The following is a 67,457-nucleotide window of genomic DNA, read 5'->3' on the forward strand; positions in this document are numbered from 1 at the left end:
GTTAGGGTTAGGGTTCGGGCTAGGGATAGGGTTAGGGGACGGGGACGGTTTAGGGTCCAGGTGAGGGTACGGCAACGCTTTAGGGGGAGCGTGCGTGTGAGGGCGCGGGTTAGTGTTAGCGTACGGGTTAGGATTAGGGGACGGATGAGGGTCAGGCTACGGGGAAGGGTTAGGGTTAGGGTTCGAGCTAGGGTTAGGGGACGGGGACGGGGACGGTTTAGGGTCCAGGTGAGGGTACGGCAACGCTTTAGGTGGAGCGTGCGTGTGAGGGCGCGGGTTAGTGTTAGCGTACGGGTTAGGATTAGGGGACGGGTGAGGGTCAGGCTTCGGGGAAGGGTTAGGGTTAGGGTTCGGGCTAGGGTTAGGGTTAGGGGACGGGGACGGTTTAGGGTCCAGGTGAGGGTACGGCAACGCTTTAGGGGGAGCGTGCGTGTGAGGGTGCGGGTTAGTGTTAGCGTATGGGTTAGGATTAGGGGACGGGTGAGGGTCAGGCTTCGGGGAAGGGTCAGGGTTAGGGTTCGGGCTACGGTTAGGGTAAGGGGTCGGGGACGGTTTAGGGTCCAGGTGAGGGTACGGCAACGCTTTAGGGGGAGCGTGCGTGTGAGGGCGCGGGTTAGTGTTAGCGTACGGGTTAGGATTAGGGGACGGGTGAGGGTCAGGCTTCGGGGAAGGGTCAGGGTTAGGGTTCGGGCTAGGGTTAGGGTTAGGTGACGGGGACGGTTTAGGGTCCAGGTGAGGGTACGGCAACGCTTTAGGGGGAGCGTGCGTGTGAGGGCGCGGGTTAGTGTTAGCGTACGGGTTAGGATTAGGGGACGGGTGAGGGTCAGGCTTCGGGGAAAGGTTAGGGTTAGGGTTCGGGCTAGGGTTAGGGTTAGGGGACGGGGACAGTTTAGGGTCCAGGTGAGGGTACGGCAACGCTTTAGGGGGAGCGTGCGTGTGAGGGCGCGGGTTAGTGTTAGCGTACGGGTTAGGATTAGGGGACGGGTGAGGGTCAGGCTTCGGGGAAGGGTTAGGGTTAGGGTTTGGGCTAGGGTTAGGGTTAGGGGACGGGGACGGTTTAGGGTCCAGGTGAGGGTACGGCAACGCTTTAGGGGGAGCGTGCGTGTGAGGGCGCGGGTTAGTGTTAGCGTCCGGGTTAGGATTAGGGGACGCGTGAGGGTCAGGCTTCGGGGAAAGATTAGGGTTAGGGTTCAGGCTAGTGTTAGGGTTAGGGGACGGGGACGGTTTAGGGTCCAGGTGAGGGTACGGCAACGCTTTAGGGGGAGCGTGCGTGTGAGGACGTGGGTTAGTGTTAGCGTACGGGTTAGGATTAGGGGACGGGTGAGGGTCAGGCTTCGGGGAAGGGTCAGGGTTAGGGTTCGGGCTAGGGTTAGGGTTAGGGGACAGGGACGGTTTAGGGTCCAGGTGAGGGTACGGCAACGCTTTAGGGGGAACGTGCGTGTGAGGGCGCGGGTTAGTGTTAGCATACGTGTTAGGATTAGGGGACGGGTGAGGGTCAGGCTTCGGGGAAGGGTCAGGGTTAGGGTTCGGGCTAGGGTTAGGGTTAGGGGACGGGGACGGTTTAGGGTCCAGGTGAGGGTACGGCAACGATTGAGGGGGAGCGTGCGTGTGAGGGCGCGGGTTAGTGTTAGCGTACGGGTTAGGATTAGGCGACGGTTGAGGGTCAGGCTTCGGGGAAGGGTCAGGGTTAGGGTTCGGGCTAGGGTTAGGGTTAGGGGACGGGGACGGTTTAGGGTCCAGGTGAGGGTACGGCAACGCTTTAGGGGGAGCGTGCGTGTGAGGGCGCGGGTTAGTGTTAGCGTCCGGGTTAGGATTAGGGGACGCGTGAGGGTCAGGCTTCGGGGAAAGATTAGGGTTAGGGTTCGGGCTAGGGTTAGGCTTAGGGGACGGGGACGGTTTAGGGACAAGGTGAGGGTACGGCAACGCTTTAGGGGGAGCGTGCGTGTGAGGGCGCGGGTTAGTGTTAGCGTACGGGTTAGGATTAGGGGACGGGTGAGGGTCAGGCTTCGGGGAAAGGTTAGGGTTAGGGTTCGGGCTAGGGTTAGGGTTAGGGGACGGGAACGGTTTAGGGTTCAGGTGAGGGTACGGCAACGCTTTAGGGGGAGCGTGCGTGTGAGGGCGTGGGTTAGTGTTAGCGTACGGGTTAGGATTAGGGGACGGGTGAGGGTCAGGCTTCGGGGAAGGGTCAGGGTTAGGGTTCGGGCTAGGGTTAGGGTTAGGGGACGGGGACGGTTTAGGGTCCAGGTGAGGGTACGGCAACGCTTTAGGGGGAGCGTGCGTGTGAGGGCGCGGGTTAGTGTTAGCGTACGGGTTAGGATTAGGGGACGGTTGAGGGTCAGGCTTCGGGGAAGTGTCAGGGTTAGGGTTCGGGCTAGGGTTAGGGTTAGGGGACGGGGACGGTTTAGGGTCCAGGTGAGGGTACGGCAACGCTTTAGGGGGAGCGTGCGTGTGAGGGCGCGGGTTAGTGTTAGCGTACGGGTTAGGATTAGGGGACGGGTGAGGGTCAGGTTTCGGGGAAGGGTCAGGGTTAGGGTTCGGGCTAGGGTTAGGGTTAGGGGACGGGGACGGTTTAGGGACCAGGTGAGGGTACGGCAACGCTTTAGGGGGAGCGTGCGTGTGAGGACGTGGGTTAGTGTTAGCGTACGGGTTAGGATTAGGGGACGGGTGAGGGTCAGGCTTCGGGGAAGGGTCAGGGTTAGGGTTCGGGCTAGGGTTAGGGTTAGGTGACGGGGACGGTTTAGGGTCCAGGTGAGGGTACGGCAACGCTTTAGGGGGAGCGTGCGTGTGAGGGTGCGGGTTAGTGTTAGCGTACGGGTTAGGATTAGGGCACGGGTGAGGGTCAGGCTTCGGGGAAGGGTCAGGGTTAGGGTTCGGGCTAGGGTTAGGGTTAGGTGACGGGGACGGTTTAGGGTCCAGGTGAGGGTACGGCAACGCTTTAGGGGGAGCGTGCGTGTGAGGGCATGGGTTAGTGTTAGAGTACGGGTTAGGATTAGGGGACGGGTGAGGGTCAGGCTTCGGGGAAGGGTCAGGGTTAGGGTTCGGGCTAGGGTTAGGGTTAGGGGATGGGGACGGTTTAGGGTCCAGGTGAGGGTACGGCAACGCTTTAGGGGGAGCGTGCGTGTGAGGGCGCGGGTTAGTGTTAGCGTACGGGTTAGGATTAGGCGACGGTTGAGGGTCAGGCTTCGGGGAAGGGTTAGGGTTAGGGTTCGGGGTAGGGTTAGGGTTAGGGGACGGGGACGGTTTAGGGTCTAGGTGAGGGTACGGCAACTCTTTAGGGGTGGCGTGCGTGTGAGGGCGCGGGTTAGTGTTAGCGTACGGGTTAGGATTAAGGGACGGGTGAGGGTCAGGCTTCGGGGAAGGGTCAGGGTTAGGGTTCGGGCTAGGGTTAGGGTTAGGGGACGGGGACGGTTTAGGGTCCAGGTGAGGGTACGGCAACGCTTTAGGGGGAGCGTGCATGTGAGGGCGCGGGTTAGTGTTAGCGTACGGGTTAGGATTAGGGGACGGGTGAGGGTCAGGCTTCGGGGAAGTGTCAGGGTTAGGGTTCGGGCTAGGGTTAAGGTTAGGTGACGGGGACGGTTTAGGGTCCAGGTGAGGGTACGGCAACGCTTTAGGGGGAGCGTGCGTGTGAGGGTGCGGGTTAGTGTTAGCGTACGGGTTAGGATTAGGGCACGGGTGAGGGTCAGGCTTCGGGGAAGGTTCAGGTTTAGGGTTCGGGCTAGGGTTAGGGTTAGGTGACGGGGACGGTTTAGGGTCCAGGTGAGGGTACGGCAACACTTTAGGGGGAGCGTGCGTGTGAGGGCACGGGTTAGTGTTAGCGTACGGGTTAGGATTAGGGGACGGGTGAGGGTCAGGCTTCGGGGAAGGGTCAGGGTTAGGGTTCGGGCTAGGGTTAGGGTTAGGGGAAGGGGACGGTTTAGGGTCCAGGTGAGGGTACGGCAACGCTTTAGGGGGAGCGTGCGTGTGAGGGCGCGGGTTAGTGTTAGCGTACGGGTTAGGATTAGGGGACGGGTGAGGGTCAGGCTTCGGGGAAGGGTCAGGGTTAGGGTTCGGGCTAGGGTTAGGGTTAGGGGACGGGGACGGTTTAGGGTCCAGGTGAGGGTACGGCAACGCTTTAGGGGGAGCGTGCGTGTGAGGGCGCGGGTTAGTGTTAGCGTACGGGTTAGGATTATCGGACAGGTGAGGGTCAGGCTTCGGGGAAGGGTCAGGTTTAGGGTTCGGGCTAGGGTTAGGGTTAGGGGACGGGGACGGTTTAGGGTCCAGGTGAGGGTACGGCAACGCTTTAGGGGGAGCGTGCGTGTGAGGGCGCATGTTAGTGTTAGCGTACGGGTTAGGATTAGGGGACGGGTGAGGGTCAGGCTTCGGGGAAGGGTTAGGGTTAGGGTTTGGGCTAGGGTTAGGGTTAGGGGACGGGGACGGTTTAAGGTCCAGGTGAGGGTACGGCAATGCTTTAGGGGGAGCGTGCGTGTGAGGGCGCGGGTTATTGTTAGCGTACGGGTTAGGATTAGGGGACGTGTGAGGGTCAGGCTTCGGGGAAGGGTTAGGGTTAGGGTTCGGGCTAGGGTTAGGGTTAGGGGACGGGGACGGTTTAGGGTCCAGGTGAGGGTACGGCAACGCTTTAGGGGGAGCGTGCGTGTGAGGGCGCGGGTAAGTGTTAGCGTACGGGTTAGGATTAGGCGACGGTTGAGGGTCAGGCTTCGGGGAAGGGTTAGGGTTAGGGTTCGGGCTAGGGTTAGGGTTAGGGGACGGGGACGGTTTAGGGTCTAGGTGAGGGTACGGCAACTCTTTAGGGGTGGCGTGCGTGTGAGGGCGCGGGTTAGTGTTAGCGTACGGGTTAGGATTAGGGGACGGGTGAGGGTCAGGCTTCGGGGAAGGTTCAGGGTTAGGGTTCGGGATAGGGTTAGGGTTAGGGGACGGGGACGGTTTAGGGTCCAGGTGAGGGTACGGCAACGCTTTAGGGGGAGCGTGCATGTGAGGGCGCGGGTTAGTGTTAGCGTACGGGTTAGGATTAGGGGACGGGTGAGGGTCAGGCTTCGGGGAAGGGTCAGGGTTAGGGTTCGGGCTAGGGTTAAGGTTAGGTGACGGGGACGGTTTAGGGTCCAGGTGAGGGTACGGCAACGCTTTAGGGGGAGCGTGCGTGTGAGGGTGCGGGTTAGTGTTAGCGTACGGGTTAGGATTAGGGCACGTGTGAGTGTCAGGCTTCGGGGAAGGGTCAGGGTTAGGGTTCGGGCTAGGGTTAGGGTTAGGTGACGGGGACAGTTTAGGGTCCAGGTGAGGGTACGGCAACGCTTTAGGGGGAGCGTGCGTGTGAGAGCACGGGTTAGTGTTAGCGTACGGGTTAGGATTAGGGGACGGGTGAGGGTCAGGCTTCGGGGAAGGGTCAGGGTTACGGTTCGGGCTAGGGTTAGGGTTAGGGGAAGGGGACGGTTTAGGGTCCAGGTGAGGGTACGGCAACGCTTTAGGGGGAGCGTGCGTGTGAGGGCGCGGGTTAGTGTTAGCGTACGGGTTAGGATTAAGGGACGGGTGAGGGTCAGGCTTCGGGGAAGGGTTAGGGTTAGGGTTCGGGCTAGGGTTAGGGTTAGGGGACGGGGACGGTTTAGGGTCCAGGTGAGGGTACGGCAACGCTTTAGGGGGAGCGTGCGTGTGAGGGCGCGGCTTAGTGTTAGCGTAGGGGTTAGGATTAGGGGACGGGTGAGGGTCAGGCTTCGGGGAAGTGTTAGGGTTAGGGTTCGGGCTAGGGTTAGGGTTAGGGGACGGGGACGGTTTAGGGTCCAGGTGAGGGTACGGCAACGCTTTAGGGGGAGCGTGCGTGTGAGGGCGCGGGTTAGTGTTAGCGTCCGGGTTAGGATTAGGGGACGCGTGAGGGTCAGGCTTCGGGGAAAGGTTAGGGCTAGGGTTCAGGCTAGGGTTAGGGTTAGGGGACGGGGACGGTTTAAGGTCCAGGTGAGGGTACGGCAACGCTTTAGGGGGAGCGTGCGTGTGAGGACGTGGGTTAGTGTTAGCGTACGGGTTAGGATTAGGGGACGGGTGAGGGTCAGGCTTCGGGGAAGGGTCAGGGTTAGGGTTCGGGCTAGGGTTAGGGTTAGGGGACAGGGACGGTTTAGGGTCCAGGTGAGGGTACGGCAACGCTTTAGGGGGAGCGTGCGTGTGAGGGCGCGTGTTAGTGTTAGCATACGTGTTAGGATTAGGGGACGGGAGAGGGTCAGGCTTCGGGGAAGGGTTAGGGTTAGGGTTCGGGCTAGGGTTAGGGTTAGGGGACGGGGACGCTTTAGGGTCCAGGTGAGGGTACGGCAACGATTTAGGGGGAGCGTGCGTGTGAGGGCACGGGTTAGTGTTAGCGTACGGGTTAGGATTAGGGGACGGGTGAGGGTCAGGCTTCGGGGAAGGGTTAGGGTTAGGGTTCGGGCTAGGGTTAGGGTTAGGGGACGGGGACGGTTTAGGGTCCAGGTGAGGGTACGGCAACGCTTTAGGGGGAGCGTGCGTGTGAGGGCGCGGGTTAGTGTTAGCGTACGTGTTAGGATTAGGGGACGGGTGAGGGTCAGGCTTCGGGGAAGGGTCAGGGTTAGGGTTCGGGCTTGGGTTAGGGTTAAGGGACGGGGACGGTTTAGGGTCCAGGTGAGGGTACGACAACGCTTTAGGGGGAGCGTACGTGTGAGGGCGTGGGTTAGTGTTAGCGTACGGGTAAGGATTAGGGGACGGGTGAGGGTCAGGCTTCGGGGAAGGGTTAGGGTTAGGGGACGTGGACTGTTTAGCGTCCAGGTGAGGGTACGACAACGCTTTAGGCGGAGCGTACGTGTGAGGGCGCGGTTAGTGTTATCGTACAGGTTAGGATTAGGGGACGGGTGAGGGTGAGGCTTCGGGGAAGCGTTAGGGTTAGGGTTCGGGCTAGGGTTTGGGTTAGGGGACGGGGACGGTTTAGGGTGCAGGTGAGGGTACGACAACGCTTTAGGGGGAGTGTACGTGTGAGGGCGCGGGTTAGTATTAGCGTACGGGTTAGGATTAGGGGACGGGTGAGGGTCACGCTTCGGGGAAGGGTTAGGGTTAGGGTTCGGGCTAGGGTTAGGGTTAGTGGACGGGGACGGTTTAGGGTCCAGTTGAGGGTATGACAACGCTTTAGGGGGAGCGTACGTGTGAAGGCGCGGGTTATGGTTAGCGTACGGCTTAGGATTAGGGGACGGTTGAGGGTCAGGCTTCGGCGAAGAGTTAGGGTTAGAGTTCGGGCTAGGGTTAGGGTTAGGGGACGGGGACGGTTTAGGGTCCAGGTGAGGGTACGACAACGCTTTAGAGGGAGCATACGTGTGAGGGCACGGGTAAGTGTTAGCGTACGGGTTAGGATTAGGGGACGGGTGAGGGTCAGGCTTCGGGGAAGGGTTAGGCTTAGGGTTCGGGCTAGGGTTAGGGGACGGGGACGGTTTAGGGTCCAGGTGAGGGTACGACAACGCTTTAGGGGGAGCGTACGTGTGAGGGCGTGGGTTTGTGTTAGCGTACGGGTTAGCATTAGGGGACGGGTGAGGGTCAGGCTTCGGGGAACGGTTAGGGTTAGGGTTCGGGCTCGGGTTAGGGTTAAGGGACGGGGACGGTTTAGGGTCCAGGTGAGGGTACGACAACGCTTTAGGTGGAGCGTACGTGTGAGGGCGTGCGTTAGTGTTAGCGTACGGGTAAGGATTAGGGGACGGGTGAGGGTCAGGCTTCGGGGAAGGGTTAGGGTTAGGGTTCGGGGTAGAGTTAGGGTTAGGGGACGGGGACGGTTTAGGGTCCAGGTTAGGGTACGACAACGCTTTAGGGGGAGCGTTGGTGTGAGGGCGCGGGTTAGTGTTAGCGTACGGGTTAGGATTAGGGGACGGGTGAGGGTCAGGCTTCGTGGAAGGGTTAGCGTTAGGGTTCGGGCTAGGGTTAGGGTTAGGGGACGGGGACGGTTCAGGGTCCAGGTGAGGGCACGACAACGCTTTAGGGGCAGCGTGCGTGTGAGGGCGCGGGTTAGTTTTAGCTTACTGGTTAGGGTTAGGGGACGGGTGAGGGTCAGGCTTCGGGGAAGGGTTAGGGTTAGGGTTCGGGCTAGGGTTAGGGTTAGGGGATGGGGACGGTTTATGGTCCAGGGGAGGGTACGAGAACGCTTTAGGGGGAGCGTAGGTGTGAGGGCGCGGGTTAGTGTTAGCGTATGTGTTAGGATTAGGGGACGGGTGCGGGTCAGGCTTCGGGGAAGGGTTAGGGTTAGGGTTCGGGCTAGGGTTAGGGTTAGGGGACGGGGACGGTTTAGGGTCCAGGGGAGGGTACGACAACGATTTAGGGGGAGCGTAGGAGTGAGGGCGTGGGTTAGTGTTAGCGTACGGGTTAGGATTAGGGGACGGGTGAGGGTCAGGCTTCGGGGAAGGGTTAGGGTTAGGGTTCGGGCTAGGGATAGGGTTAGGGGACGGGGACGGTTTAGGGTTCAGGGGAGGGTACGACAACGCTTTAGGGGGAGTGTAGGTGTGAGGGCACGGGTTAGTGTTAGCCTACGGGTTAGGATTAGGGGCGGGTGAGGGTCAGGCTTCGGGGAAGGTTTAGGGTTAGGGTTCGGGCTAGGGTTAGGGTTAGGGGATGGGGACGGTTTAGGGTTCAGGTGAGGGTACGACAACACTTTAGCGGGAGCGTAGGTGTCAGGGCGCGGGTTAGTGTTAGCATACGGGTTAGGATTAGGGGACGGTTGAGTGTCAGGATTCGGGGAAGGGTTAGGGTTAGGGTTCGGGCAAGGGTTAGGGTTAGGGGACGGGGACGGTTTAGCGTCCAGGGGAGGGTACGACAATGCTTTAGCGGGAGCGGAGGTGTGAGGGCGTGGGTTAGTGTTAGCATACGAGTTAGGATTAGGGGACGGGTGAGGGTCAGGCTTCGGGGAAGGGTTAGGGTTCGGGGTAGGGTTAGGGTTAGGGGACGGGGACGGTTTAGGGTCCAGGTGAGGGTACGACAACGCTTTAGGGGGAGCGAAGGTGTGAGGGCGCGGGTTAGTGTTAGCGTACGGGTTAGGATTAGGGACGGGTTAGGGTCAGGCTTCGGGGAAGGGTTAGGGTTAAGGTTCGGGCTAGGGTTAGGGTTAGGGGACGGGGACGGTTTAGGGTCCAGGGTAGGGTACGACAACGCTTTAGGGGGAGCATACGTGTGAGGGCGCGGGTTAGTGTTAGCGTACGGGTTAGGATTAGGGGACGGGTGAGTGTTAGGCTTCGGGGAAGTTTTAGGGTTAGGGTTCGGGCTAGGGTTAGGGTTAGGGGAAGGGGATAGTTTAGGGTACAGGTGAGGGTACGACAATGCTTTAGGGGGAGCGTAGGTGTGAGGGCACGTGCTAGTGTTAGCAAACGGGTTAGGATTAGGGGACGGGTGAGGGTCAGGCTTCGGGGAAGGGTTAGGTTTATTGTTCGGGCTAGGGTTAGTGTTAGGGGACGGGGACGGTTTAGGGTCCAGAGGAGGGTACGACAACGCTTTAGGGGGAGCGTACGTGTGAGGGCACGGGTTAGTGTTAGCGTACGGGTTAGGATTAGGGGACGGGTGAGGGTCAGGCTTCGGGGAGGTGTTAGGGGTAGGGTTCGGGCTAGGGTTAGTGTTAGGGGACGGGGACGGTTTAGGGTCCAGGTGAGGGTACGAAAACGCTTTAGGGGAGCGTAGGTGTGAGGGCACGGTTTAGTGTTAGCGTACGGGTTAGGATTAGGGGACGGGTGAGGGTCAGGCTTCGGGGAAGGGTTAGGGATAGGGTTCGGGCTAGGGTTATGGTTAGAGGACGGGGACGGTTTAGGGTCCAGGTGAGGGTACGACAACGCTTTAGGGGGAGCGTAGGTGTGAGGGCACGGGTTAGTGTTAGCGTACGGGTTAGGATTAGGGGACGGGTGAGGGTCAGGCTTCGGGGAAGGGTTAGGGTTAGGGTTCGGGCTAGGGTTAGGGTTAGGGGACGGGGACGGTTTAGGGTCCAGGGGAGGGTACGACAACGCTTTAGGGGGAGCGTAGGAGTGAGGGTGTGGGTTAGTGTTAGCATACGGGTTAGGATTAGGGGACGGGTGAGGGTCAGGCTTCAGGGAAGAGTTAGGGTTAGGGTTCGGGCTAGGGTTAGGGTTATGGGACGGGGACGGTTTAGGGTCCAGGGGAGGGTATGACAACACTTTTGGGGGAGCGTAGGTGTGAGGGCACTGGATAGTGTTAGCGTACGGGTTAGGATTAGGGGACGGGTGAGGGTCAGGCTTCGGGGAAGGGTTAGGGTTAGGGTTCGGGCTAGGGTTAGAGTTAGGGGACGGGGACGGTTTCTGGTCCAGGTGAGGGTACGACAACGCTTTAGGGGGAGCGTACATGTGAGGGCGCGGGTTAGTGTTAGCGTATGGGTTAGGATTAGGGGACGGGTGGGGTCAGGCTTCGGGGAAGGGTCAGGGTTAGGGTTCGGGCTAGGGTTAGGGTTAGGGGACGGGGACGGTTTAGGGTCCAGGTGAGGGTACGGCAACGCTTTAGGGGGAGCGTGCGTGTGAGGGCGCGGGTTAGTGTTAGCGTACGGGTTAGGATTAGGGGACGGGTTAGGGTCAGACTTCGGGGAAGGGTTAGGGTTCGGGCTAGGGTTAGGGTTAGCGGACGGGGACGGTTTAGGGTCCAGGTGAGGGTACGGCAACGCTTTAGAGGGAGCGTGCGTGTGAGGGCGCGGGTTAGTGTCAGCGTACGGGTTAGGATTAGGGGACGTGTGAGGGTCAGGCTTCTGGGAAGGGTCAGGGTTAGGGTTCGGGCTAGGGTTAGGGTTAGGGAACGGGGACGGTTTAGGGTCCAGGTGAGGGTACGGCAACGCTTTAGGGGGAGCGTGTGTGTGACCGCGCGGGTTAGTGTTAGCGTACGGGTTAGGATTAGGGGACGGGTGAGGGTCAGGCTTCGGGGAAGGGTTAGGGTTAGGGTTCGGGCTAGGGTTAGGGTTAGTGGACGGGGACGGTTTAGGGTCCAGGTGAGGGTACGGCAACGCTTTAGGGGGAGCGTGCGTGTGAGGGCGCGGGTTAGTGTTAGCGTACGGGTTAGGATTAGGAGAAGGGTGAGGGTCAGGCTTCGGGGAAGGGTTAGGGTTAGGGTTCGGGCTAGGGTTAGGGTTAGGGGACGGGGACGGTTTAGGGTCCATGTGAGGGTACGGCAACGCTTTAGGGGGAGCGTGCGTGTGAGGGCGCGGGTTAGTGTTAGCGTACGGGTTAGGATTAGGGGACGGTTGAGGGTCAGGCTTCGGGGAAGGGTTAGGGTTAGGGTTTGGGCTAGGGTTAGGGTTAGGGGACGGGGACGGTTTAGGGTCCAGGTGAGGGTACGGCAACGCTTTAGGGGGAGCGTGCGTGTGAGGGCGCGGGTTAGTGTTAGCGTACGGGTTAGGATTAGGGGACGGGTGAGGGTCAGGCTTCGGGGAAGGGTTAGGCTTAGGGTTCGGGCTAGGGTTAGGGGACGGGGACGGTTTAGGGTCCAGGTGAGGGTACGACAACGCATTAGGGGGAGCGTACGTGTGAGGGCGTGGGTTTGTGTTAGCGTACGGGTTAGGATTAGGGGACGGGTGAGGGTCAGGCTTCGGGGAACGGTTAGGGTTAGGGTTCGGGCTCGGGTTAGGGTTAAGGGACGGGGACGGTTTAGGGTCCAGCTGAGGGTACGACAATGATTTAGGGGGAGCGTACGTGTGAGGGCGTGGGTTAGTGTTAGCGTACGGGTAAGGATTAGGGGACGGGTGAGGCTCAGGCTTCGGGGAAGGGTTAGGGTTAGTGTTCGGGGTAGAGTTAGGGTTAGGGGACGGGGACGGTTTAGGGTCCAGGTTAGGGTACGACAACGCTTTAGGGGCAGCGTGCGTGTGAGGGCGCGGGTTAGTGTTAGCGTACGGGTTAGGATTAGGGGACGGGTGAGGGTCAGGCTTCGTGGAAGGGTTAGCGTTAGGGTTCGGGCTAGGGTTAGGGTTAGGGGACGGGGACGGTTCAGGGTCCAGGTGAGGGTACGACAACGCTTTACGGGCAGCGTGCGTGTGAGGGCGCGGGTTAGTGTTAGCTTACTGGTTAGGGTTAGGGGACGGGTGAGGGTCAGGCTTCGGGGAAGGGTTAGGGTTAGGGTTCGGGCTAGGGTTAGGGTTAGGGGATGGGGACGGTTTAGGGTCCAAGTGAGGGTACGACAATCCTTTAGGGGGAGCGTACGTGTGAGGGCGCGGGTTAGTGTTAGCGTACAGGTTAGGATTAGGGGACGGGTGAGGGTTAGGCTTCAGGGAAGGTTTAGGTTTAGGGTTCGGGCTAGGGTTAGGGTTAGGGGACGGGGACGGTTTATGGTCCAGGGGAGGGTACGAGAACGCTTTAGGGGGAGCGTAGGTGTGAGGGCGCGGGATAGTGTTAGCGTATGTGTTAGGATTATGGGACGGGTGCGGGTCAGGCTTCGGGGAAGGGTTAGGGTTAGGGTTCGGGCTAGGGTTAGGGTTAGGGGACGGGGACGGTTTAGGGTCCAGGGGAGGGAACGACAACGCTTTAGGGGGAACGTAGGTGTGAGGGCGCGGGTTAGTGTTAGCGTACGGGTTAGGATTAGGGACGGGTGAGGGTCAGGCTTTGGGGAAGGGTTAGCGTTAGGGTTCGGGCTAGGGTGAGGGTTAGGGGACGGGGACGGTTTAGGGTCCAGGTGAGGGTACGACAACGCTTTAGGGGGAGCGTACGTTTGAGGGTGCAGGTTAGTGTTAGCGTACGGGTTAGGATTAGGGGACGGGTGAGGGTCAGGCTTCGGGGAAGTGTAAGGGTTAGGGTTCGGGCTAGGGTTAGGGTTAGTGGACGGGGACGGTTTAGGGTCCAGGGGAGGGTACGACAACGATTTAGGGGGAGCGTAGGAGTGAGGGCGTGGGTTAGTGTTAGCGTACGGGTTAGGATTAGGGGACGGGTGAGGGTCAGGCTTCGGGGAAGGGTTAGGGTTCGGGCTAGGGTTAGGGTTAGGGGACGGGGACGGTTTAGGGTTCAGGGGAGGGTACGACAACGCTTTAGGGGGAGTGTAGGTGTGAGGGCACGTGTTAGTGTTAGCCTACGGGTTAGGATTAGGGGTGGGTGAGGGTCAGGCTTCGGGGAAGGTTTAAGGTTAGGGTTCGGGCTAGGGTTATGGTTAGGGGATGGGGACGGTTTAGGGTTCAGGTGAGGGTACGACAACACTTTAGGGGGAGCGTAGGTGTCAGGGCGCGGGTTAGTGTTAGCATACGGGTTAGGATTAGGGGACGGGTGAGTTTCAGGATTCGGGGAAGGGTTAGGGTTAGAGTTCGGGCAAGGGTTAGGGTTAGGGGACAGGGACAGTTTAGAGTCCAGGGGAGGGTACGACAATGCTTTAGCGGGAGCGTAGGTGTGAGGGCGTGGGTTAGTGTTAGCATACGGGTTAGGATTAGGGGACGGGTGAGGGTCAGGCTTCGGGGAAGGGTTAGGGTTCGGGGTAGGGTTAGGGTTAGGGGACGGGGACGGTTTAGGGTCCAGGTGAGGGTACGACAACGCTTTAGGGGGAGCGAAGGTGTGAGGGCGCGGGTTAGTGTTAGCGTACGGGTTAGGATTAGGGACGGGTTAGGGTCAGGCTTCGGGGAAGGTTTAGGGTTAGGGTTCGGGCTAGGGTTAGGGTTAGGGAACGGGGATAGTTTAGGGTACAGGTGAGGGTACGACAATGCTTTAGGGGGAGCGTAGGTGTGAGGGCACGTGCTAGTGTTAGCAAACGGGTTAGGATTAGGGGACGGGTGAGGGTCAGGCTTCGGGGAAGGGTTAGGGTTATTGTTCGGGCTAGGGTTAGTGTTAGGGGACGGGGACGGTTTAGGGTCCAGAGGAGGGTACGACAACGCTTTAGGGGGAGCGTACGTGTGAGGGCACGGGTTAGTGTTAGCGTACGGGTTAGGATTAGGGGACGGGTGAGGGTCAGGCTTCGGGGAAGTGTTAGGGATAGGGTTCGGGCTAGGGTTAGTGTTAGGGGACGGGGACGGTTTAGGGTCCAGGTGAGGGTACGAAAACGCTTTAGGGGAGCGTAGGTGTGAGGGCACGGTTTAGTGTTAGCGTACGGGTTAGGATTAGGGGACGGGTGAGGGTCAGGCTTCGGGGAAGGGTTAGGGATAGGGTTCGGGCTAGGGTTATGGTTAGAGGACGGGGACGGTTTAGGGTCCAGGTGAGGGTACGACAACGCTTTAGGGGTAGCGTAGGTGTGAGGGCACGGGTTAGTGTTAGCGTACGGGTTAGGATTAGGGGACGGGTGAGGGTCAGGCTTCGGGTAAGGGTTAGGGTTAGGGTTCGGGCTAGGGTTAGGGTTAGGGGACGGGGACGGTTTAGGGTCCAGGGGAGGGTACGACAACGCTTTAGGGGGAGCGTAGGAGTGAGGGTGTGGGTTAGTGTTAGCGTACGGGTTAGGATTAGGGGACGGGTGAGGGTCAGGCTTCAGGGAAGGGTTAGGGTTAGGGTTCGGGCTAGGGTTAGGGTTAGGGGACGGGGACGGTTTAGGGTCCAGGGGAGGGTACGACAACACTTTAGGGGGAGCGTAGGTGTGAGGGCACTGGATAGTGTTAGCGTACGGGTTAGGATTAGGGGACGGGTGAGGGTCAGGCTTCGGGGAAGGGTTAGGGTTAGGGTTCGGGCTAGGGTTAGAGTTAGGGGACGGGGACGGTTTCGGGTCCAGGTGAGGGTACGACAACGCTTTAGGGGGAGCGTACGTGTGAGGGCGCGGGTTAGTGTTAGCGTACGGCTTAGGATTAGGGGATGGGTGAGGGTCAGGCTTCGGGGAAGGGTTAGGGTTAGGGTTCGGGCTAGGGTTAGGGTTAGGGGATGGGGACGGATTAGGGTCCAGGTGAGGGTACGACAACGCTTTAGGTGGAGCGTACGTGTGAGGGCGCGGGTTAGTGTTAGCGTACGGCTTAGGATTAGGGGATGGGTAGGGTCAGGCTTCGGGGAAGGGTTAGGGTTAGGGTTCGGGCTAGGGTTAGGGTTAGGGCACGGGACGGTTTAGGGTCCAGGGGAGGGTACGACAACGCTTTAGGGGGAGCGTACGTGTGAGGGCGCGGGTTAATGTTAGCGTACGGGTTAGGATTAGGGGACGGGTGCGGGTCAGGCTTCGGGGAAGTGTTAGGGTTAGGGTTCGGGCTAGGGTTAGGGTTAGGGGACGGGGACGGTTTAGGATCCAGGTGAGGGTACGACAACGCTTTAGGGGGAGCGTACGTGTGAGGGCGCGGGTTAGTGTTAGCATACGGGTTAGGATTAGGGCACGGGTGAGGGTCAGGCTTCGGGGAAAGGTTAGGGTTAGGGTTCGGGCTAGGGTTAGGGTTAGGTGACTGGGACGGTTTAGGGTCCAGTTGAGGGTACGACAACGCTTTAGGGGGAGCGTACGTGTGAGGGCGCAGGTTAGTGTTATTGTACGGGTCAGGATTAGGAGACGGGTGAGGGTCAGGCTTCGGGGGAAGGGTTAGGGTTAGGGTTCGGGCTAGGGTTAGGGTTAGGGGACGGGGACGGTTTAGGGTCCAGGTGAGGGTATGGCAACGCTTTAGAGGGAGCGTGTGTGTGAGAGCGTGGGTTACTGTTAGCGTACGGGTTAGGATTAGAGGACGGGTGGGATCAGGCTTCGGGGAAGGGTCAGGGTTAGGGTTCGGGCTAGGGTTAGGGTTAGGGGACGGGGACGGTTTAGGGTCCAGGTGAGGGTACGGCAACGCTTTAGGGGGAGCGTGCGTGTTAGGGCGCGGGTTAGTGTTACCGTACGGGTTAGGATTAGGGGACGGGTTAGGGTCAGACTTCGGGGAAGGTTTAGCGTTCGGGCTAGGGTTAGGGTTAGCGGACGGGGACGGTTTAGGGTCCAGGTGAGGGTACGGCAACGCTTTAGGGGGAGCGTGCGTGTGAGGGCGCGGGTTAGTGTCAGCGTACGGGTTAGGATTAGGGGACGGGTGAGGGTCAGGCTTCGGGGAAGGGTCAGGGTTAGGGTTCGGGCTAGGGTTAGGGTTAGGGAACGGGGACGGTTTAGGGTCCAGGTGAGGGTACGGCAACGCTTTAGGGGGAGCGTGTGTGTGAGCGCGCGGGTTAGTGTTAGCGTACGGGTTAGGATTAGGGGACGGGTGAGGGTCAGGCTTCGGGGAAGGGTTAGGGTTAGGGTTCGGGCTAGGGTTAGGGTTAGTGGACGGGGACGGTTTAGGGTCCAGGTGAGGGTACGGCAACGCTTTAGGGGGAGCGTGCGTGTGAGGGCGCGGGTTAGTGTTAGCGTACGGGTTAGGATTAGGAGAAGGGTGAGGGTCAGGCTTCGGGGAAGGGTTAGGGTTAGGGTTCGGGCTAGGGTTAGGGTTAGGGGACGGGGACGGTTTAGGGTCCATGTGAGGGTACGGCAACGCATTAGGGGGAGCGTGCGTGTGAGGGCGCGGGTTAGTGTTAGCGTACGGGTTAGGATTAGGGGACGGGTGAGGGTCAGGCTTCGGGGAAGGGTCAGGGTTAGGGTTCGGGCTAGGGTTAGGGTTAGGGGACGGGGACGGTTTAGGGTCCAGGAGAGGGTACTGCAACGCTTTAGGGGGAGCGTGCGTGTGAGGACGCGGGTTAGTGTTAGCGTACGGGTTAGGATTAGGGGACGCGTCAGGGTCAGGCTTCGGGGAAAGGTTAGGGTTAGGGTTCAGGCTAGGGTTAGGGATAGGGGACGGGGACGGTTTAGGTTCCAGGTGAGGGTACGGCAACGCTTTAGGGGGAGCGTGCGTGTGAGGGCGCGTGTTAGTGTTAGCGTACGGGTTAGGATTAGGGGACGGGTGAGGGTCAGGCTTCGGGGAAGGGTTAGGGTTAGGGTTCGGGATAGGGTTAGGGTTAGGGGACGGGGATGGTTTAGGGTCCAGGTGAGGGTACGGCAACGCTTTAGGGGGAGCGTGCGTGTGAGGGTGCGGATTAGTGTTAGCGTACGGCTTAGGATTAGGCGACGGTTGAGGGTCAGGCTTCGGGGAAGGGTTAGGGTTAGGGTTCGGGCTAGGGTTAGGGTTAGGGGACGGGGACGGTTTAGGGTCCAGGTGAGGGTACGGCAATGCTTTAGGGGGAGCGTGCGTGTGAGGGTGCGGGTTAGTGTTAGCGTACGGGTTAGGATTAGGGGACGGGTGAGGGTCAGGCTTCGGGGAAGGGTCAGGGTTAGGGTTCGGGCTAGGGTTAGGGTTAGGGGATGGGGACGGTTTAGGGTCCAGGTGAGGGTACGGCAACGCTTTAGGGGGAGCGTGCGTGTGAGGGCGCGGGTTAGTGTTAGCGTACGGGTTAGGATTAGGGGACGGGTGAGGGTCAGGCTTCGGGGAAGGGTTAGGGTTAGGGTTCGGGCTAGGGTTAGGGTTAGGGGACGGGGACGGTTTAGGGTCCAGGTGAGGGTACGGCAACGCTTTAGGGGGAGCGTGCGTGTGAGGGCGCGGGTTAGTGTTAGCGTACGGGTTAGGATTAGGCGACGGTTGAGGGTCAGGCTTCGGGGAAGTGTTAGGGTTAGGGTTCGGGCTAGGGTTAGGGTTAGGGGACGGGGACGGTTTAGGGTCCAGGTGAGGGTACGGCAATGCTTTAGGGGGAGCGTGCGAGTGAGGGCGCGGGTTAGTGTTAGCGTACGGGTTAGGATTAGGGGACGGGTGAGGGTCAGGCTTCGGGGAAGTGTTAGGGTTATTGTTCGGGCTAGGGTTAGTGTTAGGGGACGGGGACGGTTTAGGGTCCAGAGGAGGGTACGACAACGCTTTAGGGGGAGCGTACGTGTGAGGGCACGGGTTAGTGTTAGCGTACGGGTTAGGATTAGGGGACGGGTGAGGGTCAGGCTTCGGGGAAGTGTTAGGGATAGGGTTCGGGCTAGGGTTAGTGTTAGGGGACGGGGACGGTTTAGGGTCCAGGTGAGGGTACGAAAACGCTTTAGGGGAGCGTAGGTGTGAGGGCACGGTTTAGTGTTAGCGTACGGGTTAGGATTAGGGGACGGGTGAGGGTCAGGCTTCGGGGAAGGGTTAGGGATAGGGTTCGGGCTAGGGTTATGGTTAGAGGACGGGGACGGTTTAGGGTCCAGGTGAGGGTACGACAACGCTTTAGGGGTAGCGTAGGTGTGAGGGCACGGGTTAGTGTTAGCGTACGGGTTAGGATTAGGGGACGGGTGAGGGTCAGGCTTCGGGTAAGGGTTAGGGTTAGGGTTCGGGCTAGGGTTAGGGTTAGGGGACGGGGACGGTTTAGGGTCCAGGGGAGGGTACGACAACGCTTTAGGGGGAGCGTAGGAGTGAGGGTGTGGGTTAGTGTTAGCGTACGGGTTAGGATTAGGGGACGGGTGAGGGTCAGGCTTCAGGGAAGGGTTAGGGTTAGGGTTCGGGCTAGGGTTAGGGTTAGGGGACGGGGACGGTTTAGGGTCCAGGGGAGGGTACGACAACACTTTAGGGGGAGCGTAGGTGTGAGGGCACTGGATAGTGTTAGCGTACGGGTTAGGATTAGGGGACGGGTGAGGGTCAGGCTTCGGGGAAGGGTTAGGGTTAGGGTTCGGGCTAGGGTTAGAGTTAGGGGACGGGGACGGTTTCGGGTCCAGGTGAGGGTACGACAACGCTTTAGGGGGAGCGTACGTGTGAGGGCGCGGGTTAGTGTTAGCGTACGGCTTAGGATTAGGGGATGGGTGAGGGTCAGGCTTCGGGGAAGGGTTAGGGTTAGGGTTCGGGCTAGGGTTAGGGTTAGGGGATGGGGACGGATTAGGGTCCAGGTGAGGGTACGACAACGCTTTAGGGGGAGCGTACGTGTGAGGGCGCGGGTTAGTTTTAGCGTACGGCTTAGGATTAGGGGATGGGTAGGGTCAGGCTTCGGGGAAGGGTTAGGGTTAGGGTTCGGGCTAGGGTTAGGGTTAGGGCACGGGACGGTTTAGGGTCCAGGGGAGGGTACGACAACGCTTTAGGGGGAGCGTACGTGTGAGGGCGCGGGTTAATGTTAGCGTACGGGTTAGGATTAGGGGACGGGTGCGGGTCAGGCTTCGGGGAAGTGTTAGGGTTAGGGTTCGGGCTAGGGTTAGGGTTAGGGGACGGGGACGGTTTAGGATCCAGGTGAGGGTACGACAACGCTTTAGGGGGAGCGTACGTGTGAGGGCGCGGGTTAGTGTTAGCATACGGGTTAGGATTAGGGCACGGGTGAGGGTCAGGCTTCGGGGAAAGGTTAGGGTTAGGGTTCGGGCTAGGGTTAGGGTTAGGTGACTGGGACGGTTTAGGGTCCAGTTGAGGGTACGACAACGCTTTAGGGGGAGCGTACGTGTGAGGGCGCAGGTTAGTGTTATTGTACGGGTCAGGATTAGGAGACGGGTGAGGGTCAGGCTTCGGGGGAAGGGTTAGGGTTAGGGTTCGGGCTAGGGTTAGGGTTAGGGGACGGGGACGGTTTAGGGTCCAGGTGAGGGTACGGCAACGCTTTAGAGGGAGCGTGTGTGTGAGAGCGTGGGTTACTGTTAGCGTACGGGTTAGGATTAGAGGACGGGTGGGATCAGGCTTCGGGGAAGGGTCAGGGTTAGGGTTCGGGCTAGGGTTAGGGTTAGGGGACGGGGACGGTTTAGGGTCCAGGTGAGGGTACGGCAACGCTTTAGGGGGAGCGTGCGTGTTAGGGCGCGGGTTAGTGTTACCGTACGGGTTAGGATTAGGGGACGGGTTAGGGTCAGACTTCGGGGAAGGTTTAGCGTTCGGGCTAGGGTTAGGTTTAGCGGACGGGGACGGTTTAGGGTCCAGGTGAGGGTACGGCAACGCTTTAGGGGGAGCGTGCGTGTGAGGGCGCGGGTTAGTGTCAGCGTACGGGTTAGGATTAGGGGACGGTGAGGGTCAGGCTTCGGGGAAGGGTCAGGGTTAGGGTTCGGGCTAGGGTTAGGGTTAGGGAACGGGGACGGTTTAGGGTCCAGGTGAGGGTACGGCAACGCTTTAGGGGGAGCGTGTGTGTGAGCGCGCGGGTTAGTGTTAGCGTACGGGTTAGGATTAGGGGACGGGTGAGGGTCAGGCTTCGGGGAAGGGTTAGGGTTAGGGTTCGGGCTAGGGTTAGGGTTAGTGGACGGGGACGGTTTAGGGTCCAGGTGAGGGTACGGCAACGCTTTAGGGGGAGCGTGCATGTGAGGGCGCGGGTTAGTGTTAGCGTACGGGTTAGGATTAGGAGAAGGGTGAGGGTCAGGCTTCGGGGAAGGGTTAGGGTTAGGGTTCGGGCTAGGGTTAGGGTTAGGGGACGGGGACGGTTTAGGGTCCATGTGAGGGTACGGCAACGCTTTAGGGGGAGCGTGCGTGTGAGGGCGCGGGTTAGTGTTAGCGTACTGGTTAGGATTAGGGGACGGGTGAGGGTCAGGGTTCGGGGAAGGGTTAGGGTTAGGGTTCGGGCTAGGGTTAGGGTTAGGGGACGGGGACGGTTTAGGGTCCAGGTGAGGGTACGGCAACGCTTTAGGGGAGCGTGCGTGTGAGGGCGCGGGTTAGTGTTAGCGTACGGGTTAGGATTAGGGGACGGGTGAGGGTCAGGCTTCGGGGAAGGGTTAGGGTTAGGGTTCGGGCTAGGGTTAGGGTTAGGGGACGGGGACGGTTTAGGGTCCAGGTGAGGGTACGGCAACGCTTTAGGGGGAGCGTGCGTGTGAGGGCGCGGGTTAGTGTTAGCGTACGGGTTAGGATAGGGGACGGGTGAGGGTGAGGCTTCGGGGAAGGGTCAGGGTTAGGGTTCGGGCTAGGGTTAGGGTTAGGGGACGGGGACGGTTTAGGGTCCAGGTGAGGGTACGGCAACGCATTAGGGGGAGCGTGCGTGTGAGGGCGCGGGTTAGTGTTAGCGTACGGGTTAGGATTAGGGGACGGGTGAGGGTCAGGCTTCGGGGAAGGGTCAGGGTTAGGGTTCGGGCTAGGGTTAGGGTTAGGGGACGGGGACGGTTTAGGGTCCAGGAGAGGGTACTGCAACGCTTTAGGGGGAGCGTGCGTGTGAGGACGCGGGTTAGTGTTAGCGTACGGGTTAGGATTAGGGGACGCGTCAGGGTCAGGCTTCGGGGAAAGGTTAGGGTTAGGGTTCAGGCTAGGGTTAGGGATAGGGGACGGGGACGGTTTAGGGTCCAGGTGAGGGTACGGCAACGCTTTAGGGGGAGCGTGCGTGTGAGGGCGCGTGTTAGTGTTAGCGTACGGGTTAGGATTAGGGGACGGGTGAGGGTCAGGCTTCGGGGAAGGGTTAGGGTTAGGGTTCGGGATAGGGTTAGGGTTAGGGGACGGGGACGGTTTAGGGTCCAGGTGAGGGTACGGCAACGCTTTAGGGGGAGCGTGCGTGTGAGGGTGCGGATTAGTGTTAGCGTACGGCTTAGGATTAGGCGACGGTTGAGGGTCAGGCTTCGGGGAAGGGTTAGGGTTAGGGTTCGGGCTAGGGTTAGGGTTAGGGGACGGGGACGGTTTAGGGTCCAGGTGAGGGTACGGCAATGCTTTAGGGGGAGCGTGCGTGTGAGGGTGCGGGTTAGTGTTAGCGTACGGGTTAGGATTAGGGGACGGGTGAGTGTCAGGCTTCGGGGAAGGGTCAGGGTTAGGGTTCGGGCTAGGGTTAGGGTTAGGGGATGGGGACGGTTTAGGGTCCAGGTGAGGGTACGGCAACGCTTTAGGGGGAGCGTGCGTGTGAGGGCGCGGGTTAGTGTTAGCGTACGGGTTAGGATTAGGGGACGGGTGAGGGTCAGGCTTCGGGGAAGGGTTAGGGTTAGGGTTCGGGCTAGGGTTAGGGTTAGGGGACGGGGACGGTTTAGGGTCCAGGTGAGGGTACGGCAACGCTTTAGGGGGAGCGTGCGTGTGAGGGCGCGGGTTAGTGTTAGCGTACGGGTTAGGATTAGGCGACGGTTGAGGGTCAGGCTTCGGGGAAGGGTTAGGGTTAGGGTTCGGGCTAGGGTTAGGGTTAGGGGACGGGGACGGTTTAGGGTCCAGGTGAGGGTACGGCAATGCTTTAGGGGGAGCGTGCGAGTGAGGGCGCGGGTTAGTGTAAGCGTACGGGTTAGGATTAGGGGACGGGTGAGGGTCAGGCTTCGGGGATGGGTTAGGGTTAGGGTTCGGGCTAGGGTTAGGGTTAGGGGACGGGGACGGTTTAGGGTCCAGGTGAGGGTACGGCAACGCTTTAGGGGGAGCGTGCGTGTGAGGGCGCGGGTTAGTGTTAGCGTACGGGTTAGGATTAGGGGACGGGTGAGGGTCAGGCTTCGGGGAAGGGTCAGGGTTAGGGTTCGGGCTAGGGTTAGGGTTAGGGGACGGGGATGGTTTAGGGTCCAGGTGAGGGTACGGCAACGCTTTATGGGGAGCGTGCGTGTGAGGACGCGGGTTAGTGTTAGCGTACGGGTTAGGATTAGGGGACGGGTGAGGGTCAGGCTTCGGGGAAGGGTTAGGGTTAGGGTTCGGGCTAGGGTTAGGGTTAGGGGACGGGGACGGTTTAGGGTCCAGGTGAGGGTACGGCAACGCTTTAGGGGGAGCGTACGTGTGAGGGCGCGGGTTAGTGTTAGCGTACGGGTTAGGATTAGGGGACGGGTGAGGGTCAGGCTTCGGGGAAGTGTCAGGGTTAGGGTTCGGGCTAGGGTTAGGGTTAGGTGACGGGGACGGTTTAGGGTCCAGGTGAGGGTACGGCAACGCTTTAGGGGGAGCGTGCGTGTGAGGGCACGGGTTAGTGTTAGCGTACGGGTTAGGATTAGGGGACGGGTGAGGGTCAGGCTTCGGGGAAGGGTCAGGGTTAGGGTTCGGCCTAGGGTTAGGGTTAGGGGACGGGGACGGTTTAGGGTCCAGGTGAGGGTACGGCAACGCTTTAGGGGGAGCGTGCGTGTGAGGGTGCGGGTTAGTGTTAGCGTACGGGTTAGGATTAGGGGACGGGTGAGGGTCAGGCTTCGGGGAAGGGTTAGGGTTAGGGTTCGGGCTAGGGTTAGGGTTAGGGGACGGGGACGGTTTAGGGTCCAGTTGAGGGTACAGCAACGCTTTAGGGGGAGCGTGCGTGGGAGGGCGCGGGTTAGTGTTAGCGTACGGGTTAGGATTAGGGGACGGGTGAGGGTCAGGCTTCGGGGAAGGGTCAGGGTTAGGGTTCGTGCTAGGGTTAGGGTTAGGGGACGGGGACGGTTTAGGGTCCAGGTGAGGGTACGGCAACGCTTTAGGGGGAGCGTGCGTGTGAGGACGCGGGTTTGTGTTAGCGTACGGGTTAGGATTAGGGGACGGGTGAGGGTCAGGCTTCGGGGAAAGGTTATGGTTAGGGTTCGGGCTAGGGTTAGGGTTAGGGGACGGGGACGGTTTAGGGTCCAGGTGAGGGTACGGCAACGCTTTAGGGGGAGCGTGCGTGTGAGGGCGCGGGTTAGTGTTAGCGTACGGGTTAGGATTAGGGGACGGGTGAGGGTCAGGCTTCGGGGAAGGGTCAGGGTTAGGGTTCAGGCTAGGGTTAGGGTTAGGGGACGGGAACGGTTTAGGGTCCAGGTGAGGGTACGGCAACGCTTTAGGGGGAGCGTGTGTGTGAGGGCCCGGGTTAGTGTTAGCGTACGGGTTAGGATTAGGGGACGGGTGAGGGTCAGGCTTCGGGGAAGGGTTAGGGTTAGGGTTCGGGCTAGGGTTAGGGTTAGGGGACGGGGACGGTTTAGGGTCCAGGTGAGGGTACGGCAACGCTTTAGGGGGAGCGTGCGTGTGAGGGCGCGGGTTATTGTTAGCGTACGTGTTAGGATTAGTGGACGGGTGAGGGTCAGGCTTCGGGGAAGTGTTAGGGTTAGGGTTCGGGCTAGGGTTAGGGTTAGGGGACGGGGACGGTTTAGGTTCCACGTGAAGGTACGGCAACGCTTTAGGGGGAACGTGCGTGTGAGGGCGCGGGTTAGTGTTAGCGTACGGGTTAGGATTAGGGGACGCGTGAGGGTCAGGCTTCGGGGAAAGGTTAGGGTTAGGGTTCAGGCTAGGGTTAGGGATAGGGGACGGGGACGGTTTAGGGTCCAGGTGAGGGTATGGCAATGCTTTAGTGGGAGCGTGCGTGTGAGGCCACGGGTTAGTGTTAGAGTACGTGTTAGGATTAGGGGACGGGTGAGGGTCAGGCTTCGGGGAAGGGTCAGGGTTAGGGTTCGGGCTAGGGTTAGGGTTAGGGGACGGGGAAGGTTTAGGTTCCACGTGAAGGTACGGCAACGCTTTAGGGGGAGCGTGCGTGTGAGGGCGCGGGTTAGTGTTAGCGTACGGGTTAGGATTAGGGGACGCGTGAGGGTCAGGCTTCGGGGAAAGGTTAGGGTTAGGGTTCAGGCTAGGGTTAGGGATAGGGGACGGGGACGGTTTAGGGTCCAGGTGAGGGTACGGCAACGCTTTAGGGGGAGCGTGCGTGTGAGGGCGCGTGTTAGTGTTAGCGTACGGGTTAGGATTAGGGGACGGGTGAGGGTCAGGCTTCGGGGAAGGGTTAGGGTTAGGGTTCGGGCTAGGGTTAGGGTTAGGGGACGGGGACGGTTTAGGGTCCAGGTGAGGGTACGGCAACGCTTTAGGGGGAGCGTGCGTGTGAGGGTGCGGATTAGTGTTAGCGTACGGCTTAGGATTAGGCGACGGTTGAGGGTCAGGCTTCGGGGAAGGGTTAGGGTTAGGGTTCGGGCTAGGGTTAGGGTTAGGGGACGGGGACGGTTTAGGGTCCAGGTGAGGGTACGGCAATGCTTTAGGGGGAGCGTGCGTGTGAGGGTGCGGGTTAGTGTTAGCGTACGGGTTAGGATTAGGGGACGGGTGAGGGTCAGGCTTCGGGGAAGTGTCAGGGTTAGGGTTCGGGCTAGGGTTAGGGTTAGGGGATGGGGACGGTTTAGGGTCCAGGTGAGGGTACGGCAACGCTTTAGGGGGAGCGTGCGTGTGAGGGCGCGGGTTAGTGTTAGCGTACGGGTTAGGATTAGGGGACGGGTGAGGGTCAGGCTTCGGGGAAGGGTTAGGGTTAGGGTTCGGGCTAGGGTTAGGGTTAGGGGACGGGGACGGTTTAGGGTCCAGGTGAGGGTACGGCAACGCTTTAGGGGGAGCGTGCGTGTGAGGGCGCGGGTTAGTGTTAGCGTACGGGTTAGGATTAGGCGACGGTTGAGGGTCAGGCTTCGGGGAAGGGTTAGGGTTTGGGTTCGGGCTAGGGTTAGGGTTAGGGGACGGGGACGGTTTAGGGTCCAGGTGAGGGTACGGCAATGCTTTAGGGGGAGCGTGCGAGTGAGGGCGCGGGTTAGTGTAAGCGTACGGGTTAGGATTAGGGGACGGGTGAGGGTCAGGCTTCGGGGATGGGTTAGGGTTAGGGTTCGGGCTAGGGTTAGGGTTAGGGGACGGGGACGGTTTAGGGTCCAGGTGAGGGTACGGCAACGCTTTAGGGGGAGCGTGCGTGTGAGGGCGCGGGTTAGTGTTAGCGTACGGGTTAGGATTAGGGGACGGGTGAGGGTCAGGCTTCGGGGAAGGGTCAGGGTTAGGGTTCGGGCTAGGGTTAGGGTTAGGGGACGGGGATGGTTTAGGGTCCAGGTGAGGGTACGGCAACGCTTTATGGGGAGCGTGCGTGTGAGGACGCGGGTTAGTGTTAGCGTACGGGTTAGGATTAGGGGACGGGTGAGGGTCAGGCTTCGGGGAAGGGTTAGGGTTAGGGTTCGGGCTAGGGTTAGGGTTAGGGGACGGGGACGGTTTAGGGTCCAGGTGAGGGTACGGCAACGCTTTAGGGGGAGCGTGCGTGTGAGGGCGCGGGTTAGTGTTAGCGTACGGGTTAGGATTAGGGGACGGGTGAGGGTCAGGCTTCGGGGAAGTGTCAGGGTTAGGGTTCGGGCTAGGGTTAGGGTTAGGTGACGGGGACGGTTTAGGGTCCAGGTGAGGGTACGGCAACGCTTTAGGGGGAGCGTGCCTGTGAGGGCACGGGTTAGTGTTAGCGTACGGGTTAGGATTAGGGGACGGGTGAGGGTCAAGCTTCGGGGAAGGGTCAGGGTTAGGGTTCGGGCTAGGGTTAGGGTTAGGGGACGGGGACGGTTTAGGGTCCAGGTGAGGGTACGGCAACGCTTTAGGGGGAGCGTGCGTGTGAGGGCGCGGGTTAGTGTTAGCGTACGGGTTAGGATTAGGGGACGGGTGAGGGTCAGGCTTCGGGGAAGGGTTAGGGTTAGGGTTCGGGCTAGGGTTAGGGTTAGGGGACGGGGACGGTTTAGGGTCCAGGTGAGGGTACGGCAACGCTTTAGGGGGAGCGTGCGTGTGAGGGCGCGGGTTAGTGTTAGCGTACGGGTTAGGATTAGGGGACGGGTGAGGGTCAGGCTTCGGGGAAGGGTCAGGGTTAGGGTTCGTGCTAGGGTTAGGGTTAGGGGACGGGGACGGTTTAGGGTCCAGGTGAGGGTACGGCAACGCTTTAGGGGGAGCGTGCGTGTGAGGACGCGGGTTTGTGTTAGCGTACGGGTTAGGATTAGGGGACGGGTGAGGGTCAGGCTTCGGGGAAAGGTTATGGTTAGGGTTCGGGCTAGGGTTAGGGTTAGGGGACGGGGACGGTTTAGGGTCCAGGTGAGGGTACGGCAACGCTTTAGGGGGAGCGTGCGTGTGAGGGCGCGGGTTAGTGTTAGCGTACGGGTTAGGATTAGGGGACGGGTGAGGGTCAGGCTTCGGGGAAGGGTCAGGGTTAGGGTTCAGGCTAGGGTTAGGGTTAGGGGACGGGGACGGTTTAGGGTCCAGGTGAGGGTACGGCAACGCTTTAGGGGGAGCGTGCGTGTGAGGGCCCGGGTTAGTGTTAGCGTACGGGTTAGGATTAGGGGACGGGTGAGGGTCAGGCTTCGGGGAAGGGTTAGGGTTAGGGTTCGGGCTAGGGTTAGGGTTAGGGGACGGGGACGGTTTAGGGTCCAGGTGAGGGTACGGCAACGCTTTAGGGGGAGCGTGCGTGTGAGGGCGCGGGTTAGTGTTAGCGTACGTGTTAGGATTAGTGGACGGGTGAGGGTCAGGCTTCGGGGAAGGGTTAGGGTTCGGGCTAGGGTTAGGGTTAGGGGACGGGGACGGTTTAGGTTCCACGTGAAGGTACGGCAACGCTTTAGGGGGAGCGTGCGTGTGAGGGCCCGGGTTAGTGTTAGCGTACGGGTTAGGATTAGTGGACGGGTGAGGGTCAGGCTTCGGGGAAGGGTTAGGGTTAGGGTTCGGGCTAGGGTTAGGGTTAGGGGACGGGGACGGTTTAGGTTCCACGTGAAGGTACGGCAACGCTTTAGGGGGAGCGTGCGTGTGAGGGCGCGGGTTAGTGTTAGCGTACGTGTTAGGATTAGTGGACGGGTGAGGGTCAGGCTTCGGGGAAGGGTTAGGGTTAGGGTTCGGGCTAGGGTTAGGGTTAGGGGACGGGGACGGTTTAGGGTCCAGGTGAGGGTACGGCAACGCTTTAGGGGGAGCGTGCGTGTGAGGGCGTGGGTTAGTGTTAGCGTACGGGTTAGGATTAGGGGACGGGTGAGGGTCAGGCTTCGGGGAAGGGTCAGGGTTAGGGTTCGGGCTAGGGTTAGGGGACGGGGACGGGGACGGTTTAGGGTCCAGGTGAGGGTACGGCAACGCTTTAGGGGGAGCGTGCGTGTGAGGGCGCGGGTTAGTGTTAGCGTACGGGTTAGGATTAGGGGACGGGTGAGGGTCAGGCTTCGGGGAAAGTTTAGGGTTAGGGTTCGGGCTAGGGTTAGGGTTAGGGGACGGGGACGGTTTAGGGTCCAGGTGAGGGTACGGCAACGCTTTAGGGGGAGCGTGCGTGTGAGGGCTTGGGTTAGTGTTAGCGTACGGGTTAGGATTAGGGGACGGGTGAGGGTCAGGCTTCGGGGAAGGGTTAGGGTTAGGGTTCGGGCTAGGGTTAGGGTTAGGGGACGGGGACGGTTTAGGGTCCAGGTGAGGGTACGGCAATGCTTTAGGGGGAGCGTGCGTGTGAGGGCGTGGGTTAGTGTTAGCGTACGGGTTAGGATTAGGGGACGGGTGAGGGTCAGGCTTCGGGGAAGGGTCAGGGTTAGGGTTCAGGCTAGGGTTAGGGTTAGGGGATGGGGACGGTTTAGGGTCCAGGTGAGGGTACGGCAACGCTTTAGGGGGAGCGTGCGTGTGAGGGTGCGGATTAGTGTTAGCGTACGGGTTAGGATTAGGGGACGGGTGAGGTTCAGGCTTCGGGGAAGGTTCAGGGTTAGGGTTCGGGCTAGGGTTAGCGTTAGGGGACGGGGACGGTTTAGGGTCCAGGTGAGGGTACGGCAACGCTTTAGGGGGAGCGTGCGTGTGAGGGCGCGGCTTAGTGTTAGCGTACGGGTTAGGATTAGGGGACTGGTGAGGGTCAGGCTTCGGGGAAGGGTCAGGGTTAGGGTTCGGGCTACGGTTAGGGTTAGGGGACGGGGACGGTTTAGGGTCCAGGTGAGGGTACGGCAACGCTTTAGGGGGAGCGTGCGTGTGAGGGCGCGGGTTAGTGTTAGCGTACGGGTTAGGATTAGGGGACGGGTGAGGGTCAGGCTTCGGGGAAGGGTCAGGGTTAGAGTTCGGGCTAGGGTTAGGGTTAGGGGACGGGGACGGTTTAGGGACCAGGTGAGGGTACGGCAATGCTTTAGGGGGAGCGTGCGTGTGAGGGCGCGGGTTAGTGTTAGCGTATGGGTTAGGATTAGGGGACGGGTGAGGGTCAGGCTTCGGGGAAGGGTCAGGGTTAGGGTTCGGGCTAGGGTTAGGGTTAGATGACGGGGACGGTTTAGGGTCCAGGTGAGGGTACGGCAACGCTGTAGGGGGAGCGTGCGTGTGAGGGTGCGGGTTAGTGTTAGCGTACGGGTTAGGATTAGGGCACGGGTGAGGATCAGGCTTTGGTGAAGGGTCAGGGTTAGGGTTCGGGCTAGGGTTCGGGTTAGGTGACGGGGACGGTTTAGGGTCCAGGTGAGGGTACGGCAACGCTTTAGGGGGAGCGTGCGTGTGAGGGCACGGGTTAGTGTTAGCGTACGGGTTAGGATTAGGGGACGGATGAGGGTCAGGCTTCGGGGAAGGGTCAGGGTTAGGGTTCGGGCTAGGGTTAGGGGACGGGGACGGGGACGGTTTAGGGTCCAGGTGAGGGTACGGCAACGCTTTAGGGGGAGCGTGCGTGTGAGGGCGCGGGTTAGTGTTAGCGTACGGGTTAGGATTAGGCGACGGTTGAGAGTCAGGCTTCGGGGAAGTGTTAGGGTTAGGGTTCGGGCTAGGGTTAGGGTTAGGGGACGGGGACGGTTTAGGGTCCAGGTGAGGGTACGGCAACGCTTTAGGGGGAGCGTGCGTGTGAGGGCGCGGGTTAGTGTTAGCGTACGGGTTAGGATTAGGGGACGGGTGAGGGTCAGGCTTCGGGGAAGGGTTAGGGTTAGGGTTCGGGCTAGGGTTAGGGTTAGGGGACGGGGACGGTTTAGGGTCCAGGTGAGGGTACGGCAACGCTTTAGGGGGAGCGTGCGTGTGAGGGCGCGGGTTAGTGTTAGCGTACGGGTTAGGATTAGGGGACGGGTGAGGGTCAGGCTTCGGGGAAGGGTCAGGGTTAGGGTTCGGGCTAGGGTTAGGGTTAGGGGACGGGGACGGTTTAGGGTCCAGGTGAGGGTACGGCAATGCTTTAGGGGGAGCGTGCGTGTGAGGGCGCGGGTTAGTGTTAGCGTACGGGTTAGGATTAGGGGACGGGTGAGGGTCAGGCTTCGGGGAAGGGTCAGGGTTAGGGTTCAGGCTAGGTTTAGGGTTAGGGGACGGGGACGGTTTAGGGTCCAGGTGAGGGTACGGCAACGCTTTAGGGGGAGCGTGCGTGTGAGGGTGCGGATTAGTGTTAGCGTACGGGTTAGGATTAGGGGACGGGGGAGGGTCAGGCTTCGGGGAAGGGTCAGGGTTAGGGTTCGGGCTAGGGTTAGGGTTAGGGGACGGGGACGGTTTAGGGTCCAGGTGAGGGTACGGCAACGCTTTAGGGGGAGCTTGCGTGTGAGGGCGCGGGTTAGTGTTAGCGTACGGGTTAGGATTAGGGGACGGGTGAGGGTCAGGCTTCGGGGAAGGGTCAGGGTTAGGGTTCGGGCTAGGGTTAGGGTTAGGGGACGGGGACGGTTTAGGGTCCAGGTGAGGGTACGGCAACGCTTTAGGGGAGCGTGAGTGTGAGGGCGTGGGTTAGTGATAGCGTACGGGTTAGGATTAGGGGACGGGTGAGGGTCAGGCTTCGGGGAAGGGTCAGGGTTAGGGTTCGGGCTAGGGTTAGGGTTAGGGGACGGGGACGGTTTAGGGTCCAGGTGAGGGTACGGCAACGCTTTAGGGGGAGCGTGCATGTGAGGGATCGGGTTAGTGTTAGCGTACGGGTTAGGATTAGGGGACGGGTGAGGGTCAGGCTTCGGGGAAGGGTCAGGGTTAGGGTTCGGGCTAGGGTTAGGGTTAGGGGACGGGGACGGTTTAGGGTCCAGGTGAGGGTACGGCAACGCCTTAGGGGGAGCGTGCGTGTGAGGGCGTGGGTTAGTGTTAGCGTACGGGTTAGGATTAGGGGACGGGTGAGGGTCAGGCTTCGGGGAAGGGTTAGGGTTAGGGTTTGGGCTAGGGTTAGGGTTAGGGGACGGGGACGGTTTAGGGTCCAGGTGAGGGTACGGCAACGCTTTAGGGGGAGCGTGCGTGTGAGGGCGCGGGTTAGTGTTAGCGTACGGGTTAGGATTAGGGGACGGGTGAGGGTCAGGCTTCGGGGAAGGGTTAGGGTTAGGGTTCGGGCTAGGGTTAGGGTTAGGGGACGGGGACGGTTTAGGGTCCAGGTGAGGGTACGGCAACGCTTTAGGGGGAGCGTGCGTGTGAGGGCGCGGGTTAGTGTTAGCGTACGGGTTAGGATTTGGCGACGGTTGAGGGTCAGGCTTCGGGGAAGGGTTAGGGTTAGGGTTCGGGCTAGGGTTAGGGTTAGGAGACGGGGACGGTTTAGGGTCCAGGTGAGGGTACGGTAACGCTTTAGGGGGAGCGTGCGTGTGAGGGCGCGGGTTAGTGTTAGCGTACGGGTTAGGATTAGGGGACGCATGAGGGTCAGGCTTCGGGGAAAGGTTAGGGTTAGGGTACAGGCTAGGGTTAGGGTTAGGGGACGGGGATGGTTTAGGGTCCAGGTGAGGGTACGGCAACGCTTTAGGGGGAGCGTGCGTGTGAGGACGCAGCTTAGTGTTAGCGTACGGGTTAGGATTAGGGGACGGGTGAGGGTCAGGCTTCGGGGAAGGGTCAGGGTTAGGGTTCGGGCTAGGGTTAGGGTTAGGGGACGGGGACGGTTTAGGGTCCAGGTGAGGGTACGGCAACGCTTTAGGGGGAGCGTGCGTGTGAGGGCGCGGGTTAGTGTTAGCGTACGTGTTAGGATTAGGGGACGGGTGAGGGTCAGGCTTCGGGGAAGGGTTAGGGTTAGGGTTCGGGCTAGGGTTAGGGTTAGGGGACGGGGACGGTTTAGGGTCCAGGTGAGGGTACGGCAACGCTTTAGGGGGAGCGTGCGTGTGAGGGCGCGGGTTAGTGTTAGCGTACGGGTTAGGATTAGGGGACGGGTGAGGGTCAGGCTTTGGGGAAGGGTTAGGGTTAGGGTTCGGGCTAGGGTTAAGGTTAGGGGACGGGGACGGTTTAGGGTCCAGGTGAGGGTACGGCAACGCTTTAGGGGGAGCGTGCGTGTGAGGGCGCGGGTTAGTGTTAGCGTACGGGTTAGGATTAGGGGACGGATGAGGGTCAGGCTTCGGGGAAGGGTTAGGGTTAGGGTTCGGGCTAGGGTTAGGGTTAGGGGACGGGGACGGTTTAGGGTCCAGGTGAGGGTACGGCAACGCTTTAGGGGGAGCGTGCGTGTGAGGGCGCGGGTTAGTGTTAGCGTACGGGTTAGGATTAGGGGACGCGTGAGGGTCAGGCTTCGGGGAAATGTTAGGGTTAGGGTTCAGGCTAGGGTTAGGGTTAGGGGACGGGGACGGTTTAGGGTCCAGGTGAGGGTACGGCAACGCTTTAGGGGCAGCGTGCGTGTGAGGACGCGGGTTAGTGTTAGCGTACGGGTTAGGATTAGGGGACGGGTGAGGGTCAGGCTTCGGGGAAGGGTCAGGGTTAGGGTTCGGGCTACGGTTAGGGTTAGGGGACGGGGACGGTTTAGGGTCCAGGTGAGGGTATGGCAACGCTTTAGGGGGAGCGTGCGTGTGAGGGCGCGGGTTAGTGTTAGCGTACGGGTTAGGATTAGGGGACGGGTGAGGGTCAGGCTTCGGGGAAGGGTCAGGGTTAGGGTTCGGACTAGGGTTAGGGTTAGGGGACGGGGACGGTTTAGGGACCAGGTGAGGGTATGGCAACGCTTTAGGGGGAGCGTGCGTGTGAGGGCGCGGGTTAGTGTTAGCGTACGGGTTAGGATTAGGGGACGGGTGAGGGTCAGGCTTCGGGGAAGGGTTAGGGTTAGGGTTCGGGCTAGGGTTAGGGTTAGGTGACGGGGACGGTTTAGGGTCCAGGTGAGGGTACGGCAACGCTTTAGGGGGAGCGTGCGTGTGAGGGTGCGGGTTAGTGTTAGCGTACGGGTTAGGATTAGGGCACGGGTGAGGGTCAGGCTTCGGGGAAGTGTCAGGGTTAGGGTTCGGGCTAGGGTTAGGTTTAGGGGACGGGGACGGTTTAGGGTCCAGGTGAGGGTACGGCAACGCTTTAGGGGGAGCGTGCGTGAGAGGGCACGGGTTAGTGTTAGCGTACGGGTTAGGATTAGGGGACGGGTGAGGGTCAGGCTTCGGGGAAGGGTCAGGGTTAGGGTTCGGGCTAGGGTTAGGGTTAGGGGACGGGGACGGTTTAGGGTCCAGGTGAGGGTACGGCAACGCTTTAGGGGGAGCGTGCGTGTGAGGGCGCGGGTTAGTGTTAGCGTACGGGTTAGGAATAGGCGACGCGTGAGGGTCAGGCTTCGGGGAAAGGTTAGGGTTAGGGTTCAGGCTAGGGTTAGGGTTAGGGGACGGGGACGGTTTAGGGTCCAGGTGAGGGTACGGCAACGCTTTAGGGGCAGCGTGCGTGTGAGGACGCGGGTTAGTGTTAGCGTAAGGGTTAGGATTAGGGGACGGGTGAGGGTCAGGCTTCGGGGAAGGGTCAGGGTTAGGGTTCGGGCTACGGTTAGGGTTAGGGGACGGGGACGGTTTAGGGTCCAGGTGAGGGTACGGCAACGCTTTAGGGGGAGCGTGCGTGTGAGGGCGCGGGTTAGTGTTAGCGTACGGGTTAGGATTAGGGGACGGGTGAGGGTCAGGCTTCGGGGAAGGGTCAGGGTTAGGGTTCGGGCTAGGGTTAGGGTTAGGGGACGGGGACGGTTTAGGGACCAGGTGAGGGTATGGCAACGCTTTAGGGGGAGCGTGCGTGTGAGGGCGCGGGTTAGTGTTAGCGTACGGGTTAGGATTAGGGGACGGGTGAGGGTCAGGCTTCGGGGAAGGGTTAGGGTTAGGGTTCGGGCTAGGGTTAGGCTTAGGTGACGGGGACGGTTTAGGGTCCAGGTGAGGGTACGGCAACGCTTTAGGGGGAGCGTGCGTGTGAGGGTGCGGGTTAGTGTTAGCGTACGGGTTAGGATTAGGGCACGGGTGAGGGTCAGGCTTCGGGGAAGGGTCAGGGTTAGGGTTCAGGCTAGGGTTAGGGTTAGGGGACGGGGACGGTTTAGGGTCCAGGTGAGGGTACGGCAACGCTTTAGGGGGAGCGTGCGTGTGAGGGCACCGGTTAGTGTTAGCGTACGGGTTAGGATTAGGGGACGGGTGAGGGTCAGGCTTCGGGGAAGGGTCAGGGTTAGGGTTCGGGCTAGGGTTAGGGTTAGGGGACGGGGACGGTTTAGGGTCCAGGTGAGGGTACGGCAACGCTTTAGGGGGAGCGTGCGTGTGAGGGCGCGGGTTAGTGTTAGCGTACGTGTTAGGATTAGGGGACGGGTGAGGGTCAGGCTTCGGGGAAGGGTTAGGGTTAGGGTTCGGGCTAGGGTTAGGGTTAGGGGACGGGGACGGTTTAGGGTCCAGGTGAGGGTACGGCAACGCTTTAGGGGGAGCGTGCGTGTGAGGGCGCGGGTTAGTGTTAGCGTACGGGTTAGGATTAGGGGACGGGTGAGGGTCAGGCTTCGGGGAAGGGTTAGGGTTAGGGTTCGGGCTAGGGTTAGGGTTAGGGGACGGGGACGGTTTAGGGTCCAGGTGAGGGTACGGCAACGCTTTAGGGGGAGCGTGCGTGTGAGGACGCGGGTTTGTGCTAGCGTACGGGTTAGGATTAGGGGACGGGTGAGGGTCAGGCTTCGGGGAAAGGTTAGGGTTAGGGTTCGGGCTAAGGTTAGGGTTAGGGGACGGGGACGGTTTAGGGTCCAGGTGAGGGTACGGCAACGCTTTAGGGGGAGCGTGCGTGTGAGGGCGTGGGTTAGTGTTAGCGTACGGGTTAGGATTAGGGGACGTGTGAGGGTCAGGCTTCGGGGAAGTGTCAGGGTTAGGGTTCGGGCTAGGGTTAGGGTTAGGGGACGGGGACGGTTTAGGGTCCAGGTGAGGGTACGGCAACGCTTTAGGGGGAGCGTGCGTGTGAGGGTGCGGGTTAGTGTTAGCGTACGGGTTAGGATTAGGGGACGGGTGAGGGTCAGGCTTCGGGGAAGGGTCAGGTTTAGGATTCGGGCTAGGGTTAGGGTTAGGGGACGGGCACGGTTTAGGGTCCAGGTGAGGGTACGGCAACGCTTTAGGGGGAGCGTGCGTGTGAGGGCGCGGGTTAGTGTTAGCGTACGGGTTAGGATTAGGGGACGGGTGAGGGTCAGGCTTCGGGGAAGGGTCAGGGTTAGGGTTCGGGCTACGGTTAGTGTAAGGGGACGGGGACGGTTTAGGGTCCAGGTGAGGGTACGGCAACGCTTTAGGGGGAGCGTGCGTGTGAGGACGCGGGTTAGTGTTAGCATACGGGTTAGGATTAGGGGACGGGTGAGGGTCAGGTTCGGGGAAGGGTCAGGGTTAGGGTTCGGGCTACGGTTAGGGTTAGGTGACGGGGACGGTTTAGGGTCCAGGTGAGGGTACGGCAACGCTTTAGGGGGAGCGTGCGTGTGAGGGCGCGGGTTAGTGTTAGCGTACGGGTTAGGATTAGGGGACGGGTGAGGGTCAGGCTTCGGGGAAAGGTTAGGGTTAGGGTTCGGGCTAGGGTTAGGGTTAGGTGACGGGGACGGTTTAGGGTCCAGGTGAGGGTACGGCAACGCTTTAGGGGGAGCGTGCGTGTGAGGGCACGGGTTAGTGTTAGCGTACGGGTTAGGATTAGGGGACGGGTGAGGGTCAGGCTTCGGGGAAGGGTCAGGGTTAGGGTTCGGGCTAGGGTTAGGGTTAGGGGACGGGGACGGTTTAGGGTCCAGGTGAGGGTACGGCAACGCTTTAGGGGGAGCGTGCGTGTGAGGGCGCGGGTTAGTGTTAGCGTACGGGTTAGGATTAGGGGACGGGTGAGGGTCAGGCTTCGGGGAAGGGTTAGGGTTAGGGTTCGGGCTAGGGTTAGGGTTAGGGTTAGGGGACGGGGACGGTTTAGGGTCCAGGTGAGGGTACGGCAACGCTTTAGGGGGAGCGTGCGTGTGAGGGCGCGGGTTAGTGTTAGCGTACGGGTTAGGATTAGGGGACGGGTGAGGGTCAGGCTTCGGGGAAGGGTTAGGGTTAGGGTTCGGGCTAGGGTTAGGGTTAGGGGACGGGGACGGTTTAGGGTCCAGGTGAGGGTACGGCAACGCTTTAGGGGGAGCGTGCGTGTGAGGGCGCGGGTTAGTGTTAGTGTCCGGGTTAGGATTAGGGGACGCGTGAGGGTCAGGCTTCGGGGAAAGGTTAGGGTTAGGGTTCAGGCTAGGGTTAGGGTTAGGGGACGGGGACGGTTTAGGGTCCAGGTGAGGGTACGGCAACGCTTTAGGGGGAGCGTGCGTGTGAGGACGTGGGTTAGTGTTAGCGTACGGGTTAGGATTAGGGGACGGGTGAGGGTCAGGCTTCGGGGAAAGGTTAGGGTTAGGGTTCGGGCTAAGGTTAGGGTTAGGGGACGGGGACGGTTTAGGGTCCAGGTGAGGGTACGGCAACGCTTTAGGGGGAGCGTGCGTGTGAGGGCGTGGGTTAGTGTTAGCGTACGGGTTAGGATTAGGGGACGGGTGAGGGTCAGGCTTCGGGGAAGTGTCAGGTTTAGGGTTCGGGCTAGGGTTAGGGTTAGGGGACGGGGACGGTTTAGGGTCCAGGTGAGGGTACGGCAACGCTTTAGGGGGAGCGTGCGTGTGAGGGCGCGGGTTAGTGTTAGCGTACGGGTTAGGATTAGGGGACGGGTGAGGGTCAGGCTTCGGGGAAGGGTCAGGGTTAGGGTTCGGGCTACGGTTAGTGTAAGGGGACGGGGACGGTTTAGGGTCCAGGTGAGGGTACGGCAACGCTTTAGGGGGAGCGTGCGTGTGAGGACGCGGGTTAGTGTTAGCATACGGGTTAGGATTAGGGGACGGGTGAGGGTCAGGTTCGGGGAAGGGTCAGGGTTAGGGTTCGGGCTACGGTTAGGGTTAGGTGACGGGGACGGTTTAGGGTCCAGGTGAGGGTACGGCAACGCTTTAGGGGGAGCGTGCGTGTGAGGGCGCGGGTTAGTGTTAGCGTACGGGTTAGGATTAGGGGACGCATGAGGGTCAGGCTTCGGGGAAAGGTTAGGGTTAGGGTACAGGCTAGGGTTAGGGTTAGGGGACGGGGATGGTTTAGGGTCCAGGTGAGGGTACGGCAACGCTTTAGGGGGAGCGTGCGTGTGAGGACGCGGCTTAGTGTTAGCGTACGGGTTAGGATTAGGGGACGGGTGAGGGTCAGGCTTCGGGGAAGGGTCAGGGTTAGGGTTCGGGCTAGGGTTAGGGTTAGGGGACGGGGACGGTTTAGGGTCCAGGTGAGGGTACGGCAACGCTTTAGGGGGAGCGTGCGTGTGAGGGCGCGGGTTAGTGTTAGCGTACGTGTTAGGATTAGGGGACGGGTGAGGGTCAGGCTTCGGGGAAGGGTTAGGGTTAGGGTTCGGGCTAGGGTTAGGGTTAGGGGACGGGGACGGTTTAGGGTCCAGGTGAGGGTACGGCAACGCTTTAGGGGGAGCGTGCGTGTGAGGGCGCGGGTTAGTGTTAGCGTACGGGTTAGGATTAGGGGACGGGTGAGGGTCAGGCTTTGGGGAAGGGTTAGGGTTAGGGTTCGGGCTAGGGTTAAGGTTAGGGGACGGGGACGGTTTAGGGTCCAGGTGAGGGTACGGCAACGCTTTAGGGGGAGCGTGCGTGTGAGGGCGCGGGTTAGTGTTAGCGTACGGGTTAGGATTAGGGGACGGATGAGGGTCAGGCTTCGGGGAAGGGTTAGGGTTAGGGTTCGGGCTAGGGTTAGGGTTAGGGGACGGGGACGGTTTAGGGTCCAGGTGAGGGTACGACAACGCTTTAGGGGGAGCGTGCGTGTGTGGGCGCGGGTTAGTGTTAGCGTACGGGTTAGGATTAGGGGACGCGTGAGGGTCAGGCTTCGGGGAAATGTTAGGGTTAGGGTTCAGGCTAGGGTTAGTGTTAGGGGACGGGGACGGTTTAGGGTCCAGGTGAGGGTACGGCAACGCTTTAGGGGCAGCGTGCGTGTGAGGACGCGGGTTAGTGTTAGCGTACGGGTTAGGATTAGGGGACGGGTGAGGGTCAGGCTTCGGGGAAGGGTCAGGGTTAGGGTTCGGGCTACGGTTAGGGTTAGGGGACGGGGACGGTTTAGGGTCCAGGTGAGGGTATGGCAACGCTTTAGGGGGAGCGTGCGTGTGAGGGCGCGGGTTAGTGTTAGCGTACGGGTTAGGATTAGGGGACGGGTGAGGGTCAGGCTTCGGGGAAGGTTCAGGGTTAGGGTTCGGACTAGGGTTAGGGTTAGGGGACGGGGACGGTTTAGGGACCAGGTGAGGGTATGGCAACGCTTTAGGGGGAGCGTGCGTGTGAGGGCGCGGGTTAGTGTTAGCGTACGGTTTAGGATTAGGGGACGGGTGAGGGTCAGGCTTCGGGGAAGGGTTAGGGTTAGGGTTCGGGCTAGGGTTAGGGTTAGGTGACGGGGACGGTTTAGGGTCCAGGTGAGGGTACGGCAATGCTTTAGGGGGAACGTGCGTGTGAGGGTGCGGGTTAGTGTTAGCGTACGGGTTAGGATTAGGGCACGGGTGAGGGTCAGGCTTCGGGGAAGGGTCAGGGTTAGGGTTCGGGCTAGGGTTAGGGTTAGGGGACGGGGACGGTTTAGGGTCCAGGTGAGGGTACGGCAACGCTTTAGGGGGAGCGTGCGTGTGAGGGCACGGGTTAGTGTTAGCGTACGGGTTAGGATTAGGGGACGGGTGAGGGTCAGGCTTCGGGGAAGGGTCAGGGTTAGGGTTCGGGCTAGGGTTAGGGTTAGGGGACGGGGACGGTTTAGGGTCCAGGTGAGGGTACGGCAACGCTTTAGGGGGAGCGTGCGTGTGAGGGCGCGGGTTAGTGTTAGCGTACGGGTTAGGAATAGGCGACGCGTGAGGGTCAGGCTTCGGGGAAAGGTTAGGGTTAGGGTTCAGGCTAGGGATAGGGTTAGGGGACGGGGACGGTTTAGGGTCCAGGTGAGGGTACGGCAACGCTTTAGGGGCAGCGTGCGTGTGAGGACGCGGGTTAGTGTTAGCGCAAGGGTTAGGATTAGGGGACGGGTGAGGGTCAGGCTTCGGGGAAGGGTCAGGGTTAGGGTTCGGGCTACGGTTAGGGTTAGGGGACGGGGACGGTTTAGGGTCCAGGTGAGGGTACGGCAACGCTTTAGGGGGAGCGTGCGTGTGAGGGCGCGGGTTAGTGTTAGCGTACGGGTTAGGATTAGGGGACGGGTGAGGGTCAGGCTTCGGGGAAGGGTCAGGGTTAGGGTTCGGGCTAGGGTTAGGGTTAGGGGACGGGGACGGTTTAGGGACCAGGTGAGGGTATGGCAACGCTTTAGGGGGAGCGTGCGTGTGAGGGCGCGGGTTAGTGTTAGCGTACGGGTTAGGATTAGGGGACGGGTGAGGGTCAGGCTTCGGGGAAGGGTTAGGGTTAGGGTTCGGGCTAGGGTTAGGCTTAGGTGACGGGGACGGTTTAGGGTCCAGGTGAGGGTACGGCAACGCTTTAGGGGGAGCGTGCGTGTGAGGGTGCGGGTTAGTGTTAGCGTACGGCTTAGGATTAGGGCACGGGTGAGGGTCAGGCTTCGGGGAAGGGTCAGGGTTAGGGTTCGGGCTAGGGTTAGGGTTAGGGGACGGGGACGGTTTAGGGTCCAGGTGAGGGTACGGCAACGCTTTAGGGGGAGCGTGCGTGTGAGGGCACCGGTTAGTGTTAGCGTACGGGTTAGGATTAGGGGACGGGTGAGGGTCAGGCTTCGGGGAAGGGTCAGGGTTAGGGTTCGGGCTAGGGTTAGGGTTAGGGGACGGGGACGGTTTAGGGTCCAGGTGAGGGTACGGCAACGCTTTAGGGGGAGCGTGCGTGTGAGGGCGCGGGTTAGTGTTAGCGTACGTGTTAGGATTAGGGGACGGGTGAGGGTCAGGCTTCGGGGAAGGGTTAGGGTTAGGGGTCGGGCTAGGGTTAGGGTTAGGGGACGGGGACGGTTTAGGGTCCAGGTGAGGGTACGGCAACGCTTTAGGGGGAGCGTGCGTGTGAGGGCGCGGGTTAGTGTTAGCGTACGGGTTAGGATTAGGGGACGGGTGAGGGTCAGGCTTCGGGGAAGGGTTAGGGTTAGGGTTCGGGCTAGGGTTAGGGTTAGGGGACGGGGACGGTTTAGGGTCCAGGTGAGGGTACGGCAACGCTTTAGGGGGAGCGTGCGTGTGAGGACGCGGGTTTGTGCTAGTGTACGGGTTAGGATTAGGGGACGGGTGAGGGTCAGGCTTCGGGGAAAGGTTAGGGTTAGGGTTCGGGCTAAGGTTAGGGTTAGGGGACGGGGACGGTTTAGGGTCCAGGTGAGGGTACGGCAACGCTTTAGGGGGAGCGTGCGTGTGAGGGCGTGGGTTAGTGTTAGCGTACGGGTTAGGATTAGGGGACGGGTGAGGGTCAGGCTTCGGGGAAGTGTCAGGGTTAGGGTTCGGGCTAGGGTTAGGGTTAGGGGACGGGGACGGTTTAGGGTCCAGGTGAGGGTACGGCAACGCTTTAGGGGGAGCGTGCGTGTGAGGGTGCGGGTTAGTGTTAGCGTACGGGTTAGGATTAGGGGACGGGTGAGGGTCAGGCTTCGGGGAAGGGTCAGGTTTAGGGTTCGGGCTAGGGTTAGGGTTAGGGGACGGGCACGGTTTAGGGTCCAGGTGAGGGTACGGCAACGCTTTAGGGGGAGCGTGCGTGTGAGGGCGCGGGTTAGTGTTAGCGTACGGGTTAGGATTAGGGGACGGGTGAGGGTCAGGCTTCGGGGAAGGGTCAGGGTTAGGGTTCGGGCTACGGTTAGTGTAAGGGGACGGGGACGGTTTAGGGTCCAGGTGAGGGTACGGCAACGCTTTAGGGGGAGCGTGCGTGTGAGGACGCGGGTTAGTGTTAGCATACGGGTTAGGATTAGGGGACGGGTGAGGGTCAGGTTCGGGGAAGGTTCAGGGTTAGGGTTCGGGCTACGGTTAGGGTTAGGTGACGGGGACGGTTTAGGGTCCAGGTGAGGGTACGGCAACGCTTTAGGGGGAGCGTGCGTGTGAGGGCGCGGGTTAGTGTTAGCGTACGGGTTAGGATTAGGGGACGGGTGAGGGTCAGGCTTCGGGGAAAGGTTAGGGTTAGGGTTCGGGCTAGGGTTAGGGTTAGGTGACGGGGACGGTTTAGGGTCCAGGTGAGGGTACGGCAACGCTTTAGGGGGAGCGTGCGTGTGAGGGCACGGGTTAGTGTTAGCGTACGGGTTAGGATTAGGGGACGGGTGAGGGTCAGGCTTCGGGGAAGGGTCAGGGTTAGGGTTCGGGCTAGGGTTAGGGTTAGGGGACGGGGACGGTTTAGGGTCCATGTGAGGGTACGGCAACGCTTTAGGGGGAGCGTGCGTGTGAGGGCGCGGGTTAGTGTTAGCGTACGGGTTAGGATTAGGGGACGGGTGAGGGTCAGGCTTCGGGGAAGGGTTAGGGTTAGGGTTCGGGCTAGGGTTAGGGTTAGGGGACGGGGACGGTTTAGGGTCCAGGTGAGGGTACGGCAACGCTTTAGGGGGAGCGTGCGTGTGAGGGCGCGGGTTAGTGTTAGCGTACGGGTTAGGATTAGGGGACGGGTGAGGGTCAGGCTTCGGGGAAGGGTTAGGGTTAGGGTTCGGGCTAGGGTTAGGGTTAGGGGACGGGGACGGTTTAGGGTCCAGGTGAGGGTACGGCAACGCTTTAGGGGGAGCGTGCGTGTGAGGGCGCGGGTTAGTGTTAGTGTCCGGGTTAGGATTAGGGGACGCGTGAGGGTCAGGCTTCGGGGAAAGGTTAGGGTTAGGGTTCAGGCTAGGGTTAGGGTTAGGGGACGGGGACGGTTTAGGGTCCAGGTGAGGGTACGGCAACGCTTTAGGGGGAGCGTGCGTGTGAGGACGTGGGTTAGTGTTAGCGTACGGGTTAGGATTAGGGGACGGGTGAGGGTCAGGCTTCGGGGAAAGGTTAGGGTTAGGGTTCGGGCTAAGGTTAGGGTTAGGGGACGGGGACGGTTTAGGGTCCAGGTGAGGGTACGGCAACGCTTTAGGGGGAGCGTGCGTGTGAGGGCGTGGGTTAGTGTTAGCGTACGGGTTAGGATTAGGGGACGGGTGAGGGTCAGGCTTCGGGGAAGTGTCAGGGTTAGGGTTCGGGCTAGGGTTAGGGTTAGGGGACGGGGACGGTTTAGGGTCCAGGTGAGGGTACGGCAACGCTTTAGGGGGAGCGTGCGTGTGAGGGTGCGGGTTAGTGTTAGCGTACGGGTTAGGATTAGGGGACGGGTGAGGGTCAGGCTTCGGGGAAGGGTCAGGTTTAGGGTTCGGGCTAGGGTTAGGGTTAGGGGACGGGCACGGTTTAGGGTCCAGGTGAGGGTACGGCAACGCTTTAGGGGGAGCGTGCGTGTGAGGGCGCGGGTTAGTGTTAGCGTACGGGTTAGGATTAGGGGACGGGTGAGGGTCAGGCTTCGGGGAAGGGTCAGGGTTAGGGTTCGGGCTACGGTTAGTGTAAGGGGACGGGGACGGTTTAGGGTCCAGGTGAGGGTACGGCAACGCTTTAGGGGGAGCGTGCGTGTGAGGACGCGGGTTAGTGTTAGCATACGGGTTAGGATTAGGGGACGGGTGAGGGTCAGGTTCGGGGAAGGGTCAGGGTTAGGGTTCGGGCTACGGTTAGGGTTAGGTGACGGGGACGGTTTAGGGTCCAGGTGAGGGTACGGCAACGCTTTAGGGGGAGCGTGCGTGTGAGGGCGCGGGTTAGTGTTAGCGTACGGGTTAGGATTAGGGGACGGGTGAGGGTCAGGCTTCGGGGAAAGGTTAGGGTTAGGGTTCGGGCTAGGGTTAGGGTTAGGTGACGGGGACGGTTTAGGGTCCAGGTGAGGGTACGGCAACGCTTTAGGGGGAGCGTGCGTGTGAGGGCACGGGTTAGTGTTAGCGTACGGGTTAGGATTAGGGGACGGGTGAGGGTCAGGCTTCGGGGAAGGGTCAGGGTTAGGGTTCGGGCTAGGGTTAGGGTTAGGGGACGGGGACGGTTTAGGGTCCAGGTGAGGGTACGGCAACGCTGTAGGGGGAGCGTGCGTGTGAGGGCGCGGGTTAGTGTTAGCGTACGGGTTAGGATTAGGGGACGGGTGAGGGTCAGGCTTCGGGGAAGGGTTAGGGTTAGGGTTCGGGCTAGGGTTAGGGTTAGGAGACGGGGACGGTTTAGGGTCCAGGTGAGGTTACGGCAACGCTTTAGGGGGAGCGTGCGTGTGAGGGCGCGGGTTAGTGTTAGCGTACGGGTTAGGATTAGGGGACGGGTGAGGGTCAGGCTTCGGGGAAGGGTTAGGGTTAGGGTTCGGGCTAGGGTTAGGGTTAGGGGACGGGGACGGTTTAGGGTCCAGGTGAGGGTACGGCAACGCTTTAGGGGGAGCGTGCGTGTGAGGGCGCGGGTTAGTGTTAGTGTCCGGGTTAGGATTAGGGGACGCGTGAGGGTCAGGCTTCGGGGAAAGGTTAGGGTTAGGGTTCAGGCTAGGGTTAGGGTTAGGGGACGGGGACGGTTTAGGGTCCAGGTGAGGGTACGGCAACGCTTTAGGGGGAGCGTGCGTGTGAGGACGTGGGTTAGTGTTAGCGTACGGGTTAGGATTAGGGGACGGGTGAGGGTCAGGCTTCGGGGAAGGGTCAGGGTTAGGGTTCGGGCTAGGGTTAGGGTTAGGGGACAGGGACGGTTTAGGGTCCAGGTGAGGGTACGGCAACGCTTTAGGGGGAGCGTGCGTGTGAGGGCGCGGGTTAGTGTTAGCGTACGGGTTAGGATTAGGGGACGGGTGAGGGTCAGGCTTCGGGGAAGGGTCAGGGTTAGGGTTCGGGATAGGGTTAGGGTTAGGGGACGGGGACGGTTTAGGGTCCAGGTGAGGGTACGGCAACGCTTTAGGGGGAGCGTGCGTGTGAGGGCGCGGGTTAGTGTTAGCGTACGGGTTAGGATTAGGGGACGGGTGAGGGTCAGGCTTCGGGGAAGGGTCAGGGTTAGGGTTCGGGCTAGGGTTAGGGTTAGGGGACGGGGACGGTTTAGGGTCCAGGTGAGGGTACGGCAACGCTTTAGGGGGAGCGTGCGTGTGAGGGCGCGGGTTAGTGTTAGCGTACGGGTTAGGATTAGGGGACGGGTGAGGGTCAGGCTTCGGGGAAGGGTTAGGGTTAGGGTTCGGGCTAGGGTTAGGGTTAAGGGACGGGGACGGTTTAGGGTCCAGGTGAGGGTACGGCAACGCTTTAGGGGGAGCGTGCGTGTGAGGACGCGGGTTTGTGTTAGCGTACGGGTTAGGATTAGGGGACGGGTGAGGGTCAGGCTTCGGGGAAGGGTCAGGGTTAGGGTTCGGGCTAGGGTTAGGGTTAGGTGACGGGGACGGTTTAGGGTCCAGGTGAGGGTACGGCAACGCTTTAGGGGGAGCGTGCGTGTGAGGGCGCGGGTTAGTGTTAGCGTACGGGTTAGGATTAGGGGACGGGTGAGGGTCAGGCTTCGGGGAAGGGTTAGGGTTAGGGTTCGGGCTAGGGTTAGGGTTAGGGGACGGGGACGGTTTAGGGTCCAGGTGAGGGTACGGCAACGCTTTAGGGGGAGCGTGCGTGTGAGGGCGCGGGTTAGTGTTAGCGTACGGGTTAGGATTAGGGGACGGGTGAGGGTCAGGCTTCGGGGAAGGGTTAGGGTTAGGGTTCGGGCTAGGGTTAGGGTTAGGGGACGGGGACGGTTTAGGGTCCAGGTGAGGGTACGGCAACGCTTTAGGGGGAGCGTGCGTGTGAGGGCGCGGGTTAGTGTTAGCGTACGGGTTAGGATTAGGGGACGGGTGAGGGTCAGGCTTCGGGGAAGGGTTAGGGTTAGGGTTCGGGCTAGGGTTAGGGTTAGGGGACGGGGACGGTTTAGGGTCCAGGTGAGGGTACGGCAACGCTTTAGGGGAAGCGTGCGTGTGAGGGCGCGGGTTAGTGTTAGCGTCCGGGTTAGGATTAGGGGACGCGTGAGGGTCAGGCTTCGGGGAAAGGTTAGGGTTAGGGTTCAGGCTAGGTTTAGGGTTAGGGGACGGGGACGGTTTAGGGTCCAGGTGAGGGTACGGCAACGCTTTAGGGGGAGCGTGCGTGTGAGGACGTGGGTTAGTGTTAGCGTACGGGTTAGGATTAGGGGACGGGTGAGGGTCAGGCTTCGGGGAAGGGTCAGGGTTAGGGTTCGGGCTAGGGTTAGGGTTAGGGGACAGGGACGGTTTAGGGTCCAGGTGAGGGTACGGCAACGCTTTAGGGGGAGCGTGCGTGTGAGGGCACGGGTTAGTGTTAGCGTACGGGTTAGGATTAGGGGACGGGTGAGGGTCAGGCTTCGGGGAAGGGTTAGGGTTAGGGTTCGGGCTAGGGTTAGGGTTAGGGGACGGGGATGGTTTAGGGTCCAGGTGAGGGTACGGCAACGCTTTAGGGGGAGCGTGCGTGTGAGGGCGCGGGTTAGTGTTAGCGTACGGGTTAGGATTAGGGGACGGGTGAGGGTCAGGCTTCGGGGAAAGGTTAGGGTTAGGGTTCGGGCTAGGGTTAGGGTTAGGGGACGGGGACGTTTTAGGGTCCAGGTGAGGGTACGGCAACGCTTTAGGGGGAGCGTGCGTGTGAGGGCGTGGGTTAGTGTTAGCGGACGGGTTAGGATTAGGGGACGGGTGAGGGTCAGGCTTCGGGGAAGGGTCAGGGTTAGGGTTCGGGCTAGGGTTAGGGTTAGGGGACGGGGACGGTTTAGGGTCCAGGTGAGGGTACGGCAACGCTTTAGGGGGAGCGTGCGTGTGAGGGCGCAGGTTAGTGTTAGCGTATGGGTTAGGATTAGGGGACGGGTGAGGATCAGGCTTCGGGGAAGGGTTAGGGTTAGGGTTCGGGCTAGGGTTAGGGTTAAGAGACGGGGACGGTTTAGGGTCCAGGTGAGTGTACGGCAACACTTTAGGGGGAGCGTGCGTGTGAGGACGCAGGTTTGTGTTAGCGTACGGGTTAGGATTAGGGGACGGGTGAGGGTCAGGCTTCGGGGAAAGGTTAGGGTTAGGGTTCGGGCTAGGGTTAGGGTTAGGGGACGGGGACGGTTTAGGGTCCAGGTGAGGGTACGGCAACGCTTTAGGGGGAGCGTGCGTGTGAGGGCACGGGTTAGTGTTAGCGTACGGGTTAGGATTAGGGGACGGGTGAGGGTCAGGCTTCGGGGAAGGGTCAGGTTTAGGGTTCGGGCTAGGGTTAGGGTTAGGGGACGGGGATGGTTTAGGGTCCAGGTGAGGGTACGGCAACGCTATAGGGGGAGCGTGCGTGTGAGGGCGCGGGTTAGTGTTAGCGTACGGGTTAGGATTAGGGGACGGGTGAGGGTCAGGCTTCGGGGAAGGGTTAGGGTTAGGGTTTGGGCTAGGGTTAGGGTTAGGGGACGGGGACGGTTTAAGGTCCAGGTGAGGGTACGGCAACGCTTTAGGGGGAGCGTGCGTGTGAGGGCGCGGGTTAGTGTTAGCGTACGGGTTAGGATTAGGGGACGGGTGAGGGTCAGGCTTCGGGGAAAGGTTAGGGTTAGGGTTCGGGCTAGGGTTAGGGTTAGGGGACGGGGACGGTTTAGGGTCCAGGTGAGGGTACGGCAACGCTGTAGGGGGAGCGTGAGTGTGAGGGCGTGGGTTAGTGTTAGCGTACGGGTTAGGATTAGGGGACGGGTGAGGGTCAGGCTTCGGGGAAGGGTCAGGGTTAGGGTTCGGGCTAGGGTTAGGGTTAGGGGACGGGGACGGTTTAGGGTCCAGGTGAGGGTACGGCAACGCTTTAGGGGGAGCGTGCGTGTGAGGGCGCGGGTTAGTGTTAGCGTACGGGTTAGGATTAGGGGACGGGTGTGGGTCAGGCTTCGGGGAAGGGTTAGGGTTAGGGTTTGGGCTAAGGTTAGGGTTAGGGGACGGGGACGGTTTAAGGTCCAGGTGAGGGTACGGCAACGCTTTAGGGGGAGAGTGCGTGTGAGGGCGCGGGTTAGTGTTAGCGTACGGGTTAGGATTAGGGGACGTGTGAGGGTCAGGCTTCGGGAAAGGGTCAGGGTTAGGGTTCGGGCTAGGGTTAGGGTTAGGGGACGGGGACGGTTTAGGGTCCAGGTGAGGGTACGGCAACGCTTTAGGGGGAGCGTGAGTGTGAGGGCGTGGGTTAGTGTTAGCGTACGGGTTAGGATTATGGGACGGGTGAGGGTCAGGCTTCGGGGAAGGGTCAGGGTTAGGGTTCGGGCTAGGGTTAGGGTTAGGGGACGGGGACGGTTTAGGGTCCAGGTGAGGGTACGGCAACGCTTTAGGGGGAGCGTGCGTGTGAGGGCGCGGGTTAGTGTTAGCGTACGGGTTAGGATTAGGGGACGGGTGAGGGTCAGGCTTCGGGGAAGGGTTAGGGTTAGGGTTTGGGCTAAGGTTAGGGTTAGGGGACGGGGACGGTTTAAGGTCCAGGTGAGGGTACGGCAACGCTTTAGGGGGAGCGTGCGTGTGAGGGCGCGGGGTAGTGTTAGCGTACGGGTTAGGATTAGGGGACGTGTGAGGGTCAGGCTTCGGGGAAGGGTTAGGGTTAGGGTTCGGGCTAGGGTTAGGGTTAGGGGACGGGGACGGTTTAGGGTCCAGGTGAGGGTACGGCAACGCTTTAGGGGGAGCGTGCGTGTGAGGGCGCGGGTTAGTGTTAGCGTACGGGTTAGGATTATGCGACGGTTGAGGGTCAGGCTTCGGGGAAGGGTTAGGGTTAGGGTTCGGGCTAGGGTTAGGGTTAGGGGACGGGGACGGTTTAGGGTCCAGGTGAGGGTATGGCAATGCTTTAGGGGGAGCGTGCGTGTGAGGGCGCGGGTTAGTGTTAGCGTACGTGTTAGGATTATGGGACGGGTGAGGGTCAGGCTTCGGGGAAGGGTTAGGGTTAGGGTTCGGGCTAGGGTTAGGGTTAGGGGACGGGGACGGTTTAGGGTCCAGGTGAGGGTACGGCAACGCTTTAGGGGGAGCGTGCGTGTCTGGGCGCGGGTTAGTGTTAGCGTACGGGTTAGGATTAGGGGACGGGTGAGGGTCAGGCTTCGGGGAAGGGTTAGGGTTAGGGTTCGGGCTAGGGTTAGGGTTAGGGGACGGGGACGGTTTAGGGTCCAGGTGAGGGTACGGCAACGCTTTAGGGGGAGCGTGCGTGTGAGGGCGCGGGTTAGTGTTAGCGTACGGGTTAGGATTTGGCGACGGTTGAGGGTCAGGCTTCGGGGAAGGGTTAGGGTTAGGGTTCGGGCTAGGGTTAGGGTTAGGAGACGGGGACGGTTTAGGGTCCAGGTGAGGGAACGGCAACGCTTTAGGGGGAGCGTGCGTGTGAGGGCGCGGGTTAGTGTTAGCGTACGGGTTAGGATTAGGGGACGCGTGAGCGTCAGGCTTCGGGGAAAGGTTAGGGTTAGGGTACAGGCTAGGGTTAGGGTTAGGGGACGCGGACGGTTTAGGGTCCAGGTGAGGGTACGGCAACGCTTTAGGGGGAGCGTGCGTGTGAGGACGCGGCTTAGTGTTAGCGTACGGGTTAGGATTAGGGGACGGGTGAGGGTCAGGCTTCGGGGAAGGGTCAGGGTTAGGGTTCGGGCTAGGGTTAGGGTTAGGTGACGGGGACGGTTTAGGGTCCAGGTGAGGGTACGGAAACGCTTTAGGGGGAGCGTGCGTGTGAGGGCGCGGGTTAGTGTTAGCGTACGGGTTAGGATTAGGGGACGGGTGAGTGTCAGGCTTCGGGGAAGGGTCAGGGTTAGGGTTCGGGCTAGGGTTAGGGTTAGGGGACGGGGACGGTTTAGGGTCCAGGTGAGGGTACGGCAACGCTTTAGGGGGAGCGTGCGTGTGAGGGCGCGGGTTAGTGTTAGCGTACGGGTTAGGATTAGGGGACGGGTGAGGGTCAGGCTTCGGGGAAGGGTCAGGGTTAGGGTTCGGGCTAGGGTTAGGGTTAGTGGACGGGGACGGTTTAGGGTCCAGGTGAGGGTACGGCAACGCTTTAGGGGGAGCGTGCGTGTGAGGGCGCGGGTTAGTGTTAGCGTACGGGTTAGGATTAGGGGACGGGTGAGGGTCAGGCTTCGGGGAAGGGTCAGGGTTAGGGTTCGGGCTAGGGTTCGGGTTAGGGGACGGGGACGGTTTAGGGTCCAGGTGAGGGTACGGCAACGCTTTAGGGGGAGCGTGCGTGTGAGGGCGCGGGTTAGTGTTAACGTACGGGTTAGGATTAGGGGACGGGTGAGGGTCAGGCTTCGGGGAAGGGTCAGGGTTAGGGTTCGGGCTAGGTTTAGGGTTAGGGGACGGGGACGGATTAGGGTCCAGGTGAGGGCACGGCAACGCTTTAGGGGGAGCGTGCGTGTGAGAGCGCGGGTTAGTGTTAGCGTACGGGTTAGGATTAGGGGACGGGTGAGGGTCAGGCTTCAGGGAAGTGTCAGGGTTAGGGTTCAGGCTAGGGTTAGGGTTAGGGGATGGGGACGGTTTAGGGTCCAGGTGAGGGTACGGCAACGCTTTAGGGGGAGCGTGCGTGTGAGGGTGCGGATTAGTGTTAGCGTACGGGTTAGGATTAGGGGACGGGTGAGGGTCAGGCTTCGGGGAAAAGTGAGGGTTAGGGTTCGGGCTAGGGTTAGGGTTAGGGGACGGGGACGGTTTAGGGTCCAGGTGAGGGTACGGCAACGCTTTAGGGGGAGCGTGCGTGTGAGGGCGCGGGTTAGTGTTAGCGTACGGGTTAGGATTAGGGGACGGGTGAGGGTCAGGCTTCGGGGAAGGGTCAGGGTTAGGGTTCGGGCTAGGGTTAGGGTTAGGGGACGGGGACGGTTTAGGGTCCAGGTGAGGGTACGGCAACGCTTTAGGGGGAGCGTGCGTGTGAGGGCGTGGGTTAGTGTTAGCGTACGGGTTAGGATTAGGGGACGGGTGAGGGTCAGGCTTCGGGGAAGGGTCAGGGTTAGGGTTCGGGCTAGGGTTAGGGTTAGGGGACGGGGACGGTTTAGGGTCCAGGTGAGGGTACGGAAACGCTTTAGGGGGAGCATGCGTGTGAGGGCGCGGGTTAGTGTTAGCGTACGGGTTAGGATTAGGGGACGGTTGAGGGTCAGGCTTCGGGGAAGGGTTAGGGTTAGGGTTCGGGCTAGGGTTAGGGTTAGGGGACGGGGACGGTTTAGGGTCCAGGTGAGGGTACGGCAACGCTTTAGGAGGAGCGTGCGTGTGACGGCGCGCGTTAGTGTTAGCGTACGGGTTAGGATTAGGGGACGGGTGAGGGTCAGGCTTCGGGGAAGGGTCAGGGTTAGGGTTCGGGTTAGGGTTAGGGAACGGGGACGGTTTAGGGTCCAGGTGAGGGTACGGCAATGCTTTAGGGGGAGCGTGCGTGTGAGGGCGCGGGTTAGTGTTAGCGTACGGGTTAGGATTAGGGGACGGGTGAGTGTCAGGCTTCGGGGAAGGGTCAGGGTTAGGGTTCGGGCTAGGGTTAGGGTTAGGGGACGGGGACGGTTTAGGGTCCAGGTGAGGGTACGGCAACGCTTTAGGGGGAGCGTGCGTGTGAGGGCCCGGGTTAGTGTTAGCGTACGGGTTAGGATTAGGGGACGGGTGAGTGTCAGGCTTCGGGGAAGGGTTAGGGTTAGGGTTTGGGCTAGGGTTAGGGTTAGGGGACGGGGACGGTTTAAGGTCCAGGTGAGGGTACGGCAACGCTTTAGGGGGAGCGTGCGTGTGAGGGCGCGGGTTAGTGTTAGCGTACGGGTTAGGATTAGGGGACGGGTGAGGGTCAGGCTTCGGGGAAAGGTTAGGGTTAGGGTTCGGGCTAGGGTTAGGGTTAGGGGACGGGGACGGTTTAGGGTCCAGGTGAGGGTACGGCAACGCTTTAGGGGGAGCGTGAGTGTGAGGGCGTGGGTTAGTGTTAGCGTACGGGTTAGGATTAGGGGACGGGTGAGGGTCAGGCTTCGGGGAAGGGTCAGGGTTAGGGTTCGGGCTAGGGTTAGGGTTAGGGGACGGGGACGGTTTAGGGTCCAGGTGAGGGTACGGCAACGCTTTAGGGGGAGCGTGCGTGTGAGGGCGCGGGTTAGTGTTAGCGTACGGGTTAGGATTAGGGGACGGGTGAGGGTCAGGCTTCGGGGAAGGGTTAGGGTTAGGGTTTGGGCTAAGGTTAGGGTTAGGGGACGGGGACGGTTTAAGGTCCAGGTGAGGGTACGGCAACGCTTTAGGGGGAGAGTGCGTGTGAGGGCGCGGGTTAGTGTTAGCGTACGGGTTAGGATTAGGGGACGTGTGAGGGTCAGGCTTCGGGGAAGGGTCAGGGTTAGGGTTCGGGCTAGGGTTAGGGTTAGGGGACGGGGACGGTTTAGGGTCCAGGTGAGGGTACGGCAACGCTTTAAGGGAAGCGTGAGTGTGAGGGCGTGGGTTAGTGTTAGCGTATGGGTTAGGATTATGGGACGGGTGAGGGTCAGGCTTCGGGGAAGGGTCAGGGTTAGGGTTCGGGCTAGGGTTAGGGTTAGGGGACGGGGACGGTTTAGGGTCCAGGTGAGGGTACGGCAACGCTTTAGGGGGAGCGTGCGTGTGAGGGCGCGGGTTAGTGTTAGCGTACGGGTTAGGATTAGGGGACGGGTGAGGGTCAGGCTTCGGGGAAGGGTTAGGGTTAGGGTTTGGGCTAAGGTTAGGGTTAGGGGACGGGGACGGTTTAAGGTCCAGGTGAGGGTACGGCAACGCTTTAGGGGGAGCGTGCGTGTGAGGGCGCGGGTTAGTGTTAGCGTACGGGTTAGGATTAGGGGACGTGTGAGGGTCAGGCTTCGGGGAAGGGTTAGGGTTAGGGTTCGGGCTAGGGTTAGGGTTAGGGGACGGGGACGGTTTAGGGTCCAGGTGAGGGTACGGCAACGCTTTAGGGGGAGCGTGCGTGTGAGGGCGCGGGTTAGTGTTAGCGTACGGGTTAGGATTAGGCGACGGTTGAGGGTCAGGCTTCGGGGAAGGGTTAGGGTTAGGGTTCGGGCTAGGGTTAGGGTTAGGGGACGGGGACGGTTTAGGGTCCAGGTGAGGGTATGGCAATGCTTTAGGGGGAGCGTGCGTGTGAGGGCGCGGGTTAGTGTTAGCGTACGTGTTAGGATTATGGGACGGGTGAGGGTCAGGCTTCGGGGAAGGGTTAGGGTTAGGGTTCGGGCTAGGGTTAGGGTTAGGGGACGGGGACGGTTTAGGGTCCAGGTGAGGGTACGGCAACGCTTTAGGGGGAGCGTGCGTGTCTGGGCGCGGGTTAGTGTTAGCGTACGGGTTAGGATTAGGGGACGGGTGAGGGTCAGGCTTCGGGGAAGGGTTAGGGTTAGGGTTCGGGCTAGGGTTAGGGTTAGGGGACGGGGACGGTTTAGGGTCCAGGTGAGGGTACGGCAACGCTTTAGGGGGAGCGTGCGTGTGAGGGCGCGGGTTAGTGTTAGCGTACGGGTTAGGATTTGGCGACGGTTGAGGGTCAGGCTTCGGGGAAGGGTTAGGGTTAGGGTTCGGGCTAGGGTTAGGGTTAGGAGACGGGGACGGTTTAGGGTCCAGGTGAGGGAACGGCAACGCTTTAGGGGGAGCGTGCGTGTGAGGGCGCGGGTTAGTGTTAGCGTACGGGTTAGGATTAGGGGACGCGTGAGCGTCAGGCTTCGGGGAAAGGTTAGGGTTAGGGTACAGGCTAGGGTTAGGGTTAGGGGACGCGGACGGTTTAGGGTCCAGGTGAGGGTACGGCAACGCTTTAGGGGGAGCGTGCGTGTGAGGACGCGGCTTAGTGTTAGCGTACGGGTTAGGATTAGGGGACGGGTGAGGGTCAGGCTTCGGGGAAGGGTCAGGGTTAGGGTTCGGGCTAGGGTTAGGGTTAGGTGACGGGGACGGTTTAGGGTCCAGGTGAGGGTACGGAAACGCTTTAGGGGGAGCGTGCGTGTGAGGGCGCGGGTTAGTGTTAGCGTACGGGTTAGGATTAGGGGACGGGTGAGTGTCAGGCTTCGGGGAAGGGTCAGGGTTAGGGTTCGGGCTAGGGTTAGGGTTAGGGGACGGGGACGGTTTAGGGTCCAGGTGAGGGTACGGCAACGCTTTAGGGGGAGCGTGCGTGTGAGGGCGCGGGTTAGTGTTAGCGTACGGGTTAGGATTAGGGGACGGGTGAGGGTCAGGCTTCGGGGAAGGGTCAGGGTTAGGGTTCGGGCTAGGGTTAGGGTTAGTGGACGGGGACGGTTTAGGGTCCAGGTGAGGGTACGGCAACGCTTTAGGGGGAGCGTGCGTGTGAGGGCGCGGGTTAGTGTTAGCGTACGGGTTAGGATTAGGGGACGGGTGAGGGTCAGGCTTCGGGGAAGGGTCAGGGTTAGGGTTCGGGCTAGGGTTCGGGTTAGGGGACGGGGACGGTTTAGGGTCCAGGTGAGGGTACGGCAACGCTTTAGGGGGAGCGTGCGTGTGAGGGCGCGGGTTAGTGTTAACGTACGGGTTAGGATTAGGGGACGGGTGAGGGTCAGGCTTCGGGGAAGGGTCAGGGTTAGGGTTCGGGCTAGGTTTAGGGTTAGGGGACGGGGACGGATTAGGGTCCAGGTGAGGGCACGGCAACGCTTTAGGGGGAGCGTGCGTGTGAGAGCGCGGGTTAGTGTTAGCGTACGGGTTAGGATTAGGGGACGGGTGAGGGTCAGGCTTCAGGGAAGTGTCAGGGTTAGGGTTCAGGCTAGGGTTAGGGTTAGGGGATGGGGACGGTTTAGGGTCCAGGTGAGGGTACGGCAACGCTTTAGGGGGAGCGTGCGTGTGAGGGTGCGGATTAGTGTTAGCGTACGGGTTAGGATTAGGGGACGGGTGAGGGTCAGGCTTCGGGGAAAAGTGAGGGTTAGGGTTCGGGCTAGGGTTAGGGTTAGGGGACGGGGACGGTTTAGGGTCCAGGTGAGGGTACGGCAACGCTTTAGGGGGAGCGTGCGTGTGAGGGCGCGGGTTAGTGTTAGCGTACGGGTTAGGATTAGGGGACGGGTGAGGGTCAGGCTTCGGGGAAGGGTCAGGGTTAGGGTTCGGGCTAGGGTTAGGGTTAGGGGACGGGGACGGTTTAGGGTCCAGGTGAGGGTACGGCAACGCTTTAGGGGGAGCGTGCGTGTGAGGGCGTGGGTTAGTGTTAGCGTACGGGTTAGGATTAGGGGACGGGTGAGGGTCAGGCTTCGGGGAAGGGTCAGGGTTAGGGTTCGGGCTAGGGTTAGGGTTAGGGGACGGGGACGGTTTAGGGTCCAGGTGAGGGTACGGAAACGCTTTAGGGGGAGCATGCGTGTGAGGGCGCGGGTTAGTGTTAGCGTACGGGTTAGGATTAGGGGACGGTTGAGGGTCAGGCTTCGGGGAAGGGTTAGGGTTAGGGTTCGGGCTAGGGTTAGGGTTAGGGGACGGGGACGGTTTAGGGTCCAGGTGAGGGTACGGCAACGCTTTAGGAGGAGCGTGCGTGTGACGGCGCGCGTTAGTGTTAGCGTACGGGTTAGGATTAGGGGACGGGTGAGGGTCAGGCTTCGGGGAAGGGTCAGGGTTAGGGTTCGGGTTAGGGTTAGGGAACGGGGACGGTTTAGGGTCCAGGTGAGGGTACGGCAATGCTTTAGGGGGAGCGTGCGTGTGAGGGCGCGGGTTAGTGTTAGCGTACGGGTTAGGATTAGGGGACGGGTGAGTGTCAGGCTTCGGGGAAGGGTCAGGGTTAGGGTTCGGGCTAGGGTTAGGGTTAGGGGACGGGGACGGTTTAGGGTCCAGGTGAGGGTACGGCAACGCTTTAGGGGGAGCGTGCGTGTGAGGGCCCGGGTTAGTGTTAGCGTACGGGTTAGGATTAGGGGACGGGTGAGTGTCAGGCTTCGGGGAAGGGTTAGGGTTAGGGTTTGGGCTAGGGTTAGGGTTAGGGGACGGGGACGGTTTAAGGTCCAGGTGAGGGTACGGCAACGCTTTAGGGGGAGCGTGCGTGTGAGGGCGCGGGTTAGTGTTAGCGTACGGGTTAGGATTAGGGGACGGGTGAGGGTCAGGCTTCGGGGAAAGGTTAGGGTTAGGGTTCGGGCTAGGGTTAGGGTTAGGGGACGGGGACGGTTTAGGGTCCAGGTGAGGGTACGGCAACGCTTTAGGGGGAGCGTGAGTGTGAGGGCGTGGGTTAGTGTTAGCGTACGGGTTAGGATTAGGGGACGGGTGAGGGTCAGGCTTCGGGGAAGGGTCAGGGTTAGGGTTCGGGCTAGGGTTAGGGTTAGGGGACGGGGACGGTTTAGGGTCCAGGTGAGGGTACGGCAACGCTTTAGGGGGAGCGTGCGTGTGAGGGCGCGGGTTAGTGTTAGCGTACGGGTTAGGATTAGGGGACGGGTGAGGGTCAGGCTTCGGGGAAGGGTTAGGGTTAGGGTTTGGGCTAAGGTTAGGGTTAGGGGACGGGGACGGTTTAAGGTCCAGGTGAGGGTACGGCAACGCTTTAGGGGGAGAGTGCGTGTGAGGGCGCGGGTTAGTGTTAGCGTACGGGTTAGGATTAGGGGACGTGTGAGGGTCAGGCTTCGGGGAAGGGTCAGGGTTAGGGTTCGGGCTAGGGTTAGGGTTAGGGGACGGGGACGGTTTAGGGTCCAGGTGAGGGTACGGCAACGCTTTAAGGGAAGCGTGAGTGTGAGGGCGTGGGTTAGTGTTAGCGTATGGGTTAGGATTATGGGACGGGTGAGGGTCAGGCTTCGGGGAAGGGTCAGGGTTAGGGTTCGGGCTAGGGTTAGGGTTAGGGGACGGGGACGGTTTAGGGTCCAGGTGAGGGTACGGCAACGCTTTAGGGGGAGCGTGCGTGTGAGGGCGCGGGTTAGTGTTAGCGTACGGGTTAGGATTAGGGGACGGGTGAGGGTCAGGCTTCGGGGAAGGGTTAGGGTTAGGGTTTGGGCTAAGGTTAGGGTTAGGGGACGGGGACGGTTTAAGGTCCAGGTGAGGGTACGGCAACGCTTTAGGGGGAGCGTGCGTGTGAGGGCGCGGGTTAGTGTTAGCGTACGGGTTAGGATTAGGGGACGTGTGAGGGTCAGGCTTCGGGGAAGGGTTAGGGTTAGGGTTCGGGCTAGGGTTAGGGTTAGGGGACGGGGACGGTTTAGGGTCCAGGTGAGGGTACGGCAACGCTTTAGGGGGAGCGTGCGTGTGAGGGCGCGGGTTAGTGTTAGCGTACGGGTTAGGATTAGGCGACGGTTGAGGGTCAGGCTTCGGGGAAGGGTTAGGGTTAGGGTTCGGGCTAGGGTTAGGGTTAGGGGACGGGGACGGTTTAGGGTCCAGGTGAGGGTATGGCAATGCTTTAGGGGGAGCGTGCGTGTGAGGGCGCGGGTTAGTGTTAGCGTACGTGTTAGGATTATGGGACGGGTGAGGGTCAGGCTTCGGGGAAGGGTTAGGGTTAGGGTTCGGGCTAGGGTTAGGGTTAGGGGACGGGGACGGTTTAGGGTCCAGGTGAGGGTACGGCAACGCTTTAGGGGGAGCGTGCGTGTCTGGGCGCGGGTTAGTGTTAGCGTACGGGTTAGGATTAGGGGACGGGTGAGGGTCAGGCTTCGGGGAAGGGTTAGGGTTAGGGTTCGGGCTAGGGTTAGGGTTAGGGGACGGGGACGGTTTAGGGTCCAGGTGAGGGTACGGCAACGCTTTAGGGGGAGCGTGCGTGTGAGGGCGCGGGTTAGTGTTAGCGTACGGGTTAGGATTTGGCGACGGTTGAGGGTCAGGCTTCGGGGAAGGGTTAGGGTTAGGGTTCGGGCTAGGGTTAGGGTTAGGAGACGGGGACGGTTTAGGGTCCAGGTGAGGGAACGGCAACGCTTTAGGGGGAGCGTGCGTGTGAGGGCGCGGGTTAGTGTTAGCGTACGGGTTAGGATTAGGGGACGCGTGAGCGTCAGGCTTCGGGGAAAGGTTAGGGTTAGGGTACAGGCTAGGGTTAGGGTTAGGGGACGCGGACGGTTTAGGGTCCAGGTGAGGGTACGGCAACGCTTTAGGGGGAGCGTGCGTGTGAGGACGCGGCTTAGTGTTAGCGTACGGGTTAGGATTAGGGGACGGGTGAGGGTCAGGCTTCGGGGAAGGGTCAGGGTTAGGGTTCGGGCTAGGGTTAGGGTTAGGTGACGGGGACGGTTTAGGGTCCAGGTGAGGGTACGGAAACGCTTTAGGGGGAGCGTGCGTGTGAGGGCGCGGGTTAGTGTTAGCGTACGGGTTAGGATTAGGGGACGGGTGAGTGTCAGGCTTCGGGGAAGGGTCAGGGTTAGGGTTCGGGCTAGGGTTAGGGTTAGGGGACGGGGACGGTTTAGGGTCCAGGTGAGGGTACGGCAACGCTTTAGGGGGAGCGTGCGTGTGAGGGCGCGGGTTAGTGTTAGCGTACGGGTTAGGATTAGGGGACGGGTGAGGGTCAGGCTTCGGGGAAGGGTCAGGGTTAGGGTTCGGGCTAGGGTTAGGGTTAGTGGACGGGGACGGTTTAGGGTCCAGGTGAGGGTACGGCAACGCTTTAGGGGGAGCGTGCGTGTGAGGGCGCGGGTTAGTGTTAGCGTACGGGTTAGGATTAGGGGACGGGTGAGGGTCAGGCTTCGGGGAAGGGTCAGGGTTAGGGTTCGGGCTAGGGTTCGGGTTAGGGGACGGGGACGGTTTAGGGTCCAGGTGAGGGTACGGCAACGCTTTAGGGGGAGCGTGCGTGTGAGGGCGCGGGTTAGTGTTAACGTACGGGTTAGGATTAGGGGACGGGTGAGGGTCAGGCTTCGGGGAAGGGTCAGGGTTAGGGTTCGGGCTAGGTTTAGGGTTAGGGGACGGGGACGGTTTAGGGTCCAGGTGAGGGCACGGCAACGCTTTAGGGGGAGCGTGCGTGTGAGAGCGCGGGTTAGTGTTAGCGTACGGGTTAGGATTAGGGGACGGGTGAGGGTCAGGCTTCAGGGAAGTGTCAGGGTTAGGGTTCAGGCTAGGGTTAGGGTTAGGGGATGGGGACGGTTTAGGGTCCAGGTGAGGGTACGGCAACGCTTTAGGGGGAGCGTGCGTGTGAGGGTGCGGATTAGTGTTAGCGTACGGGTTAGGATTAGGGGACGGGTGAGGGTCAGGCTTCGGGGAAAAGTGAGGGTTAGGGTTCGGGCTAGGGTTAGGGTTAGGGGACGGGGACGGTTTAGGGTCCAGGTGAGGGTACGGCAACGCTTTAGGGGGAGCGTGCGTGTGAGGGCGCGGGTTAGTGTTAGCGTACGGGTTAGGATTAGGGGACGGGTGAGGGTCAGGCTTCGGGGAAGGGTCAGGGTTAGGGTTCGGGCTAGGGTTAGGGTTAGGGGACGGGGACGGTTTAGGGTCCAGGTGAGGGTACGGCAACGCTTTAGGGGGAGCGTGCGTGTGAGGGCGTGGGTTAGTGTTAGCGTACGGGTTAGGATTAGGGGACGGGTGAGGGTCAGGCTTCGGGGAAGGGTCAGGGTTAGGGTTCGGGCTAGGGTTAGGGTTAGGGGACGGGGACGGTTTAGGGTCCAGGTGAGGGTACGGAAACGCTTTAGGGGGAGCATGCGTGTGAGGGCGCGGGTTAGTGTTAGCGTACGGGTTAGGATTAGGGGACGGTTGAGTGTCAGGCTTCGGGGAAGGGTTAGGGTTAGGGTTCGGGCTAGGGTTAGGGTTAGGGGACGGGGACGGTTTAGGGTCCAGGTGAGGGTACGGCAACGCTTTAGGAGGAGCGTGCGTGTGACGGCGCGCGTTAGTGTTAGCGTACGGGTTAGGATTAGGGGACGGGTGAGGGTCAGGCTTCGGGGAAGGGTCAGGGTTAGGGTTCGGGTTAGGGTTAGGGAACGGGGACGGTTTAGGGTCCAGGTGAGGGTACGGCAATGCTTTAGGGGGAGCGTGCGTGTGAGGGCGCGGGTTAGTGTTAGCGTACGGGTTAGGATTAGGGGACGGGTGAGTGTCAGGCTTCGGGGAAGGGTCAGGGTTAGGGTTCGGGCTAGGGTTAGGGTTAGGGGACGGGGACGGTTTAGGGTCCAGGTGAGGGTACGGCAACGCTTTAGGGGGAGCGTGCGTGTGAGGGCCCGGGTTAGTGTTAGCGTACGGGTTAGGATTAGGGGACGGGTGAGGGTCAGGCTTCGGGGAAGGGTCAGGGTTAGGGTTCAGGCTAGGGTTAGGGTTAGGGGATGGGGACGGTTTAGGGTCCAGGTGAGGGTACGGCAACGCTTTAGGGGGAGCGTGCGTGTGAGGGTGCGGATTAGTGTTAGCGTACGGGTTAGGATTAGGGGACGGGTGAGGGTCAGGCTTCGGGGAAGAGTCAGGGTTAGGGTTCGGGCTAGGGTTAGGGTTAGGGGACGGGGACGGTTTAGGGTCCAGGTGAGGGTACGGCAACGCTTTAGGGGGAGCGTGCGTGTGAGGGCGCAGGTTAGTGTTAGCGTACGGGTTAGGATTAGGGGACGGGTGAGGGTCAGGCTTCGGGGAAGGTTCAGGGTTAGGGTTCGGGCTAGGGTTAGGGTTAGGGGACGGGGACGGTTTAGGGTCCAGGTGAGGGTACGGCAACGCTTTAGGGGGAGCGTGCGTGTGAGGGCGCGGCTTAGTGTTAGCGTACGGGTTAGGATTAGGGGACGGGTGAGGGTCAGGCTTCGGGGAAGGGTCAGGGTTAGGGTTCGGGCTACGGTTAGGGTTAGGGGACGGGGACGGTTTAGGGTCCAGGTGAGGGTACGGCAACGCTTTAGGGGGAGCGTGCGTGTGAGGGCGCGGGTTAGTGTTAGCGTACGGGTTAGGATTAGGGGACGGGTGAGGGTCAGGCTTCGGGGAAGGGTCAGGGTTAGAGTTCGGGCTAGGGTTAGGGTTAGGGGACGGGGACGGTTTAGGGACCAGGTGAGGGTACGGCAATGCTTTAGGGGGAGCGTGCGTATGAGGGCGCGGGTTAGTGTTAGCGTATGGGTTAGGATTAGGGGACGGGTGAGGGTCAGGCTTCGGGGAAGGGTCAGGGTTAGGGTTCGGGCTAGGGTTAGGGTTAGGTGACGGGGACGGTTTAGGGTCCAGGTGAGGGTACGGCAACGCTGTAGGGGGAGCGTGCGTGTGAGGGTGCGGGTTAGTGTTAGCGTACGGGTTAGGATTAGGGCACGGGTGAGGATCAGGCTTTGGGGAAGGGTCAGGGTTAGGGTTCGGGCTAGGGTTAGGGTTAGGTGACGGGGACGGTTTAGGGTCCAGGTGAGGGTACGGCAACGCTTTAGGGGGAGCGTGCGTGTGAGTTCACGGGTTAGTGTTAGCGTACGGGTTAGGATTAGGGGACGGGTGAGGGTCAGGCTTCGGGGAAGGGTCAGGGTTAGGGTTCGGGCTAGGGTTAGGGTTAGGGGACGGGGACGGTTTAGGGTCCAGGTGAGGGTACGGCAACGCTTTAGGGGGAGCGTGCGTGTGAGGGCGCAGGTTAGTGTTAGCGTACGGGTTAGGATTAGGGGACGGGTGAGGGTCAGGCTTCGGGGAAGGTTCAGGGTTAGGGTTCGGGCTAGGGTTAGGGTTAGGTGACGGGGACGGTTTAGGGTCCAGGTGAGGGTACGGAAACGCTTTAGGGGGAGCGTGCGTGTGAGGGCGCGGGTTAGTGTTAGCGTACGGGTTAGGATTAGGGGACGGGTGAGTGTCAGGCTTCGGGGAAGGGTCAGGGTTAGGGTTCGGGCTAGGGTTAGGGTTAGGGGACGGGGACGGTTTAGGGTCCAGGTGAGGGTACGGCAACGCTTTAGGGGGAGCGTGCGTGTGAGGGCGCGGGTTAGTGTTAGCGTACGGGTTAGGATTAGGGGACGGGTGAGGGTCAGGCTTCGGGGAAGGGTCAGGGTTAGGGTTCGGGCTAGGGTTAGGGTTAGTGGACGGGGACGGTTTAGGGTCCAGGTGAGGGTACGGCAACGCTTTAGGGGGAGCGTGCGTGTGAGGGCGCGGGTTAGTGTTAGCGTACGGGTTAGGATTAGGGGACGGGTGAGGGTCAGGCTTCGGGGAAGGGTCAGGGTTAGGGTTCGGGCTAGGGTTCGGGTTAGGGGACGGGGACGGTTTAGGGTCCAGGTGAGGGTACGGCAACGCTTTAGGGGGAGCGTGCGTGTGAGGGCGCGGGTTAGTGTTAACGTACGGGTTAGGATTAGGGGACGGGTGAGGGTCAGGCTTCGGGGAAGGGTCAGGGTTAGGGTTCGGGCTAGGTTTAGGGTTAGGGGACGGGGACGGTTTAGGGTCCAGGTGAGGGCACGGCAACGCTTTAGGGGGAGCGTGCGTGTGAGAGCGCGGGTTAGTGTTAGCGTACGGGTTAGGATTAGGGGACGGGTGAGGGTCAGGCTTCAGGGAAGTGTCAGGGTTAGGGTTCAGGCTAGGGTTAGGGTTAGGGGATGGGGACGGTTTAGGGTCCAGGTGAGGGTACGGCAACGCTTTAGGGGGAGCGTGCGTGTGAGGGTGCGGATTAGTGTTAGCGTACGGGTTAGGATTAGGGGACGGGTGAGGGTCAGGCTTCGGGGAAAAGTGAGGGTTAGGGTTCGGGCTAGGGTTAGGGTTAGGGGACGGGGACGGTTTAGGGTCCAGGTGAGGGTACGGCAACGCTTTAGGGGGAGCGTGCGTGTGAGGGCGCGGGTTAGTGTTAGCGTACGGGTTAGGATTAGGGGACGGGTGAGGGTCAGGCTTCGGGGAAGGGTCAGGGTTAGGGTTCGGGCTAGGGTTAGGGTTAGGGGACGGGGACGGTTTAGGGTCCAGGTGAGGGTACGGCAACGCTTTAGGGGGAGCGTGCGTGTGAGGGCGTGGGTTAGTGTTAGCGTACGGGTTAGGATTAGGGGACGGGTGAGGGTCAGGCTTCGGGGAAGGGTCAGGGTTAGGGTTCGGGCTAGGGTTAGGGTTAGGGGACGGGGACGGTTTAGGGTCCAGGTGAGGGTACGGAAACGCTTTAGGGGGAGCATGCGTGTGAGGGCGCGGGTTAGTGTTAGCGTACGGGTTAGGATTAGGGGACGGTTGAGGGTCAGGCTTCGGGGAAGGGTTAGGGTTAGGGTTCGGGCTAGGGTTAGGGTTAGGGGACGGGGACGGTTTAGGGTCCAGGTGAGGGTACGGCAACGCTTTAGGAGGAGCGTGCGTGTGACGGCGCGCGTTAGTGTTAGCGTACGGGTTAGGATTAGGGGACGGGTGAGGGTCAGGCTTCGGGGAAGGGTCAGGGTTAGGGTTCGGGTTAGGGTTAGGGAACGGGGATGGTTTAGGGTCCAGGTGAGGGTACGGCAATGCTTTAGGGGGAGCGTGCGTGTGAGGGCGCGGGTTAGTGTTAGCGTACGGGTTAGGATTAGGGGACGGGTGAGTGTCAGGCTTCGGGGAAGGGTCAGGGTTAGGGTTCGGGCTAGGGTTAGGGTTAGGGGACGGGGACGGTTTAGGGTCCAGGTGAGGGTACGGCAACGCTTTAGGGGGAGCGTGCGTGTGAGGGCCCGGGTTAGTGTTAGCGTACGGGTTAGGATTAGGGGACGGGTGAGGGTCAGGCTTCGGGGAAGGGTCAGGGTTAGGGTTCAGGCTAGGGTTAGGGTTAGGGGATGGGGACGGTTTAGGGTCCAGGTGAGGGTACGGCAACGCTTTAGGGGGAGCGTGCGTGTGAGGGTGCGGATTAGTGTTAGCGTACGGGTTAGGATTAGGGGACGGGTGAGGGTCAGGCTTCGGGGAAGAGTCAGGGTTAGGGTTCGGGCTAGGGTTAGGGTTAGGGGACGGGGACGGTTTAGGGTCCAGGTGAGGGTACGGCAACGCTTTAGGGGGAGCGTGCGTGTGAGGGCGCAGGTTAGTGTTAGCGTACGGGTTAGGATTAGGGGACGGGTGAGGGTCAGGCTTCGGGGAAGGTTCAGGGTTAGGGTTCGGGCTAGGGTTAGGGTTAGGGGACGGGGACGGTTTAGGGTCCAGGTGAGGGTACGGCAACGCTTTAGGGGGAGCGTGCGTGTGAGGGCGCGGCTTAGTGTTAGCGTACGGGTTAGGATTAGGGGACGGGTGAGGGTCAGGCTTCGGGGAAGGGTCAGGGTTAGGGTTCGGGCTACGGTTAGGGTTAGGGGACGGGGACGGTTTAGGGTCCAGGTGAGGGTACGGCAACGCTTTAGGGGGAGCGTGCGTGTGAGGGCGCGGGTTAGTGTTAGCGTACGGGTTAGGATTAGGGGACGGGTGAGGGTCAGGCTTCGGGGAAGGGTCAGGGTTAGAGTTCGGGCTAGGGTTAGGGTTAGGGGACGGGGACGGTTTAAGGACCAGGTGAGGGTACGGCAATGCTTTAGGGGGAGCGTGCGTATGAGGGCGCGGGTTAGTGTTAGCGTATGGGTTAGGATTAGGGGACGGGTGAGGGTCAGGCTTCGGGGAAGGGTCAGGGTTAGGGTTCGGGCTAGGGTTAGGGTTAGGTGACGGGGACGGTTTAGGGTCCAGGTGAGGGTACGGCAACGCTGTAGGGGGAGCGTGCGTGTGAGGGTGCGGGTTAGTGTTAGCGTACGGGTTAGGATTAGGGCACGGGTGAGGATCAGGCTTTGGGGAAGGGTCAGGGTTAGGGTTCGGGCTAGGGTTAGGGTTAGGTGACGGGGACGGTTTAGGGTCCAGGTGAGGGTACGGCAACGCTTTAGGGGGAGCGTGCGTGTGAGTTCACGGGTTAGTGTTAGCGTACGGGTTAGGATTAGGGGACGGGTGAGGGTCAGGCTTCGGGGAAGGGTCAGGGTTAGGGTTCGGGCTAGGGTTAGGGTTAGGGGACGGGGACGGTTTAGGGTCCAGGTGAGGGTACGGCAACGCTTTAGGGGGAGCGTGCGTGTGAGGGCGCAGGTTAGTGTTAGCGTACGGGTTAGGATTACGGGACGGGTGAGGGTCAGGCTTCGGGGAAGGGTTAGGGTTAGGGTTCGGGCTAGGGTTAGGGTTAAGGGACGGGGACGGTTTAGGGTCCAGGTGAGTGTACGGCAACACTTTAGGGGGAGCGTGCGTGTGAGGACGCAGGTTTGTGTTAGCGTACGGGTTAGGATTAGGGGACGGGTGAGGGTCAGGCTTCGGGGAAAGGTTAGGGTTAGGGTTCGGGCTAGGGTTAGGGTTAGGGGACGGGGACGGTTTAGGGTCCAGGTGAGGGTACGGCAACGCTTTAGGGGGAGCGTGAGTGTGAGGGCGTGGGTTAGTGTTAGCGTACGGGTTAGGATTAGGGGACGGGTGAGGGTCAGGCTTCGGGGAAGGGTCAGGGTTAGGGTTCGGGCTAGGGTTAGGGTTAGGGGACGGGGACGGTTTAGGGTCCAGGTGAGGGTACGGCAACGCTTTAGGGGGAGCGTGCGTGTGAGGGCACGGGTTAGTGTTAGCGTACGGGTTAGGATTATGGGACGGGTGAGGGTCAGGCTTCGGGGAAGGGTCAGGTTTAGGGTTCGGGCTAGGGTTAGGGTTAGGGGACGGGGACGGTTTAGGGTCCAGGTGAGGGTACGGCAACGCTTTAGGGGGAGCGTGCGTGTGAGGGCGCGGGTTAGTGTTAGCGTACGGGTTAGGATTAGGGGACGGGTGAGGGTCAGGCTTCGGGGAAGGGTTAGGGTTAGGGTTTGGGCTAGGGTTAGGGTTAGGGGACGGGGACGGTTTAAGGTCCAGGTGAGGGTACGGCAACGCTTTAGGGGGAGCGTGCGTGTGAGGGCGCGGGTTAGTGTTAGCGTACGGGTTAGGATTAGGGGACGGGTGAGGGTCAGGCTTCGGGGAAAGTTTAGGGTTAGGGTTCGGGCTAGGGTTAGGGTTAGGGGACGGGGACGGTTTAGGGTCCAGGTGAGGGTACGGCAACGCTTTAGGGGGAGCGTGAGTGTGAGGGCGTGGGTTAGTGTTAGCGTACGGGTTAGGATTAGGGGACGGGTGAGGGTCAGGCTTCGGGGAAGGGTCAGGGTTAGGGTTCGGGCTAGGGTTAGGGTTAGGGGACGGGGACGGTTTAGGGTCCAGGTGAGGGTACGGCAACGCTTTAGGGGGAGCGTGCGTGTGAGGGCACGGGTTAGTGTTAGCGTACGGGTTAGGATTATGGGACGGGTGAGGGTCAGGCTTCAGGGAAGGGTCAGGTTTAGGGTTCGGGCTAGGGTTAGGGTTAGGGGACGGGGACGGTTTAGGGTCCAGGTGAGGGTACGGCAACGCTTTAGGGGGAGCGTGCGTGTGAGGGCGCGGGTTAGTGTTAGCGTACGGGTTAGGATTATGGGACGGGTGAGGGTCAGGCTTCGGGGAAGGGTTAGGGTTAGGGTTCGGGCTAGGGTTAGGGTTAGGGGACGGGGACGGTTTAGGGTCCAGGTGAGGGTACGGCAACGCTTTAGGGGGAGCGTGCGTGTCTGGGCGCGGGTTAGTGTTAGCGTACGGGTTAGGATTAGGGGACGGGTGAGGGTCAGGCTTCGGGGAAGGGTTAGGGTTAGGGTTCGGGCTAGGGTTAGGGTTAGGGGACGGGGACGGTTTAGGGTCCAGGTGAGGGTACGGCAACGCTTTAGGGGGAGCGTGCGTGTGAGGGCGCGGGTTAGTGTTAGCGTACGGGTTAGGATTTGGCGACGGTTGAGGGTCAGGCTTCGGGGAAGGGTTAGGGTTAGGGTTCGGGCTAGGGTTAGGGTTAGGAGACGGGGACGGTTTAGGGTCCAGGTGAGGGTACGGCAACGCTTTAGGGGGAGCGTGCGTGTGAGGGCGCGGGTTAGTGTTAGCGTACGGGTTAGGATTAGGGGACGCGTGAGCGTCAGGCTTCGGGGAAAGGTTAGGGTTAGGGTACAGGCTAGGGTTAGGGTTAGGGGACGGGGACGGTTTAGGGTCCAGGTGAGGGTACGGCAACGCTTTAGGGGGAGCGTGCGTGTGAGGACGCGGCTTAGTGTTAGCGTACGGGTTAGGATTAGGGGACGGGTGAGGGTCAGGCTTCGGGGAAGGGTCAGGGTTAGGGTTCGGGCTAGGGTTAGGGTTAGGTGACGGGGACGGTTTAGGGTCCAGGTGAGGGTACGGCAACGATTTAGGGGGAGCGTGCGTGTGAGGGCGCGGGTTAGTGTTAGCGTACGTGTTAGGATTAGGGGACGGGTGAGGGTCAGGCTTCGGGGAAGGGTTAGGGTTAGGGTTCGGGCTAGGGTTAGGGTTAGGGGACGGGGACGGTTTAGGGTCCAGGTGAGGGTACGGCAACGCTTTAGGGGGAGCGTGCGTGTGAGGGCGCGGGTTAGTGTTAGCATACGGGTTAGGATTAGGGGACGGGTGAGGGTCAGGCTTCGGGGAAGGGTTAGGGTTAGGGTTCGGGCTAGGGTTAGGGTTAGGGGACGGGGACGGTTTAGGGTCCAGGTGAGGGTACGGCAACGCTTTAGGGGGAGCGTGCGTGTGAGGGCGCGGGTTAGTGTTAGCGTACGGGTTAGGATTAGGGGACGGGTGAGGGTCAGGCTTCGGGGAAGGGTCAGGGTTAGGGTTCGGGCTAGGGTTCGGGTTAGGGGACGGGGACGGTTTAGGGTCCAGGTGAGGGTACGGCAACGCTTTAGGGGGAGCGTGCGTGTGAGGGCGCGGGTTAGTGTTAACGTACGGGTTAGGATTAGGGGACGGGTGAGGGTCAGGCTTCGGGGAAGGGTCAGGGTTAGGGTTCGGGCTAGGTTTAGGGTTAGGGGACGGGGACGGTTTAGGGTCCAGGTGAGGGCACGGCAACGCTTTAGGGGGAGCGTGCGTGTGAGGGCGCGGGTTAGTGTTAGCGTACGGGTTAGGATTAGGGGACGGGTGAGGGTCAGGCTTCAGGGAAGGGTCAGGGTTAGGGTTCAGGCTAGGGTTAGGGTTAGGGGACGGGGACGGTTTAGGGTCCAGGTGAGGGTACGGCAACGCTTTAGGGGGAGCGTGCGTGTGAGGGTGCGGATTAGTGTTAGCGTACGGGTTAGGATTAGGGGACGGGTGAGGGTCAGGCTTCGGGGAAGAGTCAGGGTTAGGGTTCGGGCTAGGGTTAGGGTTAGGGGACGGGGACGGTTTAGGGTCCAGGTGAGGGTACGGCAACGCTTTAGGGGGAGCGTGCGTGTGAGGGCGCAGGTTAGTGTTAGCGTACGGGTTAGGATTAGGGGACGGGTGAGGGTCAGGCTTCGGGGAAGGTTCAGGGTTAGGGTTCGGGCTAGGGTTAGGGTTAGGGGACGGGGACGGTTTAGGGTCCAGGTGAGGGTACGGCAACGCTTTAGGGGGAGCGTGCGTGTGAGGGCGCGGCTTAGTGTTAGCGTACGGGTTAGGATTAGGGGACGGGTGAGGGTCAGGCTTCGGGGAAGGGTCAGGGTTAGGGTTCGGGCTACGGTTAGGGTTAGGGGACGGGGACGGTTTAGGGTCCAGGTGAGGGTACGGCAACGCTTTAGGGGGAGCGTGCGTGTGAGGGCGCGGGTTAGTGTTAGCGTACGGGTTAGGATTAGGGGACGGATGAGGGTCAGGCTTCGGGGAAGGGTCAGGGTTAGAGTTCGGGCTAGGGTTAGTGTTAGGGGACGGGGACGGTTTAGGGACCAGGTGAGGGTACGGCAATGCTTTAGGGGGAGCGTGCGTATGAGGGCGCGGGTTAGTGTTAGCGTATGGGTTAGGATTAGGGGACGGGTGAGGGTCAGGCTTCGGGGAAGGGTCAGGGTTAGGGTTCGGGCTAGGGTTAGGGTTAGGTGACGGGGACGGTTTAGGGTCCAGGTGAGGGTACGGCAACGCTGTAGGGGGAGCGTGCGTGTGAGGGTGCGGGTTAGTGTTAGCGTACGGGTTAGGATTAGGGCACGGGTGAGGATCAGGCTTTGGGGAAGTGTCAGGGTTAGGGTTCGGGCTAGGGTTAGGGTTAGGTGACGGGGACGGTTTAGGGTCCAGGTGAGGGTACGGCAACGCTTTAGGGGGAGCGTGCGTGTGAGTTCACGGGTTAGTGTTAGCGTACGGGTTAGGATTAGGGGACGGGTGAGGGTCAGGCTTCGGGGAAGGGTCAGGGTTAGGGTTCGGGCTAGGGTTAGGGTTAGGGGACGGGGACGGTTTAGGGTCCAGGTGAGGGTACGGCAACGCTTTAGGGGGAGCGTGCGTGTGAGGGCGCGGGTTAGTGTTAGCGTACGGGTTAGGATTATGGCACGGGTGAGGGTCAGGCTTCGGGGAAGGGTTAGGGTTAGGGTTCGGGCTAGGGTTAGGGTTAGGGGACGGGGACGGTTTAGGGTCCAGGTGAGGGTACGGCAACGCTTTAGGGGGAGCGTGCGTGTGAGGGCGCGGGTTAGTGTTAGCGTACGGGTTAGGATTAGGCGACGGTTGAGGGTCAGGCTTCGGGGAAGGGTTAGGGTTAGGGTTCGGGCTAGGTTTAGGGTTAGGGGACGGGGACGGTTTAGGGTCCAGGTGAGGGTACGGCAACGCTTTAGGGGGAGCGTGCGTGTGAGGGCGCGGGTTAGTGTTAGCGTACAGGTTAGGATTAGGGGACGGGTGAGGGTCAGGCTTCGGGGAAGGGTTAGGGTTAGGGTTCGGGCTAGGGTTAGGGTTAGGGGA

This window comes from Stenella coeruleoalba (assembly GCF_951394435.1).
Source record: "Stenella coeruleoalba genome assembly, contig: scaffold_77, whole genome shotgun sequence".
Classification (NCBI taxonomy): domain Eukaryota; kingdom Metazoa; phylum Chordata; class Mammalia; order Artiodactyla; family Delphinidae; genus Stenella; species Stenella coeruleoalba.